Here is a 72089-nt window from a genome sequence, read left to right on the forward strand (position 1 = left end):
GTTGGGTGTCGCCCAGCCTGCAGCTCTGCAGATGTCTGTTAGCGAGGCGCCATGCGCTAGAGCCCAAGAGGAGGCCACACTCCGGGTGGAGTGTGCCCTCACACCAAGGGGACATGGTCGACCTTGCTGCTGGTAAGCCAAAACAATGGTGTCCACTATCCAGTGAGACAACCTCTGCTTTGAGAGAGCACTTCCCTTCCGCTCTCCACCATAACAGACAAAGAGCTGGTCTGAGGTCCTGAAACACTGCGTCATGTCTACGTAAGCGCGGAGAGCGCGTACTGGACAGAGCAATGCCAAGGCTGGGTCTGCCTCCTCCAAAGGCAGCGCTTGCAGGTTCACTACCTGATCTCTGAAGGGAGTGGTAGGAACCTTGGGCACATATCCAGGCCGGGGTCTCAAGGTCACGTGAGAGTTAGCCGGTCCGAATTCGAGGCACGCTTCGTCAACTGAAAAAGCCTGCAGGTCCCCGACCCTCTTAAGAGAGGCCAATGCAGTCAGCAGAGCCGTCTTCATCGACAGGAACTTAATGTCAACCGACCGCAAAGGCTCAAAGGGAGGCCTCTGCAGAGCACTTAGAACTACTGAGAGGTCCCAAGAGGGAACGAGAGGAGAGCGAGGAGGATTCAGTCTCCTCGCCCCCCTCAGGAACCTGATGATCAGGTCGTGCTGACTTACCTTTTTGTCTCCCAAGAGGTCGTGATGGGCAGATATTGCAGCCACATACACTTTCAGGGTGGAGGGAGACAGCCTTCGCTCCAGCCCCTCTTGGAGAAACTCAAGCACGGACCCAATCGGGCAATTCCAGGGGTCTTCTTGGCGGGAAGAGCACCAGGTGACGAAGAGGTTCCACTTCAACGCATAGAGGTGTCGTGTAGACTCTGCACTAGCGGAAGTGATGATGGCGGCCACCGTAGGTGGCAGGCCACTCAAACCTGCCGCGTCCCGTCCAGAAGCCACACGTGGAGCTTCCAGAGCGCTGGACGCGGGTGCCATAGGGTGCCCCGTCTCTGAGAGAGGAGGTCCGGTCTCAGAGGGATAGGCCAGGGAGGGGCTGTCGCAAGGAGTAGCAGTTCTGAGAACCAGGTCTGGCCGTGCCAATACGGGGCGACCAACATGACCTGCTCCTTGTCCTCCCTGATCTTGCACAGTACCCGTGCGAGAAGGCTCACTGGGGGAAACGCATATAAGCGTAGGCCCTGGGGCCAGCTGTGCGCCAGTGCATCCGTGCCGAGCGTGCCCTCGGCCAGGGAATAGTACAGGCTGCAGTGGGAAGAGTCTTGGGAGGCAAACAGATCTACCTGTGCGTCGCCGAACTGTTCCCAAATCAGCTGGACCGTCTGGGGATGGAGTCTCCATTCTCCAGGAAGTGGCTGAATCCGTGAGAGCTCGTCGGCTGCACGGTTCAGGTCTCCCGGGATGTGGATAGCACGAAGGGACCTCAGGTGCTTCTGACTCCATAAAACGAGATGGCGGGCGAGTTGAGACATACGGCGGGAGCGTAGACCGCCCTGGTGGTTGATGTACGCTACTGTGGCCGTGTTGTCTGTCCGGACAAGTACGTGTTGACCCCTCAGCAACACTCGGAAGCGGTGCAGGGCGAACCGTACTGCCAGCAACTCGAGGCAATTGACATGCAGAAGGCGCTGGGGTCCTGTCCAGGAGCCCGCGGCTGCTTGTCCATTGCACATGGCACCCCAGCCCGTGGAGGAGGCATCTGTTGATACAACAACATGCCTGGAAACTCGTTCTAAGGACACGCCGGCCCGTAGAAAACTGAGGTTCGACCACGGAGTGAGTGTCTGTAAGCAGGCCCGGGTTATGTGGACCCGGAGCGTGCCAGACCGCCATGCCCATCTCGGGACTCGATCGCGAAGCCAGTGCTGAAGCGGTCTCATATGTAGCAATCCGAGCGGCGTTACCGCGGCTGCAGATGCCATATGCCCCAGGAGCCTCTGAAAATGTTTCAGTGGAACCGCACTCTTGCTCTCGATTTGACGGAGGCAAGTCAGCAGAGACTGCGCGCGCTCGCTCGTAAGCTGCGCGCACATGGCGACGAGTCGATCTCCATACCGAGAAAAGAGATCCTCTGCACGAGGCAAAGTTTGCTCTTCTCCCAGTTGACCCGAAGGCCCAGACAGGCTAAGTGGTGGAGAACCAGATCTCTGTGTTCGCAAACCTGCTCTCGAGAGTGACTCAGTATGAGCCAGTCGTCGAGGTAGTTCAGGATGCGAACCCCGTGCTGCCGTGGGGGCGCAAGGGCTGCCTCGGCAATCTTCGTAAAGACCAAGGGGACAGAGATAGCCCGAATGGGAGGACCGCGCACTGGTATGCCCGCCCCTCGAAAGCAAACCGTAGGAACGGTCTGTGTCGAGGTAGGATGGAGACATGAAAGTAGGCATCCTTCAGGTCGATCGCTGCAAACCAATCGCCGGGACGAACGCATTCGAAAAGGCGTTTCGCTGTCAACATCTTGAACGGAAACTTGTGAAGGTAACGGTTCAAGATGCGCAGGTCCAGGATTGGTCTCAACCCACCGGTCTTTTTGGGTACAATGAAGTAAGGGCTGTAAAACCCGGACTTCATCTCGGCTGGAGGGACAGGTTCGATCGCACCCTTCGCCAGTAGGGTGGCAACCTCCGCTCGCATGACAGGGGCATTGGCCCCGACCATAGTAAAGCGGACTCCCCGGAAACAGGGAGGAACCTGCGCGAACTGAATCGCGTAGCCGCGCCTGACTGTCTTCGCGACCCAGCGGGACAGCCCTGGAATCTGAAGCCAGGCTCCCAGGAACTGCACCAGCGGGGTCATTCGGACTACAGGCGTACCCGGTGTGGGGCAGCGATGCAGCGTTACCGACCCGGACATGGGAGGCTGTTGGGCGTCCCGGTGTGGGGGTGCGGTTAACTGCTGCGTCCTGACAGAGGAGACCAGGGAAGGACGCACGTTCCACTGGGGTCTGCTCTGCCAGGAGGCTGGCGACAGAGTGGGATGCGAGTGGCGGGACCCGTGGGTGGCGCGCACTGACATCACCGATCTCTGGGGGCTCAGGGATGGGAGTGTTAATTCTTTCTTTGACCAGATTAGGGTGCTGCTGACCCGGGGGCCAGCAGCTAAACAAAGGATTCTCCCCCGGCCCTCCACCGGGGGAAGGAGTGGTCCTGCTACCATCTCCTCGAAAGAATTTCCCATCCCTGAGCCGTCCGTCTCAGGAGCGCCGCTTGGCCTGGCGTTTAGCGGGGCGCGGGGCGGCCTGAGGGGACTTGGACGCCTTCCTACGGCTTCCTCCGCGACCCGGCCCGGGTGAAGGCTGCTGCTTGGACCGGGTGGGAGGGGCGGGAGCCTTAGGAGGGCGTCCTCGGCGGCGAGCAGGCTGAGGCGACTGTGCCGGCGGCTGGGTGGAAGCAGCTGGCCGCCAGGGCAGTACATGTTTTAGAGCCTCAGTCTGCTTCTGGGCGGTTGAAAACTGTTGGGCGAAGTTTTCAACCGCTCCGCCGAAGAGGCCAGCCTGGGATATGGGGGCATCGAGGAAGCGTGTTCGCTCGGTGTCCCGCATATCGGCCAGGTTTAGCCACAGGTGTCGCTCCTGGACCACATTTGTGGATATCACTTGACCCAGGGAGCGTGTGGTCACCTTCGTCGCCCGGAGAGCGAGGTCGGTGGCGGCACGCAACTCATTTTAGAGCCCCGGATCAACTCCACCCTTGTGCATGTCCCTGAGGATCCTGGCCTGGTAGACCTGTAGGATCGCCATGGCATGCAGAGGCGGCAGCCTGCCCCGCAGCTCTGTGCGATTTCGCCACCAAGGTTGATGTGAATCGACAGGCTTTGGAGGGGTGCTTAGGGTCGCCTCGCCAGTTCGAAGCGCTCTGAGGACACAGTTGCATCGCAACAGAACGTTCAACCTGGGGGACCCCAGTGTACCCTTTGGCCGCGGCCCCATCAAGGATGGAGAAGGCGGAGGAGACTGCAGACCGATGACGGGAAGACAACGGGGACTTCCAGGACCGAGCAATCTCCTCATGCAGCTCGGGAAAGAAAGGTATTGAGGGCGGGGACTGACGTGAGTCAGCGCGGGCCCCCAAAAACCAATCATCGAGCCGCGAGCGTTCGGGACAGGGCGGAGGGTTCCACTCTATCCCTAGACTCGCGGCTGCCCGAGACAGCATGGCTGTCAGCTCTGGGTCCGACTCGGTCAATGCTGGCACGTCCGAAGGCGGCAGCACAGCCGAGTCATCATCCTCAGAGGACTCGAGCCCACCTTGTGATGTGGTGACCGACATCGCATCATCCTCCGGAGCGCCAAACGAAATGCACGAGGGAGCCGGAGCTGGCCCCGCGATTTCAGCCTGGACACTCACGGGTTGCGGAACGCTAGAGGGGGGTGTGGCCCGAGGCATGAGCGTCGGGGCTTTGTTCCACACCGTAACCCTCAGGTCACCCTGACCACCAGCCGAAGTACCGGCCACGGGGGGCACGGTAGATCGGGGTGTGGTTGAGGGGACTCTCACTTCATTACGAAGATCCTTGAGTCTCGACCGCAGAACCGCAATGGTCATGTTCCCGCAGTGGGAACATAACTCATCCACGAACGCTGCTTGAGCATGCTGAACGCCCAAGCATACCAAGCAGAGATCGTGCCCATCAGAGGAAGTCAACGACCGGCCACACCCAGAAGTACACGGGCGAGACATCCTGAAAAGGACGTGCCACGTGTAAGCTCTTTTAGGAGAGGAAGCTTCGCAGAGACGCCGAAGCGCCCAGGGACCACACACCAGCTGTCAGACGGACCACTGCGCAGATCAGCAGGCAGGCAGTATGCAATCACTGGAACGCGCCGTAGATCCATCGTCTCTGGAAAGCTGCTCGTCTCGAAGGCTTGACAAAGACTCAGTTGTAGGCTTGAAGGAGTGAAGAGGTACTCTTGGCTCCAAAGCAGAAACATAATGCGATGTTGCCAGCGTACTTCCTTATATACCCACGCGGTGGGGCGGAGTTACGCATGCAAATTCCGCATGCCCATGGCATTGGCACGCCATTGGGCGCTGTTAAACACCTCGAAGGTAATTGGCTTCTAGGCGAAACCCCCATTCGTTAGTCACTAACGTACGTCGTAGTGACTGAACGAAAGGGAACCACTTTTAGTGCCTTAGAAACTTTTTTTTTTATAGAGTACTTCTACTTTTACTACTACTACTTCTACTACTTCTACTACTACTTTTACTTCTACTACTACTACTACTACTACTACTACTACTACTATTTCTACTTCTATATATATGGTATACTTACTTTTAAATGACGAACAGTTACCAACACTGTTAAAATGTTGTAAAATAAAACAAAAACAAAAAGTGTTTTTTTTTTTTAATTAAAGATAAATAACTTTTACACCTTTAAACTACTACTACTACTACTAGTAGTAGTAGTAGTAGTAGTAGTAGCATAGCAGTAATCTTGTGGATTTTGTAGGAAGGTTAAGACTGGATTTAGATTTTTAAAATGTACTATAAAGGAATGATTTTTAATAAAAAAACAATAATAATAAATTATTATTATTATTATAATTGCATTAATATTTAAATATGTTGCATTTCACAGGCAGTTTAAGACTTGATTTAGATTTTTTTTAATGTACTGTAAGAGAATACTAATATTATAATACTATATATCTTAAAAGCTATTACAATAATTAAAAATTACATGTTTTTGTTGAGTTTATAATGTAATACATTTCTCATAGTATAAAAATTATTACATTATGAGCTCAAGATTTTATTACGTTTTGAGAAAATACTACATTATGAACATTTTATTACAATAATAACATAATACTTATTACATTATGTGCAGTTATTACATTGAGTTGCTACAACATAAGGCAGTGTTGGGGAAAGTTACTTTGAAAAGTAATGCATTACACCATTACTCCCTTAAAAAGTAACTAATTGAGATACTTAATTACTTTTTAAGAAAAGTAATGAGTTACGTTACTTTTGCGTTACCTTTGCAATTCTTTTTCTCACCTGGTCTGGACAAAAAAGTTCTATTTTTGTGCAAATGTAAAGACCTCTTCATACCAAAATTGAAATAATAAGCCTGAGGCTGAGGTAAAAATACAACAGTAGAGGGCGCAGCTCTGCTGTGCTGTGCTGCCATAATGGACGAATAGGATGCAGGAGAAAAACAAAACAAAAATAAAATAAAAATAAAAAAATATAGTAATTTTTGCTCATGGCTTAACTGAATCATCAAAGTTCAGCAGCACGACATTGGTCAATAAAGCTAGATTAATGCATACAAATATTTTTTTATTTAACATTTCATTATTGGAGGTTTGTACTCTGATTTTTGCATTTGACTGATTGTATTAATTTTGAGGACTACTGAATCTTTATTGTGCAAGTGAGATGAATAAATGCTCACATTTAGTCTAGAACTACAATAACCATCATGTTTACACACAGCGCCTCTGCACTTACTCTCAACATGGGGACAGGAGAGCTGTCAGTCAAATAAATGTACAAAAGTAACTTGCATTACTTTTTTAAAAAAAGTAACTCAGATATTTTGTTGTAAATTTGAAAAGTAATGCATTACTTTACTAGTTACTTGAAAAGGTAATTTGATTACGTAACTCAAGTTACTTGTAATGCGTTACCCCCACTGATCTAAAAACTACAGTGAACAACAGTACTATCTACTAATCTATATAGCCTAGTATTTTGTCTCTCCCTCGTTTGCAAAGACAGTAGGCCCATCACTCAATCTGATTTGAACTTCGCCACCAGTATATGCATAATCTAATGATCCATGTAATCAAGCATGATTTTTATAGCTGTTACTAAAAGCATGCATGGAAGCAAGGAAATCTGACATTTGAAGTTCACACGATAACGTTTTGATTTGTAGCCATAAGGGAAAATGTAAGGATGAAAGCATTCATCCCAGGAATAACGTTTCCTAGTTAAAAATTGCACGAACGCCCTCTGTGGCCTGTTGCACAAAGCCGGTTTAGGTTTTAACCCAGGTAAGTTTGCGGTTAGATTGAGCAAACTCTGTTTTTTCAGGCTTATGAAGGTGGATTGATTTTCCCAATAAATAGGCTACAACCTGATGCACCCCCAATATTCCTGTTCATTCAGACAACAAAGCACTTGAATGCAACTAGCTCTTAATCACGATTATTAAATGTATGATAGCATGTGAAGGCAGGATTAATTACAATTTAAATCCTAGATTTTCAATGTGGTCTCAGAGACGCCTCTCTATTTTTGTCAGCCACCTTCATCCGCTAGGGGGCAGACGCACAAATCCTGTGCTTACACACGCACTCAACCTCTTCCTCTCTGTTTATCATCATCCTTCACTTCCTCTACGAAATCATGGCGGTCCACGGCCCGGTCGTGAAAATCCACCCGGTGGTTTTGGCATCGATTGCGGACTCATACGAGCGTAGGAATGAGGGAGCAAGTCGTGTGATCGGCACGTTACTAGGTGGGTCGTGTAATTTCTCTGAGTAAAATCCGAGACAGTTGCGTTTAATAAAGACTACGAAAGCGTCGTTTTGTCTCGTGAAGCATGTGTTGTAGTGGAGCTGGGTGGCTGGAGTGCGTGAGAGAGCGCATCCGCCGCACTAAGTTAAAAGATCAGCATCACTTAACTGGTTTAATTTGTGTGTCACACAGGAACGGCAGACAAGCATTCAGTTGAAGTCACCAACTGCTTCTCTGTTCCTCACAATGAGTCTGAAGATGAGGTGAGATAAACAGCATCATCCTACTCACCCCTCAGAGCAATAGGCTACAGTGATGTATCTGTGGTAAACCATGTTACTTTGATATATGCCCCTTACCCGAGAGATTACTTAGAAAACTTGGTAACACTTAATTTTACAGTGTCATTGTTACATGTACTTACCATAGTAATAACAGTAAATTATGCACAATTACATGCAAACTAGTCCTACCCTAACCTTATAGTAAGTATATCTAGTTAATTAATATTACTGAGTACTTAAATTTAATTTCACTGTAACAAAATGACACCTTAAAATATAGTGTAACCCCCATGTGAATATTATTGTACATTGTGAATTTCAAAAACATCATCCTTCAAACGCAAAGCTAACAACACCCAAAACTAACATCATCTTTATTTACAATGTCTGTGTCACAGGTGGCTGTTGACATGGAGTTCGCCAAGAACATGTATGAGCTTCATAAGAAGGTTTCACCGAGTGAAGTCATTATTGGATGGTATGTGGCCGCTCATGCTAATGAATGTAATATTCTTAGGTTTTCTAAGGATTCATTTCAAAGCAGTGTTTTTAGTAAACTAAAAAAAGTTACTTGAAATAAAATAAATGTTAACTTAAATAAAATATGAAACACACGCATACATGTATACATATATTTCCATGTAACCAAAATAACACTTTTACAGTAGAAAGGCTTGAAGACTGCAGCCAGTCATTATGGTGACACAGTTGTCTTAAAATGCAAACAAAAAGAAATTGTCCCAATTTACATACTATCCATCCTAAATAGTCTTTGAAATTTGGATTAGTGTGTCCCAAATCGCAGTGTTTTGAATTGGTCTACTATTTACGGTTTTAAAATTTGAAGTGCAGATCCATACACACTCTTAACGGCTAATATTGCCTACAACTAATTGCATGAGGATTTGATTAGAACTACAAAGACGAATAAAAGACTTGTGATTTAATAATCAGTATCTAACCTGATGAAAATATATTTATTCAATGTTATCCACATATGTCATCTGCAACAACATTGTGAACTTTTATAAAGATACATTTGGTCATTAACATTTAAATGCATCATTCATTATGCAAACACATGAGGAGAGTTCTCAGCATGAAAGACACATGACTGGCAGATCAATGTGCTACTACATTTCTGTCCGATATGGTAGGAAATGAAATGAAGGGTGCTTTCACATCTCTAGTTTGGTTCATTTGGTCCGAACCAAGGGCAAACCATTATACATTGTAGCATTTTTCAGCGTTTTTGGTTCCTTTTCGCACCACACTGATTGCTTTGGTCCGAAGCAGTTGAAACAAACCAAAATGCAGTCATATGACAAAATTCACATCACTCATTGGCCATGGCGTATTTCCTAAACTGCGACTGCACAGGCTGGTTTTGTCCCTGGCCATAATCTATTACATTGTTTGTATACACCACAATATGCAAACAAAACATTTCTATAATGAAGCGCGGATGCGGCTTGAAAACACGTTCTAATGCACTGCAAACAGCGAGCGCACATCGCTCGTCACTTCAAGCGAAGATCGCGCTGTTCTTGTGAGTTTTCGAAAGTTGGGACCTAATATGGTCATTAGACCAAATTTCTATGAGGCTCCGCACCTCCTCACTACTCCAAGTATGTCCGCGAGCTGCCATGCTAAAGAGCAAACTGTCAACAAAACTTCCTCATCACATAATGCATAGCGCAGCTGACTACGGCAGCTTGTTTAGTCCAAAACCGTCTCGGTACGCTTGTTTAGTCCACTTTTGGTGCGCACCCGAGTGCGATTGCTGCTTTCACACCTGACTAAATGGAACCGCACCAAAGTGGAAGACAAACTCTAGTACGATTCAACCGAACTAAATGAGGCAGGTGTGAAAGCACCCTAAATTGATAGGACAGTTTATACAGTGACAGGACGCACTTAACTAAGCAAAGTAGTATGTCCCAAATCTAGATGGCAAACTGGGACGTAGCAATAAGTGTATTCTTCTGTTTTGAAGGTATGCCACAGGATATGACATCACAGAGCACTCCGTTCTGATCCATGAGTATTACAGCAGAGAGGCTCCAAACCCCATTCACCTCACAGTGGATACAGCACTGCAGAGCAACAAAATGAACATCCGTGCCTACGTCAGGTATTATCATCTGGACAAAGGCAGATTATTTTTTGCTGCTGATCTGATGTCCTCTGCTGCATTAACCGCTTTTATTTGTTTGTGCTGTTAGTTCACAGATGGGCGTCCCGAGCAAGACAGTCGGTGTCATGTTCACCCCACTGACAGTCAAGTACATTTACTACGACACAGAGCGCATTGGAGGTCCGGTTTCCCCCCCACTTATAAACATTTGAATTGAATGTCTTTACTGGTTTACAAAATATTTGGGATTGGAACGTGGCATTTGCATATTTTAAGACAAGCTTGTTTTCTTTTGAGCACATTCTTATAATGGATTAAACACATCTCTCTATAGTTGACCTTCTACAGAGGACTCGTGCATCTCCCAGTCGCACCAACGGACTGACCACAGACCTGGCCCAGGTTGGCTGTGCAGCAGGACGCATACAAGAAATGCTGACCACAGTGCTCGCATACATAGAAGATGTGCTGGTGAGTGTCTGTTTGGGACAAAATGTGTTTTCTATAATGTGGTTTCATGTGGCCTTTTTTTTTTTTAATAAATATTACATTTATACTTTCGGTTTATGCATAAATGAGAAAAAGTGTGGGATATGCTTGATGTCAAACAGAGTTATTAAGAGCAATAAGCCAGGGGAAAGATCTCAATGCGTTAATGCGTAAGTCAAATTTAAAGCTCTTTCTTGAACACCCGAAGCACACACACAGAGACAGTATGTGATCCCAGAATTATTAAAAAATATCCTCTTGACCAGTATTCATGTAAACATGGTCAGTTATGTCTTAAGTGATTGAATAGTTGGGGTAAAAAATCTGATGTGTAACATTATATCCGTGCATTAGGTCTCAATATAATAAACCTGCTGCTATTAATGTTAATCAAGCAACAAAAGAAAAGAGGTAATTACTCACTGCCTATGAATGAATAATTTTATAGCTTTAATATAGTTTGGGTGATAGTTCACCCAAAAATTTAAATTAGCCCATAATTTACTCACCCTCAAGTCATCCTAGGTGTATATGACATTCTTCTTTCAGACAAATAAAATCTGAGTTATATTACAAAAGTCCAGGCTAATCCAAGCATTAGAATTTGATCAATAGTTGCTCTGTTTTTGAAGTCCATAAAAAGTGCATCTGTCCGTCGAATAACTGCTCCACGTCGCTCTGGGGCGTTAATAAAGGCCTTCTGAAGCGAATTGATGCGTTTGTGTAAGAAAAATATCCATATTTAAAACTTTTATCAAGTAAACTTTCGACCGACCGCCTTCCCTGTTCAATTTATGGATAAATTGTTGAAAGTTCCCCTGCCGATCGAAAAACTAACGTGACCAGGTCCGCTCACCATGACGTCACGTACGCATCTTGAGTTTCACTTTCAACATTCAACACTTTTCCATGGAAGGCGGTCGGTCGAGAGTTTACGTGATAAGGTTTTAAATATGGATATTTTTCTTACACAAACACGTCGATTCGCTTCAGAAGGCCTTTATTAACACGCCGGAGCCATGTGGAGCAGTTATTTGACGGACAGATGCACTTTTTATGGACTTCAAAAACAGAGCAACTATGAATCAAATTCTAATGCTTGGATTAGCCTGGACTTTTGTAATATAACTCAGATTTTATTAGTCTGAAAGAAGAATGTCATATAAACCTAGGATGACTTGGGGGTGAGTAAATTATGGGCTAATTTTCATTTTTGTGTGAACTATCCCTTTAATACAGCAGTCATTTTTTTTTATACATTTGATTATTCAATTTATGTATTTCTTACTTGAAAGCTTCTGTAAAATAGATATTAAATACAAATCACCAGTGCTTTAAAAAAAATTATTATATTTTATTTGTTCTGTTTGTTATTTGCGTCTTTGTTCTTATTTTTAATAGCAAAGATAAAATGACAAATAACTATATTGTGATTTTATTAATATAATAATTATTACTAATAAAGGATTTGGAGGAAAAGATGCGTTGTGATAATCTAATAAATACATATTATTTTAAAAAACGTGTGTCTGTGTATATATATATATTTATTTTTTACCAGTATTGTTTAATGTCTGCAACTTTCTTTTTTTTTCTAGTCTGGTAAAGTGATGGCAGATAACAGTGTTGGTCGGTTCCTGATGGATCTTGTGAACAAAGTTCCCAAGATCACTGCAGAAGACTTTGAGAGCATGCTGAACTCCAACATTAATGTGAGTGACATTTAGTACGATATAATATCATATATATTTGACGTGCTTTAATATCAGGGTTCATGAAAATTTTTTAAAAAATGAATTAATTTTGTTTTCCATGTCTGGAAACATCATAGAAATTATTATAATGAACATGAATGTACAGGGTTTTTTTTCAATTTCATCTGCTAGTTATAGTCACAAAATGGTCTTTAAAGGGCAGTTCATATGGCACGAGTCACCGACAGACACTGACCAACACAAACAGTGACTAGATTACAGTACATCAATTCTCAGACATTTCATGACCTGACAAACGCAGATTCAACATGTTCAGTCAGCGAAAATGAGTGCCGACTAGCGGCAACAGACAGCGACGGGGTGCTCCGACAAAGACACACTGTTGGTCTGTGTCTGGGAGTGCAGTGTGTTGGCCATGTTGTGCAGTGTGTGTTGTGCAGTGTGTCCTAAAAAAGATTAAATTAAAGTTGTGTTTCTGTGCTTCTGTTTCTTTGCAGGATCTGTTGATGGTGACCTACCTGGCGAATCTCACTCAAGCTCAGATCGCGCTTAACGAGAAACTAGTTGTTCTGTGATCTGAAATGAAAATGAATTAAAATGTTTGTCATTCCAACAATCTGTGTGATGAGTTGTTTAAAACAGTGCTTGAATATCTGAGAGCTTGAGATAAAAAATGTATATAAATAAATACAAGAAAAACAAAGTAACTTCAAAGCTATTATTATAATTGTATCATATTTATGTGAGCAGAAACCTGACATAAATGCACAAACGTTCACAGGTGGTCAGAACTAACCGGTCGACGGACAACGTTGGCTACGTAACGCTCGTCCTTTTATGACGTCATCGGGAAGACCGCAGATGGAAAGATGGCTGCGTTTCGCTGTCGGCGAGACCCGTGCGGCTTTATTTGTCTCATTTTAACTTATTTCAGCGTCTTTTACGCCGACTATGTTGTCATTCAGTATGTCCTGATCCCCGCGTATTCTGGAAGGTGAGTACCGTATAAACAAAGCCCTGAAGAGCCAGCGTTTTGTTCACGTAACGGCACCCGCCGATCACGGGATCATCGCTTTTTGATTGAATCATTTTAGAATCACCCGTAGCAACAGCCGTTTAAAAGAATTGTTCGTGCTGTTAGTTATCAGCGTTCTGATGTTTTTTCCCGCGAAAAGTGTTTACCGTGCGTTTGAACTACTAGCACTAGTATGTGATTGTCAGACACCGCTGTAGTGGGCATCATTCAACGAGTGTTTACTACACTTTCAGTCTGTTACACTATAGTCTAAGGTTTCAGCAGGTTATCTCACCTGAAATGACCAAGCCATGTAAGGCTCTAATGTATATATGATATACCACTCTCCCATGTCTTTTTTTTTGTACGTGTACCGTGGTTGTCTTTGAATAGTTTTGGAGTAACGTGAATAATTTAGGGTGACCACCTGTCCCACATTTTGCTACACATATAAGGTAATAATGTCGAAGATGACAGATTACAAAAAAGTTTAAAGGGATAGTTCACCCAAAATTCTGAAAATTGTAATTTACTCACCCTCAAGTTGTTCCAAACCTATATGAATGTCTTATTTCTACTGAACACAAAAGAAGATATTTTGAAGAATGTTGGTAACCAAACAGTTAATGAGCCCCATTGACTTCCCATAGTATATTTCCCCCATGGTGCCTTCAACGGTGTGGTTACACATATTCTTCTAAACATCGTCAGTAAATTATGAAAGAATTGTACATTTTTTTTTAAATGAACTATCCTTTTAATGTATGTATTGTCTAGCAAAGGAGCAATAACCTTGTCGCTAGACTTTCTACTTGAAGATATTTTAGTATACAATGTGATGTACTTGCTAGTCTTTAATATTCAGTTAATTGTGTTTAGTTGACTGAAATTACATTGTATCTCTCAAACATGGGGAAACTGAGTGCCAATAGCTCCAATTAACGAGGCTTATTAGAGATGTTAAAGCATTTTATCATTGTGTTCCTGCAAATAGGCTTTCCTTATTTTTGTATTATTTTAAATGAGCTTTACTACCATGTCCTGACAAGAAAGAGCAACAAATTAAATATATATATATATATATATCCCCATTGCAGTTTTCTTTTCTTTTTTGCACGTATCTGTCACAACCATCATGTCAACGAAATCGCACAATGTAAAGAAATTGTTTGTTTATTGATATTTTTTTCTTAATTTTAAGTAACAACACCAGGAAACAAATTACTACTGGAAACATATGTGATATCCAAAATATTTTGTGGCTATGGTTTTAATGATTATGGTATTTCAGCATGTAAAATGTCTATTTTCATTCTTTGTGTTTAGTGTATGGTGCACTCTCCATGGATCTGTGTTCAATGTTATTCTGTTACTACTTCTGGCGTGCCATTCAAAAGCAGTGTTCTCCGACCCTGGTGAGTGTCCTGAAACTTGACATTGCTTTGTCTTATTTAATGGATCAAACACGTTTTCTCCTGGTTTCATTCATACACTGTAGACTGATTGTGTTTTAACCCTATAAGTCTGCTGTATCATATTTGTTACATGAATTTCCAAGCCTCCTAAAACAACTTTGCTGTGAAACCTGTTGTGCACAATCTTCTACATGCCTTCTGCCATCTGATTGATAATTCATGCTTTTTTGAGCATGTCAAATTAGTAGCCTACTGTTCTAAAAATGTCCATCTTCAGGTTGTGGTACACGTTTTGCTACGAAATCCTTAATGATTCTTATAAAGTAAACATAAGAATAACACAGTTACAACTACATAACTTTGATCATAAAATTAAGCATTTAATTAATATAATCTAACTATGATGTATTGGAAATATATAGTCACAACTGATATGCTGTCTGTATTTAATTTGCTAACCTGTTAAGAAGTTTAATTGAAATACTTTGCAAGCTATATAAATAACATCTGCACCAAAGTGAACATTTTTGCTCAGTTTTGGCCTCTAAATATTTTTTTTTCTCCTTGAATGTGAGCCCCATTTTGTTTCTATATCATACTTACATGGTCCATGAAAGCCTGATGCATCAAACATAATACAGAACTTAAAACACAAACTTTTATATATTTTTTTAATATTTTGTTTAAAGGTTAAAAAAACTGTTCCAATTAAAATAATAGATTTTTCTGACTACTATTTCAAATGTCAGGCATTACAGGGTTAATCATTGTAAACCTTTACCATTTTCCTTTACAGGAATGGTTCCTCTACCTGAGACGGCCATTGATTTCTCTGACTTGAGGTCCCAGTCCAACCGTCTAAATGACAGAGTGAGTGTCGCTGATTTGTCTACCACTGTAACCATATTTAAGTTGTATATGTGTTATGTAAATATATATATTTTTTTTTGAAAAAATGTAATTTTTCTGTTTATGTTGTAGTTATTGATTTCGTAGTGGCCCTCTCAGCTTGTTGTGTATGCAAGCAAGCAAACCCTGCATCTTATTTCACAGTGCAATTTCTCTGTGACATGTTTTTCATTCATCATTGCGTTGGTTCTCATTAGGGCTGTGAGGGCTGGACAGTGTGCAGTCGCTGTGAGACGTATCGGCCTCCTCGAGCCCATCACTGCAGAGTTTGTCAGCGCTGCATCAGGAGAATGGACCATCACTGCCCGTGGTCAGTCTCTCCTCGTTCTATCGTGCTATCAACTTTTTCTGTCGTTTCTGGCTGTATATAAAATAGCATAAGTGTATGTAATATACTTGTGCTATAAAATATGCCATGTGTAATGGGTTCCACTTTATATTAAGTGTCTTTAAAGAGGATCTATTATGCCCTTTTACAAAGTCTAGATTTTGTTTTTGTTTAAAGGTGCTATAAGCGGTGTCACACGTTTTTTTAGGCCAAACATTTTTTTTGTCACATACAGCAAACATCCCCTCACTATCCGCTAGCTGCCTGTCTCCTGAACACACTGTAAAAAAACGCAGTCTCTGTAGTCAGCACAAGCTCCACAAACGGCAACAAAAACAAACTTGGGCAGTCTGGACAACAAAACATAATAAACAGTGCTTTAGCCAATAACAGACAAGAATTATTTGGGGGTGGAGGTTCGGGTTAGTGCGGGGACATGAAGGGGGGTGTGTAGAAGGGAATCATGATTATAGCAGGAAGGAAACGCAGGTCTACAATCGAGGCGTTTAGGTCCTCTTTAACTGCTATATAATAACAGTTCAATTACTAATTTGATACAATGCACTTATGTACACTTTACACAGTACATTTAAAAAAAAATTTTTATTCCTGCATGTAATTAGTGTAAATCAGTTCTATAATTTCACTGTTGACCGTTTCCCCTTACCCAAGGTTGGCAACTTTTGAGTAAAAAAACAAACAAACACAAATTTCACGATTTCAGTTTCAGCTTTCGATACGATTCTGAAAAATCTTTTAACTAATGCTGTAAACATACAGGGAGCCCTGTCAGCTGGTATTATTATTAAAGGTTAAAATGACCAACTCAAAAGAATAATAGTTATCGTAGACGTGTAAATCTGCTTTGTGTGCACAAATACTAAGTTTCACAATGCCATCTAAACATCTTAATTGAGCTTGCTTGATGTGGGGAAAATGTGATTGGCACAGACCGGTCCAATCAAGAGGTTGCATGTCTTCATTGGTTTAATCAAAACCCATACTGTGTCAATACGTGTGTGCAGCACGTTGGCTTTTTTAAATTTGGCATGTGATTTAATTGGGTTGTGTGAGAGTGTGAGACAGAGCCTGGAAGTGAGTTGTCAACCCTGCCTTAGCTCTTAACCCACCCTTAAACCTAGTTACCATACCACCAACATGAGCACAATAAGTAATTTTTTTTAAACTACATAGTAGTTAGACACCTAATATAAAGTGTGACCGTTACATTTTTGTCATGATCAGTGCATTTTCATATGCGTTTACTCTTTTATAGGATCAATAACTGTGTTGGAGAGCTCAATCAGAAATACTTCATACAGTTCCTCTTCTACACAGGTGAGTTTTAAGAACATGGGTGTTCAAACCTGCTCCTGGAGGGCCTCTGTCCTGCAGAGTTCAGCTCCAACCCTAATCAAACACACCTGAACCAGCTACAAGGTCTTAAAGACCAGGAGTGTTTAAAGTTGATCCTGGAGAGCCACTGGGCAAATTCCAATCGGAAGTGAGCATCCTTATGCCCTGCTCACTCTGAAGGGCAGAACATGGCCATCAATTATTAAATTACCTCCTGGAAGTGACCATTGCATGTTCCCTTCACTAACGGACCTGTGGATGGGCCCTTCGTGAAGGTGTTCTATTGTTCACTTTCGTTTGGAATGCTCCTACAAATGACGTCCCCTTATCGAAGTGCCCTTCAATTTGAAGGAACAGCCATTTGTAGTGGTGTCCGAAACCATAGTGGACGTTATCGAGTGCACTCATTCAATCACATAATGCACACCACCGCGATGATGAGAGTGCAATCGATGTACACTCATCGGCGAGAGAATACCCATAATGCACTGTGAGGTTCGTGCCAAATTAATTCTGGTAGAAGATTGCAGCTGAATCAGCCATCCATCCGTTTTCCAAACCGATGGTCCAAAGTTGGTACAGCGTAGTAATATACAGGTATAAATTCCCTTTTAATTGATTATTAAATAGTTTAATTAAGGTTCATACATGCTAGTTCCCATGACATAGTTCAAGGTAAATCTTTTCATTACTACTGGAGCTGCCAGTTTGCTAAGTTTTGAATGATTATCAAACAGCAGGCACAAACTATGCAAAAATGGTAGCACTGCATATTCTTCACTGTATAAATTAAATACATATATTATTGTTACATTGAGACGTAGCTAAATTCTACTGTACAACATTAATATATTTTTGTCACAATTACTTAGTTAAACTGAACTTTAATTTTGACCGGTTGCCATGAAGACCTTTGAGTTTCTGTGTGTGTGTTTTTATGATATGATGATAGATTTTGTCAAATGAAACGGTAAAATGCTCATGAAGTGACTGGAGATGAGGTTCATGCATTCATGTCCTCATCAAGCCTGCAGCTCTCCTGTTAAAAACTGAAGCCGACGTGCCTCGATCGCCCCCAGGTGGTTGGTGCCAGTATTGCTCTTAACCCTCGCCCCTCCTTGTATTCTAATGGACGCGAGACAAACTAAACAATCTAATTAAACGTCATATATTTTTTTCCCAAAGTTGGTTTCTGTCATTTTAGGCAGTTTTTTCATCACGATGATTCAATTTCAAGTGTTCGCCTTTTAGATAAGTTTAGTTTCAGTTAGTTATTTAATGCTATAAAAACGGGGGTGATGATGTCATGATTGACACCTGAGATTGACGGCTTCTTTGAGTGAAGTCGTCACTGAGGCACAAACAAACTTTTTTGGGGGATTTTCGAGAGGAGACTGGAACTTTAGCTTTAATTTCTACATTTCCGTAACTGTTTATTTCACACCGACATAATGAATTGTTCTGTATCTGCGAGAGTATAGACAGGCTTTTGATATCGCTGCGCTACTTCCTGCTCTCTACTGCACAGACTCTGGTACCGAGGTCACTACTGCGCAGACTCTGTCCCAAATGCACAAGATGTCAGCGCCATATTCGGACCTCTGGAGGCTTCACTTTTCTTCAGCGGAAGAGAATGAAATTGCGTCATCCATATTTTTTTTGCACGGTCTATGGTCCTCATATATTGAGGTGGCAGAGGCTGAAGTTTCAGTGTGTGAGGTAAATGAAACAGCGCGTCTACTCTGCGCCATTCATTCACACAGAAACATGCAGGATTTATATTTTATCAGTCTTTTGCGGCTTAATAATCACAGACACTAGTATATATCGCAATTTGATTTAAATGTACTGACCTACGTTTTATTTATTCATCAAAACTTTGACAAATTCTGACATTCCGCGTTATGCAGTAAATTCCGTTTTAATGACTGGATTCCGTCTGCGTTTTCCGCATCGCTGAAATGAATCCTTATGAAAGTTATTTAGTCAAGAGTAGTGAGCCATTTTTTTTTTGTTTGTTGTTGGTCTTTTTTTGTTTGTTTGGTTAATTTTAAAACGCAGGCAGCAGCGCAGCAGGAATATTACATTATAATCTTCGGTTATGCAACAGACATTATACAGCTCAGTGCCTTCACACAGTTAATTAATAAACCAGCGGTTTGTTATATCGGCCTTTTTAATGCAGATAGTTGTAAATTGATCAAAAATCGGCTGATAAATATCGGCGGTCGATACATCGGTGCATCTCTAATTGGAGCTAAACTCTGCAGGGCAGTGGTCCTCCAGGAGCAGGATTGAACAAACAACAACATGGACAAAAAGGATGCCCTGCTCTGAATGCATATTTGATTGTCCATTTTTTTTTTCATTTTGACTTTCCATTTCTCTCCTCTAATGCACATCTCTGTAGGCATGGCCAGCTTGTATTCAATGGCGCTGGTGGTGTCAGCATGGGTGTGGAGAATAAGGAATGAAAGAGAGGGAGATGGAGATGAAGAGGAAGATGCTCCCAGCAAACATCTTATTGTGTAAGTTACAATGCACTACTGATGTACTGTATAATGCTTATCAATATTGATTAAGATTTATGTTCTTTTGTTAGCTTTTTGCTTCTCTCACACTGTTCATTTGTTCTGAAGGGCGCATTATATCATTCTGCTGGTGGAGTCAATACTTTTTGGAGTTTTTGTCTTGGTGATATTTTATGACCAGGTATGCTTCAACATTATATAGCTTCAGTGGGAGCATATATTTTGGACCATATGTTGACATTATTGGCTAACATTTTTAATGTATTCACACACAGCCACAGTGTTGTACTTGCGTTCTTTGTTACAGTTTTTTCATGGGGAGGCTGGAATAATATACCTTATAGGGATAGTTCACCCCAAAATGAAAATCATCAAATCCAAAAGACGATATTTTGATAATGTGCAATTGGTAACCAAACAGTTTGGTTAACCTTAACTTCCATTGTATGGAGGAAATTAACACTGAGACATTTCTCAGATTATTGTTCATATATTTATTCTTCTCCACAAATGTTTGTAAATTGTAGTCCTTTCAAATTAAATAATTTTAACTCAATGCATTTTATGGAATGTTCAGCAATTAAACAGCAGTGACATAATTGTAATATTTTGTATTGTATTGCCACTGGTCTACACTTCTACACCAGACGCGACATCTTAAAGCTATCTTGAGTAGCGTGAGCGCTCGGAGTACATCAGAAATAGAACGGGGTAGAGCTGCATGATTAATCGTTAAAAGATCACAATCTTGATTCATTTGCGCTGCCACTAATCAGGAGATGGCAGCTGCCATGTAAATGTACAGTATGAAACAGCTTTACAAACAGTCTTTTCAAACACACATTATCATTATTTATGTGTTAACACATGTAGCATGTTGAAATACATTTACAGCTATCAAGAATTAAAGGTGCACTATGTAACATTTTTGCTGTAAAATATACAAAAAACTACAAGGCCAGTGTTATATATTTTGCTCAGTTGAGTACAATATCCCAAATGTTTCGAACTATTTGTAAATCGTGAGAAAATTGCTATTTTAACCGAGGAACCGGGACGTGTGAGGGAGTCACCTGTCAATTGCATCATATCTGCGTTACCCTCGGTTTCCGGTTTTATTTTGCAGAAATGCTTTACTCTCACTGCAGTGTGAACAAGTGTCATAGCAGCCGCCGAGCAAACGCACAGAGTAACGTCATATCATAATTTTCAACACACTCAGATGTATCTGATATGATAAACAGAGCTGCGTTACCTCATACTCATGACCGGAAAAGCGGAAATGGCGCCGGTGACTGTGGCATAATAAAAGTCCTGCTGCTCGCGAGGCGTGTGTTGCGTTCATCTTTTTAGCAATTGCTCCAGTGGCTTTGCTCAGCTCCCACAACACTCGGTCCTGCTCTGCTTCATACTACAGGGAGTGCAGAATTATTAGGCACGTTGATTTTCTGATCATATTTTTTTTCCAGGCACATTTGACCAATTCCAAACCACAGTAATCCTAATAACTACTATTAATTTAGTATTTAATAATGTATACGTGATATATAATTGTTCATGAAGGCTGGAAATGAAAAACACCTTATATTCAGGTGTGCAGAATTATTAGGCATGTTTTCTTTTACAGATAAATTGAGCCAAAAAAGAGATTTAACTCAGACTGAAAAGTCAAAAAGTATTAAATGCCCATGAGAAGGATGCAATACTAATGCAATACTAGACATTGCAGTTAAGGCGTGACCATTGGACAGTGAAATGCTTGTTGGGTCAGCAGGGTCAGACAAAAACATGTGGCGGAGAAAAGACACCTGTTAACTGCAAAAGAATTAAGAATTAAGGTGAAGAATTAAGGGTGAAACCATCAGGAACCCTTTAGTCTCCAGCGCCACCATTTTCCAGAGCTGCAACCTACCTGGAGTCTCCAGAAGTGCAAGGTGTCAGGATCTCAGAGACTTCAGTTAGGTAAAGAATCCTAAAAATGTGAGATGGTGGTCCAGTGGGTTAAACCATGGAACTGATACGCAGAAGGTTGCTGGTTCGATCCCAGCGGTCACCACCAGTGTGTCCTTGAGCAAGACACTTTACTCCATGTTGCTCCAGGGGGATTGTCCCTGTAATACGGGTACTGTAAGTCGCTTTGGATAAAAGCGTCTGCCAAATGCATAAATGTAAATGTAAATGTAAAAAATGACCCCCACTAAATAAGAATCATAAGCTGAAGTGTTGTAAAATACATGAAGCCTGCTTTTTTATAGGCTTTATAGGTTTTATAGGTTGAGAGTGACTCTTGAAGGACCAGCACCACATCCTCTAGTACCACTGTTTGAAGAATTCATCTTCCAGAATCTGGCAGTACGTTTTGGGAGTTCATTTTTACTCCATCTCTGCAAAACGGACTTCAGGATGGACTAAAATGAACTCCCGAAACGTACTGCCAGATTCTGGAAGATGAATTCTTCAAACAGTGGTACTAGAGGATGTGGTGCTGGTCCTTCAAGAGTCATTCTCAACCTATCTGTCCATAAAGCCTATAAAAAAACCTTCTTCATGTATTTTACAACACTTCAGCTTATGATTCTTATTTAGTGGGGGTCATTTTTTAGGATTCTTTACCTAACTGAAGTCTCTGAGATCCTGACACCTTGCACTTCTGGAGACTCCAGGTAGGTTGCAGCTCTGGAAAATGGTGGTGCTGGAGACTAAAGGGTTCCTGATGGTTTCACCCTTAATTCTTCACCTTAATTCTTAATTCTTTTGCAGTTAACAGGTGTCTTTTCTTCACCACCTGTTTTTGTCTGACCCAACGAGCATTTTACTGTCCAATGGTCACGCCTTAACTGCAATGTCTAGTATTGCATTAGTATTGCATCTTTCTCATGGGCATTTAATACTTTTTGACTTTTCAGTCTGAGTTAAATCTCTTTTTTGGCTCAATTTATCTGTAAAAGAAAACATGCCTAATAATTCTGCACACCTGAATATAAGGTGATTTTCATTTCCAGCCTTCATGAACAATTATATATCACTTATACATTATTAAATACTAAATCAATAGTAGTTATTAGGATTACTGTGGTTTGGAATTGGTCAAATGTGCCTGGAAAAAAAATATGATCAGAAAATCAACGTGCCTAATAATTCTGCACTCCCTGTACAGTAACATTAATAATCTCATCCATGAACATGATTTCTGCCCGCGTCCTATCCCGATTCTTTACCACCAGCTGTGAGGTGAAAACCACATGTCCCAAGATTCTGCATTCAAACTTGCGCCTCTGTTTTGAACAGGCGACCTCTAGTGGACGGAAAAGTTACATAGTGCTCCAAATAACAGGGGATTAGAGTTTATAGTTTGTGTATAAACACTGATGTCTATGGTAGTGATCAAAATAAGAGTAAAGTATTAAAGTATTTTGACACTTGTATGTATTGTATTGCTTATCCTTATGCCAGGAAATGAATGTTTGAAAAGTGTTTTTCATTGAATCAGTCATTTTAAATATTTATTCTCAAACGCTGATTCATCCAATAATAGAAACAAGTCTTTATGAATGAGACATTGACTCCATTCAAAATGTTTGTATTATTTCGTTAAAATTAATATACATTTTAAATAGACTAAAGCTATTAACATTTTGTCAGAACCTCTAGTTTGCATGTTATTTTGTTTAGTTATCTAATATTTTGTCTTCTTCAGAATCGTAGGAATCATGATTCTCAATTTATCCAGAATCGTGCAGATCTCGAACGGGCTATGAGTTTACTGTTGGGAATTTGTTGCGCCGCACCACATCACTGATTATTATGGGTTCTATCTGCTTTTGTCGCGCCGCTCACGTCTGGTGTAGACACGGTGTAAAACTCTAAGACTATTCTCTTTTGGCTTTCTACACAATTTTCTTCAAATGCAAATCTTATGTAATTGTTGAAATGTAAATGAGTCTGCTTGTGATGATCTGTCATCTGTCTCTCTTTTGTTTTTTGTCCCAAGCTGGTGTCCATTATTACAGATGAGACGCCCATTGAGCAGATGAGGAACAGACTAATGAAAGACAAACCCAACACCACCCACCTGACACACATTACACACACAAGAAAGCCAAAAATTGCATTGCTGAGGGAGGTTTTTGGACGTGGTGAGTAACTATTTTTAGCATCTAGGGGGTATTCCAGAAAGCAAGGTTAACTTACTGTCACATATACCCTGAACTCTCGGTTGAACCCAAACCTTGCTTATGTTGGTTCCAAAATTCCTGTGAAAAGTTAAATCAATCAACCTCCTATTGGTAACCCAGAGTTAACATGCATAGTGAGTACATAAAGACAGCATTGTCAATAGATAACTGATTTCTGGAATCACCATGGAAGAAGTACACTCACCTTTTTTCTTCTTCTTTTGTTTAAAGGAGTAGTTCACATGGCTCCAGGGGGTTAATAAAGGCCTTCTGAAGCAAATCGATGGGGTTTGTAAGAAAAATATCCATATTTAAAACTTTATAAAGTAAAATATCGAGCTTTCGCCAGACCGCCTTCCTTTTAAAGTGAACAACTCCTTTACTGACTAGTTATAGTCTATAGTTTCTGTAATCATTTTAATATTACTTTTTTTTTTTTCTCTCTTTCTACACACCATAATTTGATGACACAAAAACATGTTTTTGACAACTGTGAACAATGATTATATTATTTGTTGGATGCTGAATAAATAAATATTGATTAAAAAAAAATACTTGTAAAGATAATATGGCTGTATAAAGTTGCAGCTCCACAGCAGATTACCCTGAAAGTTACTTCCTTTTCTGGAACCAAAAATTGAGGTTAACTCTTCTTAAACTTTCCTAGGTATGTGGCATAACCTGCTTTCCAGAACACCCCCGTTTTGATCCTTCAAACTTGTTGTTAGAATTTCATCACTGCTACTGTCACTGTCAGAAATCCAAAGCGTTGAAAAATAATATGTCATACTACCATTCAAAAGTTTGGGGTCTGAACAGTTTTTAAGTTCTTTTTGTGTTTTATGTCTTTTAAGTGTCTCTTATGCTCACCAAGGCTACATTTATTTGGTATAAAAATACAGTAAAACTACCATTTAAAATGAACTTTTTTCTATTTTAATATATTTTATTTTATTTTTTATTCATGTGATGGAAAAGCTGAATTTTCAGTATCATTACTCCAGTCTTCAGTGGCACATTATCCTTCAGAAATCAATCTAATATGCTGATTTGATGATTATAAATGTCTTTATACTGTCAGTTTTGATCAATTTTACGTATAATGATGAATGTTTTTTCTGTTTGGATGTATCTCTTATTTACAGGTTCTATACTATGTTGGCTGTTTCCGCTCCATTCCTCCCCTCCTTCTGTTGGCGGCATCAGTTATTCAGCACTTCCTGATTACAATGTGTAACGTTAACCAGTTTTTCATCGGTTCCTTTGAACTTCTACATCAGTATCTCATCGTGTGTAGGACACTGTGAATATTATGTTACTGAGGTGCAAATTTCAGCTATGAAGGAAGAGTGCTTCTCTGTGAGTGTTTTTGTACTGACTTCTGCTTATTGCTTTTCTATCTCACTCTCTCTCTCTCTCACACACACACACACACACACACACACACGCACACAGGCACGTACACACACACTCAAATACTGTTATAAAAGGGACTTCCTTTACAAACCTGGATCTTTTTCCTTTCCGTGTTCAAAATGTTTTCTTTTCATATAACCCAGGATTATTAATGGATTTAATTTTATTTTAATCATACATTGTGTTTTCATCGTGTGCTTTTGAGTACATGGACTGTACTCCATTTTACATACGGATTGTATATAAAGATGTATTTTATAACTTTAATTTCTGACAAAAGTGTTGCTGCATTTTCAGGGTACTGGACTACTTGTTGAAGTGCTTGTTTTTATTCGTTTGAAATTATGTTTTTGCTGTTTTATGGACAGCTTGAGGTATGTGTGTACATAACAGATGAACATGTATATTGATAATGTTTACATTGATATTTATTGTAATTTATCTGTGGATTTTTGTTTGTGTCTTAATGCTGCTCTGACTTATGTGAAGTAAAAGACATCTTTTCATATTCTGGCTTTGTTGTTGTTGTTGTTTTAGAATCATAAGTTTCAGTGGAAAAAAACTGTAGTGTTAAATATAGATAATTGTGTTTTATACAGAAAATCTACAATAACAATAGATGCATTCAATCAAGTTAGAGATCTAGAGATCTTCACAATTAATTGTCCAAAATGTCTTGGTATGCAGAAGCATTAACAGTTCCTTTCACTGGAACTAATGTGCCAAGCCCAACCACTGAAAAACAACCCCACACCATAATTCCCCTTCCACCAAACTTTACACTTAGCACAATGCAGTCAGGAAAGTACCGTTCTGGATGCAGCTGCTCGGCCATTCCAACCCCATCCATGAAGCTCTCTACGCACTGTTCTTCAGCTAATCTGAAGGCCACACTAAATTTGGAGGTAGCTATTGACTTTGCAGAAAGTTTTCAACTTCTGGGCACTGTACGCCTCAGCATGTGCTGACCCTGCTCTGTGATTTTACGTGGCCTACCACTTCATGGCTGAGTTGCTGTTGTTCCCAACTGCTTCCACTTATTTATAAAAACCACTAACAGTTGACCGTGGAATATTTAGTAGTGAGGAAATTTCACAAATTGACTTTTAGCGTCACAAGCGTCTGCATGCCTAGGTGTACGATTTTATATCTTTATCTTTGGTCATGGAAGTGATTGGAAAACTACTGGCGCACATACATACTTTTGGCAATAGTGTATGTGTGTGTGTGTGTGGTAAAGCTAGTAGTTTTTGTTTTCTGTGTATATTTTTTTTACCATCTATTTAAATAGATTAAAGACACTTCTGACACAACACACTTTGTTTTTATAAATAATAAAATAAACCCCTAATTAAAAGGATTTAGTTGATAAACTCATAATGTATGACAATCTCTAATACAGGAAGCTTTTAAAAGCTGTACGTGTATAGGGAGCGGTGAACATTAATATTTCACTCTAAGCACAGCACAGCTAATTGAGAGCTAATTAAAATGGGATTATATTAATTTTTCAATCCTTGTGAGCTCGTCGCTCATTGGCCCAACCCGCGATCACGCGCTTGTGTTGTTATTTTTGTTGTCGACTTCCTGGTAGCAGAAATCATGTGATCATGTGACGCTTCCTGGAGCTTTACTTTCACGTATCACTTTTACTCCCCGTGTCACTTATTGCTCTCGGCAGCAAACACCAACATCCACAGCGGGCTTTTGTAGCGGACTTGTGCTCGTTTACGACATGGCTGACGGTGAGCGATCACCTTTGCTGTCGGACAGTCGCGATGGAATGAACGGGCTGTCACCGATAGATGAGACCTACCGACCGCCGACTAAACCACAGAGTGAGTCAAACCTGATCCGCATTGACAGTGGCTGTGTCTAAAAGCCTATCGAGCTGTCTACCTACACTGCATGTCTGGCCATCGTAAACGTAATGGAACGTATGATTCTATTAAGTTCGATTGCAGCGTTCAAACGCGCCTGTGATGATGCCCACGCTCGCATGCTGTCTAGGTAGGCAGCGAACTGTTTGGAATCCCTTTTATTTATACATTTTATTTGACTTCTAGAGCGTACAGTGTTTCACTGTACCCAGATCAACATATATGTCGACCATGTGATTAAATTTGCAGTAATCTGTAATCTGCAGATCCTGAGCACACTACAAATAGATTAGTGCCTGATTAGACGGTACACCTGAATATCTTGACTAAAGGAACCATGATTTTTGCCCTCAGGCTTATCAGTTTATAAGTCTAAGCAGGCCTACTATTCAATATCAGCATGAGCATTAATACATGTTCAAACTGTGTGACTGTTTAATGTTAATGTAATCATGAAACTACACATTGTTGCTCGTTTTGGTAACAAATCCATTTTCTTAACTTTGCACAAACAATGGAGCCTATATAAAATTATAATAAAATGGTTAGTAATGAAGGGATTATGTTGAATAAACCTGTTGTCTGTCTATCTATCTATCTATCTATCTATCTATCTATCTATCTATCTATCTATCTATCTATCTATCTATCTATCTATCTATCTATCTATCTATCTATCTATCTATCTATCTATTCAGATATTTTTGTATTATCAATTATTACAATATCTTACTTTCTTAGCATTGTACTTAACATTTAGGCTAAGTATATTAAAAATGTATATGAACTTAATTAATAATTGAAGTAAAAATGAAGTTTGAATGTCATTTCTATTGTGTAAAGTCTATTATGATATGATACGATGCAATAACACTTTATTGTCAGACTAAGTCTGAAATTTATATTTTCTTTATAACATTAATGTTGTGTAAAGAAAATGTTCAATAATATTGTTCTTATCTCTTTGCATTCTGATATTAGTAAAAAATCAATCAATGCAAATATTTAAATGCATATCAAATGTATTAATTTCTTTCCATTGTCACAGATTACACACAGAGATGTATTTAAAAATGATTACATAATATTATTAGTAATGAGGTCCCTTCATTATTAATAATTTCCATTTTTTTGCTTCGATAATGCATGCAAAAAAGGAAACAATCTCGCTTCTCTCCAGCTCTGTATATTTCAGTGTCATTTTTAGTGTCAGTACTTCCAATCCTTTTCTTTTTTTTTCCTCACTTTCTGTCTGCCGCGACCTTACAGTACATCCCCTCTCATGCTCTCTGTCCATCCCAGATTTCCCAGCGTTCCCGTCAGCTCCTCCCTCGTCGATGCTGGGAGAGGCTCCTCCACCGTACTCCCCGCTGGGTTCTCCGGAGAGCGGCAGTGCTCCTGTCATCAGCTGCAGAGTGTGTCAGTCGCTCATTAGTGTGGAGGGCAAAATCCACCAGCATGTGGTCAAATGTGGTGTCTGCAATGAGGCTACAGTGAGTTAACAAGCACATCCATTTACGATTCCGTTCATCAAACATGCATAATGTTTGGTTGTGTTTTAGTGAGGTGAGGAAAACTGAACTCGATTTAAGTGAAAGACTGACATCACTTCCTGATTTATCTAGCCCATAAAGAATGCTCCAGCAGGAAAGAAGTATGTGAGGTGTCCGTGTAACTGTCTTCTCATCTGCAAAGTTACCTCGCAGAGGATCGCCTGCCCTCGACCTTACTGGTGAGACCATTTGAAAGGACGTTATCATGCTTCATGACTTTTACAATAAAGTATTTGGTAGGCCTGTCACGATAACTACTTTTTGTTTCGCGATATATCGTCCCAGAAATAATTGCGATAAACGATATTATTGTCATTTTAAGACTATTTTATGCCACTGAATATACACTCACCTAAAGGATTATTAGGAACACCTGTTCAATTTCTCATTAATGCAATTATCTAATCAACCAATCACATGGCAGTTGCTTCAATGCATTTAGGGGTGTGGTCCTGGTCAAGACAATCTCCTGAACTCCAAACTGAATGTCAGAATGGGAAAGAAAGGTGATTTAAGCAATTTTGAGCGTGACATGGTTGTTGGTGCCAGTCGGGCCGGTCTGATTATTTCACAATCTGCTCAGTTACTGGGATTTTCACGCACAACCATTTCTAGGGTTTACAAAGAATGGTGTGAAAAGGGAAAAACATCCAGTATGCGACAGTCCTGTGGGCGAAAATGCCTTGTTGATGCTAGAGGTCAGAGGAGAATGGGCCGACTGATTCAAGCTGATAGAAGAGCAACTTTGACTGAAATAACCACTCGTTACAACCGAGGTATGCAGCAAAGCATTTGTGAAGCCACAAAACGCACAACCTTGAGGCGGATGGGCTACAACATGGGCTACCCACCGGGTACCACTCATCTCCACTATAAATAGGAAAAAGAGGCTACAATTTGCACAAGCTCACCAAAATTGGACAGTTGAAGACTGGAAAAATGTTGCCTGGTCTGATGAGTCTCGATTTCTGTTGAGACATTCAGATGGTAGAGTCAGAATTTGGCGTAAACAGAATGAGAACATGGATCCATCATGCCTTGTTACCACTGTGCAGGCTGGTGGTGGTGGTGTAATGGTGTGGGGGATGTTTTCTTGGCATACTTTAGGCCCCTTAGTACCAATTGGGCATCGTTTAAATGCCACGGCCTACCTGAGCATTGTTTCTGACCATGTCCATCCCTTTATGACCACCATGTACCCATCCTCTGATGGCTACTTCCAGCAGGATAATGCACCATGTCACAAAGCTCCAATCATTTCAAATTGGTTTCTTGAACATGATAGTTCAACATTTAGTTCACTGTACTAAAATGGCCCCCACAGTCACCAGATCTCAACCCAATAGAGCATCTTTGGGATGTGGTGGAACGGGAGCTTCGTGCCCTGGATGTGCATCCCACAAATCTCCATCAACTGGGCCAACATTTCTAAAGAATGCTTTCAGCACCTTGTTGAATCAATGCCACGTAGAATTAAGGCAGTTCTGAAGGCGAAAGGGGGTCAAAGACAGTATTAGTATGGTGTTCCTAATAATCCTTTAGGTGAGTGTATAATCCTAATATAACAGCATAATAATGCAAGTAGACCTAAACACTTTCAAATTACAACCTTTTAATTATTTAGATCATGGAAATTAAGGGTAAAAAATATATTATCCTAAATAAAAAAATTGAATAAATAGTAAATAAACATTTTCCCTTGTGAAACGGCTTTAACACTCGTCATTCTGCGTTGACATTTATATGTGCACCGGAACAGGGGATTGCGGCTTTGAAAGCGAGTCCATTTGGGCTTATTCTTCCAAACTGTCAGTAGTTGTCAGGAGCCTTTTTTTCACCTGTCGATAACCGCTCTGTGTATGAAGAAACTGCCCGAGAACCACTTTCGCCTCCGTCACGGAAAACATATAAGATGACAGCACAATCGAGTAAAATGTTGGTGACATTCATTATCATGGAAACATAATGGACAATATATTGCATCACAAAAAATGATTGAGGTCATGTACATATATTGTGCGATTTATATTGATTATTGTGACAGGCCTAGTATTTGGAACATGCCATGGTACATTGATGAAATCTGATATATGCTGTACCATGAAGCTGAATTATTTACTACACTACCCTTCAAATTTATAAATAATAATTAAAAATTAATACCTTTTATTTAGTGAACTTTCTATTCATGAAAGAATCCTGAAAAAAGTATCATGGTTTCCACAAAAATATGAACCGTTTTCAACATTGATAATAATAAGAAATGTTCCTTGAGCATCAAATCATCATATTAGAATGATTTCTGAAGGATCATGTGACACTGAAGACTGGAGTAATGATGCTGAAAATTCAGCTTTGCCATACTGTTAACATTTTACTGTTTTAAAATGTAATTTATTCCTGTGATGCAAAGCTGAATTGTCAGCATCATCACTCCAGTCTTCAGTGTCACATGATCCTTCAGAAATCATTCTAATATGAGGATTTGCTGCTCAAGAAACATTTATTATTATCAATGTTGAATGATTTCTGAAGGATCATGTGACTTGAGGAATGATGGTGTTTTTTTGTTTTGTTTTGTTTTTTAATAATTGTAATATTAATATTAATATATATATATATTATAATATAATATAATATATATATATATATATATATATATAATATAATATAATATAATATAATTAATATAAATATATATAATATAAAAAAAAAAAAAATTATAGACTGGGTAAACCTAGCCCGATTTGCCGGCGATTTGATTTCGCCCTGCAGCTCAGGCTGGAAACCTGTACGTTTTTATATCCTGCTTCCGTTACAAATCTGCGGGGACCAATCACAAACTGGCTAATCCACCTGGCGCGCTATTGGCGGGTTTAACACGATGACTATAGAGAAGCGACGGCAAGCAGCTTTAGGCCCTGTCCCAAATGGCATACTTCATGTGCATTTTCAGTCTTGTGGACTTACAATGGCTGCTTCGTGCGCGTGTCCGTTAAGTAGCACAAGACCGCAGGGTGTCCCATTTGTCATTTTAGGTCTCAGAAGGGTGCTCACGAGTGCCCCCTTTGAGGTCGATATGCGCCCTCGATGCGCACTTCTGCCGAGCCCGCACTGGTGCGGGTTACGCAGCTGACTTCTTCCCGGCAGTCAAAGCGGCATTACGTTGTGAGAGTGCGGACTCAGCGGAAGACCGTGAGGGTTTAGGGTGCCATTTGGGACAGGGCCTTAGTTTTAGTTTAGCAAACAAATCATTCGAGTGGGTGTAAATACCACTCACTTTCATTTTTTTTTTTGCACAACCTGCAAAAATCGCTCGATGCCATTGTTGCTTCTGCAAACCACTGATCAATGCTACAAACCAACACGTTTGTTGACACGTTTCCTGCCTGCAAAGTCCTTCACCCGGATCGTTGGTCTGATTAGTTGAAGGACTATCCAATTGCGCACAGAGTCATTTGAACTATGCCCTTTGATTACGTCTCTTGTGTAGTAGAAAATATAGAGCAGACTCCCTAGACTAATGTTCAATCTTAAAAGATTGATCTTGGTCTGGTGATAGCCAGACTAGTTTTTCTATGTATTTTTGATCAAATAAATGCAGGCTTGATGAGCATAAGAGATAATCTTATCACTTCTAAACTTTTGAATGGTAGTGTGATGTTCATACACCATGGTTATCAAAAATTTTTTTTCACTTTTGTTAGTGGATGAAGTCAAAAAGTATAAGTTTTAATATGAGTAATTTTAATGCTTTTGTGTGTATGTGTCTTTTTTTGGGGGGGATCAGTAAGCGAGTTATCAATTTAGGTCCAGTTCATCTTGGTGCTGGAAGTCCGAATCCTCAGCCTAGCGGTGCCAGAGTTTCCTGTGGCCACTGTGCAAACACTTTTTTGGTAAGAACTTATCTTATTCATACAAGTTTATTTTCATAGCTCTTTATTGATTAATCTTGCCTTAATACTGTATCTGTAACATAATGCCTCTCTGTTGTTGATTTAGTGGACAGAATTTACAGATCGGACATTGGCTCGGTGTCCACACTGCAGAAAAGTGTATGTTAAATATTATCCATAGACCGTCCTCTAGTACCACACAGTTACATTGATTACAAGTAAATTCCGTTCTTTTCACCCATACAGCTCGTCGATTGGCCAGAGGTACCCTAGAAAGCACAGTTTGAAATGTTTCATGTTGTGTTTGATCTTCATCATATCGACTGCGGGATTGATTGTAAGAATAAAAGCATTTTAGAGTTCATTATTTCAGAGCATCACCATTTCAGAATGCCAGGAAACGTCTTTACTCGGTTCCCTTTCTTTCTCCGTAGGCTGGTACGTGGTTGAAGGTACGGCAATATAAGGGGATTTATGTATCCTGGGTATTCTTCATTCTCCTGGTGCTGATCACTTTGGTCAGAGCCATACATTGGGCCTGCATGAAAATCAGTGAACCTCTGCACAACTACTCATAGAAGAAAGCAACGAGGAGCAGGAGGTCGAGATGAAGTGTAAGAGACAAGAATAAGTCCAAGTGAAGAAGAAAACAGAGCCAAAAGGGATATTAATAGAGAGATGCTGTCTAAATGGGTGGATAACTGTCAGTAAGTCATATTTCACCCTAAAATAGATGCAAAATAAAGTTCAATAGGCCAAAAAAACACAAACAAACTATTATTATTCTAGAGAATTATGATCAAATTATTATTTTTATTCCTTTTGATTTCGGGGTAAAGTATGACCCACTTTTCACCCAAATAATTACAATTTCAGACCCAGTCTGTCCACATTCCTAATGGGAACCCACTTCCTAAACACTGACTGCACACTTTATAAAGCGCATAGAGAAACAAATATTTCCACATTGTCAGTAGGATAAGAACTTCTAGTTTAGTTGCAGAGTCAGTAACTGCTGAAACAGGCTTGTTTTGCCCTACGAATTGCGTCTGACATCATGGTGGCATCACACAAATATACAGAAGCATTATAGTTAGAATGAGATTGCTGACAGAACTTTTAAGTGCCTCACATGACAATGTGCTTTGTTGTAAGATAATTTATAGAGAAAATATTGCCATTATATAGAGGAATTGCAACTTTTAGCTTTATCGAAACTTGAAGGGTATGAATAAGAAAAAGGAAATGAAAACGCCACAATGAAGCATTTGGTAGGTTTGGAAGAAAAGGGGAAAAGGCAAAAGCTGTTTTTAAAGTGCATTTCAGTTATTGGGATGTGCTATAGATTGAATCATAGGCAACAATGAAGTTGATTTATTCTTTCAATGTATTTTATTGCTTTTCCATGGATATTATTCAGTGGATCTGAATTTTTGTGACCCTTTACCTTCCTCTTTATGTATCTGCACCCTCAAAAACAGATTAGGCACCAAATGATGCTTCCCTTACTAACTAATTTTTAAAAAAATATCCGACACCATGCAATGTTACAGACATTCTAGAGACTTCTAATGATCTTTGTTACTTTTGTTGATGCTGTTTTTAAATAGAGCATCGCTGCTTATTATTTGTACCTGTCTGTGGTTATATAGTTATAGCTGCATTAAAACCTTCTACCTTTTATGCTATTAATAACGGTAGCATTACCCAGTACAGGCAGAGATTATTATTAATTTTGACTGTTTCTAAACAAAAAGGTAATGTTTTCTTTCCCTGACACAATATGCACATAACTTTCAAATGCTGATGAATGCAAATATTCATCAAAGAGAATTGCTGTGATTAACTTTATATCTTCATTGTCAGAAACGATATATAAAAATGTGTACCTTTAGGCGTACAACATCTTGTCATTGGGGCACTATTATGCCCCCTAAAAGGTACATATTATTACCTTACAGTAGTAATATGTACCCTTAAAGGTGCATTGTGAGTTTTAGCGACATCTAGTGGTGAGGTTGTGAATTGCATTGACCTACCGCTCACCCCTCCCTTTCAAAGCACATAAAGAAGCTACAGGGTCCGACACAGGACAGAAATGCTGTCGGAGAAAGCAGAGAGTGACTAGCGCTCTGTAGAGAAGTTTGTCCGTTTAGGGCTTCGGTAGAAACATGACGGCGCAAAATGGCGATTTCACTGTAAGGGAACCCGCTGTGTATGTAGATAGAAATGGCTCATTCTAAGGTAATGAGAACATAACTGTACATTATGTAAGGTCTTTATACTCCACTGAAAACATAGTTATGTATATTATGTTGCATTTCTATCAGTAGATCTTAATAAATACTACACAATGCACCTTTAATGTACTATAAACTTTTAGGCATAAATAAGGTACAAAGCTATCCCTTTAAAGGGATAGTTGACCCAAAAATGAAAATTCTGTCATTTGCTCTCCCTCAAGTTCTTCCAAACCTGTATACATTTCTTTGTTCTGCTGAACACAATAATTTTTGGAAGAATGTTTGTAACCAAGCAGAACTCGCCCCCCATAGTATTTTTTCCTACTATGGTATTCAATGGGGGCAAGATCTGCTTGGTTACAAACATTCTTCCAAAAATTATTGTGTTCAGCAGAACAAAGAAATTTATACAGGTTTGGAACAACTTGAAGGTGAGAAAATGACATTTTCATTTTGGGGTCAACTATCGATTTAAGGGTTTTGCCCCGCATTGACAAGGTTTTGTACTCCTAAAGGTACAAATTTTGCACATTTTTGTAATGAGATGTAAGTGTACCGGCTGACCAATAGCATAGACTCATTTCCAGCTGAAATGAACTCTTTGCACTGCACTCTTCATGGAGAATACAGATACTAACAGATATAATACTTATACCTATTCTGTGAAGTGCAGAAGTGACCAGTAAGTTTGATTTGTTTACATGATTGTGCAGTTGTACTGTGCATTTACTTGTTTAATTTTTGTTGAAAATGTTATATATATTGTTGTTGCACTACATTTTAGCGTGCTAACAGATCCTACTCTTGTCATTGTTGATTTTGTTGTTGATCCTTTTTGTATGTTCCTTTGTGACTAAAATGTTTTAACAATCTCTGAGTATTTGTATGTGTTGGGGGTTCTGAACGTTTACAAAATTATGACGAGACGAAACCTAATGAAATACGGAAGTGAAACTCATCTGTAGCCTGTAGGGTAAGTTTCCAAGCTATAGCAGTGATTCAGTGAGCGCAATGTTAAGGTTAATCAAATACTGATGCTCTTTTGGCTAAATTCATTAATTTCCAAGTGACTTGCAGTGCATTCAAGCCAATGTTTACTGTACATTTGTTTAACTGAATGATAATGCCCTTCAAAAAATGATGTCATAGTGGAATCTTTTTTTATCTGATGGTTGTCACATAATGTTCGATTAACATGGTATGGACTTTTATTCTGTACCTATGTTTTAGATCTTGCTGTATTGGGTGTACTTTCTTTTCAGAGGACTGTTTAGAACATTTTCAAAAGGTTATAGGTTGTAAATGCCAAACCATTAAAATATATTTTTATTAGCATGCACTTTAAGCAAAAGGAAGTGATTCACTTTTGTAGGCAGATAGAATGGGAACTAAAGTATCTAAGGTTAAAAAGAAAACATTAAACTAAACCTTGTAGTGCTAAATGAGCTTGACTTTGCAATTAATTACATACCTCATTTATTGACACAATTTTTATATCCTTACAAAAATTATTTAAATACATATCACTATGGTAGCACAAATGTCAAAGAAAGAATTGCTAGTGTTTTCCCATTACACAAACATCTGAAAATCGGTTTTCATTTTCAGCTGACAAAATCAGTTTTTATTAGTTACATAAACATGGACTTGGCTTTAAGTTTCCTGAAGATTAAGATTTACTCAGAATCACCACAGAATGATTAGTCACTCAGTACATGGTTAGTATTTTTTTTATGAAGTAATGGCTAATTAAATGTTTAGTTTACCCAAGACACTTTAGTCATCATGTACATAACCTCACGCTATTTGAAATTTTGTGCAACACAGTTTTGAAGGAAATCCTAGCAAGTCTTTTCATGTCTGACTGATGTGTTGATCCACTTCAACCATTCTGAATGATTCATTCCAAACCGATCTCACGGCAATTCCTACATATTTTACGAGGTGGCTAATTCGTACGAATGTGTATGATTTTTGCTAATTCGTACGTATTTGACGAGTTGACAAATTCGTATGAATTCTTACGAATTACCTACCTCAAACCCCGCCCCTAAACCAACCCGTCACTGGGGTTTAGACAAAACGTACAAATTCGTACGAGTGAGGTCGTACAAATTTGTACGAATTAGCCACCTCGTAAAATATGTATGAATTGGTCGTGAGATAGACACCTGAATGAACAACACTGATTGATCCAGTTCATCCTTTTCTTCTTCTACTCCACAGAAGAAGGCCAAACAGGTTTGAAATGACATGAGGGTGAGTAAATGGTGACAGAATTGTCATATCAGGATGAACTATACATAAATTCAAAGCAGCTTACAATAAAATATAAATTTAGGCACTGTTTACACCTGGTATTAAGATGCGTTTTGGTCGATCGGATCACAAGTAAACGAGGCAGACACATACCCGTATACACCTGTCTCTTTTGTCCACTTTCAATCACTTCTGTCCTGATTTCTTTAAGTCTATGGGCGGTAAATGTATGTTTTTCTTTTTTGTAGATCCTTCGATCTAATGGACACCGAGACCATGATGCATCAGCCGCAGTACCACGCCGACCACTTTGAGTGCGTGTTAGGAACATTTTGTTTTTCGTCTTCAAACGAAACTTGGGTCTTCAGTCAACAAAGCTTAAATCCCATCTGGCTAGTGTGCATTAAGTCAGTAACCAGAGAGTCGGCGATCTTTTGTGGCTGTTCAAACACATTTGACCACATGAGCATTTACACTAGGAAAGCAATCTGGTCGAATGTGTTTTCCACTACCTCTGGAAGTGGTCGAAAGTGAACAAGCTCAAAACATTTTAGACCCCTTTTACACCTGTATTTAGCGTCCTCCACTTGTGATCGGATCAACCAAAATGCATCTTAATACCAGGTATAAACAGGGTCGTAGATCAGAGATGCAAATAGACTTGAAATAGTTCTCCTTTTTTCTTATTTACAGAAATATCACCTCATGTCACCTGATTAATAAAGTGCCCCTCTGTGTTTGTTACTACCGCACACTCTCAGAATTTTTTTATTTTTTATTTTTACAAAAACTGTCACTGTGCAGTTCCCTTTTAGGCATTAGGACCAAATGGTGTAGCCTACCTTTGGTAAGGGTCCCGCCCCAGTGACAGATTTGTACCATTTCTTCTGAGAGCGCAATATCTGCAGGACTTAAAGGGTTAGTTCACCCAAAAAATGAAAATTACCCCATGATTTAAGTCATCCTAGGTGTATATGGCATTCTTCTTTCAGACGAATACAATCGGAGTTATATAAAAAATATCCTTGCTAATCCAAGCTTTATAATGGCAGTGAATGGAAGTTTTATAAACTTTATGAAGTAAAATATCTAGCTTCCGCCAGACCGCCATCCGTATTCAACTTTCAAAGAAAGTGTAATGCCTCTCGCAGTTCAAAACGCTTATGCTACATCCAACAGCATACGCTTTTTTTTAGAAGTTGAATATGGAAGGTGGTCTGGCGGAAGCTAGATATTTAACTTTATAAAGTTCTAAATATGGATATTTTTCTTACAAAACTGCATCGCTTTGCTTCAGGAGGCCTTTATTACCCCTCCCGGAGCCGTGTGGATTACTTTTATAATGAATGGTGCACTTTTTTGGGCTTAAAGTTTTGTTCTCTCATTCACTGCCATTATAAAGCTTGGATTATAATGCCAGGACATTTTTTCCGTGGACTCTGATTGTATTCGTCTGAAAGAAGAATGTCATATACACCTAGGGTAAGCCTAGGGGCAGCAGTGGCTCAGTGGTTCATGTAGGTTGTCTACAAACCGGAAGGTTGGTGGTTCAATCCCCGGTTCCACCTGACCAAGTGTCCAGGTGTCCATGAGCAAGACACCTAACCCCAGCTGCTCCCGACGTGCTGGATGGCGTCTTGCATGGCTGACACTGCCGTTGGTGCATGAATACGTGAATGTGAGGCAATATGTAAAGCGCTTTGGGTGGTCATAGGTCTATTGAAAGCGCTATATAAATGCAGTCCATTTAGTCAATTTAAGGGTGAGTAAATCATGGGGTAATTTTCATTTTTGGGTGAACTATCCCTTTAAAAGTTTATATTATTTGTTGAACCCCATCAAATTCTGAGCATGGCTACTACAACTTCATCACCTTAACAGTGGCAAGAGTTGTGTTTTCCTGATCATTCGGGCAGTCAGAGTCTTCATCCTCTCCATCCTCTTCATCAAGTTGGAGGCTTCCAGAAGAGAAGCGCATGCGTGCCAGGGGTCCAGAACGTACCACTTTACCCAATGCAGGAAAGTATGGGTAGAACGTGTCTGAATCCGAATCACTATAACTACCTGTGCCGAGGACACATAAAGAAGTTGGTCTTTCCGGGAGAGGGACAGGACTTAAAGGAAGGTAGGTGGGCCTAGCAGGACCATGGTGTCGAGAAAGGTGTGGATAATATCCCAGCGGACGATACTCGGATGCGTATGCAGCGGCGTTTGAGGCAAGTGTAGGTCGCTGGAATTTGAAGTCTGGTTGGCTTGTGGCTCGACGCGGCAAGCCAGTCTGAAAGGTGGAGTCGTCGCTGTAATGGCCTGCTTCCACTCTACTCAAGTCCAGTTTCCTATTCAACCCAGCCCTCAGCCCTAGTCCTCCTCTGGGGTACAGTCTCGATTCGGCTAATCCCAGGCCAGCAGGACGGTGCCTTTCCTGCTGCTTCTGAAGTTGTGGCGACAAGCAAGAGGACGGCAAGGACGAGTGGGCAATTTGTCTAGGCATGTATTGCAGAGGCACATTGTGATGGGTTTGAGGGAGGCGGTCTAGAGATGAAGACGTGTGGTCTTGCAGTAGGTACGGGTGAGTGGCGAGTGGGAAAGTGGGCAGCACAGGGTGGAACTGGAGGTGGGGCGTGTTAGGATAGAGGAGCACGAGATGCTGGGCGTTAGGAGACAATCGTCTCTTTGCCTTCAGTCTCTGGGCTCCTCTACCACGATGTTCTACTCCTGATGTAGACAGGGAACGAAGCTTGGGCGAGGCAGAATTGCTTGAGAAGGCAGGATTTCTTGACAAGGGCCTGGAACGCTCGAGCTCATTAGGGAACATGACTTCCACCGCAGATAGGCTGCGCTTTGCTACGCCTGTCTGTTCGCGGTGTTGCCCAGCAACAGTTGGGTCGTGAGGTAGATGCTCGTACAGCTATGTGAGAAACAATCATGTGAGAAACAGGATCCAAAAACACATCTGAAATGTAAATAACAAGTACAATACCTGCTTAGAGACGTCAGTCAGTATGTCAGGAGAGGATCTGTATTGTCGAGGGTCATATTCAGACTTGCGGTAAGTTCTGGAAAAAAAAAAAACAGGTTGTAGATGTGGTGAAAAACAAACCCCTACAGCACTGTTCAATTTCCTAAAGAATCTTTTCTTGTAACTCATGCTTGCTACAGACTGTGCGATTTCAGCAATCCTATAAGATTGTTACAAATCGCACTGTACGACATGGATCTAATAAACATGGGAACGACATGTATGTAGACTGTACGATGATGACAGCTATTGAATCGTAGGCTACAACGCAAGTTAGTAGGAGAATAAAACATCATCAGCATTTGCTAGTGGTAAACAAATAGAGCAAGATGAATCACACTTTGGCAATTAGTTTTTTTTATGTGCACTGACAAAAGAGGAACTGAAAGACAGGGTTCACACTCTTTCATTAACACCAGATTCAAGGACTTTTTAAAGCACCTTTTATTTTAAATCAAGCACAATAAATATGATAAAGGTGGGTGTGTTAGTGCCAATATATCAAATACCTACTGTACCTGTGTCTATCATTAATGCAGTAACGCTAAAGCATATACTGACAACTAAAATACAATTTCCAATGAGGAAAAATTTCCAATTTTACAAAATCCAATGAGGATAGAGGCTGGTGTACAAGAGAGGGAGCGAGTTTTAACGAGAGAGGCAGTTTGCAGCGCTCTTATTCCTGCTTTTAACATTTATTTCACACTAGTTTTAGTTTTCTTTTTTTATAAATCATTACTTAATTAAAACATCAAAATATAGAGATAATATTGTATACATGAATTTTCCAATTAAATGAAAAGATATGGACAAGTTAATTGTTAGGCATTAAAAATATGCAAAATTATTTATTAAATCACCTGTACATGTACCTTTTTAAAAATCAATTTGAAGGCTTTTAAGACCTGCACATATATTATATTTAACATATATAATTGCTGCCGTAATAACGGCCCATTTGAAATATTTATGTGCTTTTCTTCTTTTTATTTTTTGAGCGGTGATGAAATATTGCTTTTGTACTTGCCAGCATTTCAGTAATGAAAGTCTAGATCTTTAAAATGCATCCAAATTACAGCAAAGCGCAACCGTACGGTGCTCTGCAGTGGTCAAAAAGGATATAAACAGTGAATTTTGAAGTGATCTCATCTTGAAAACTCAGAGATGTGGATTCGGACGTCAATTAAATTACCACACGTCCTTGGTGTTTGTCTAAAAACAGTAGGTAATTTGGCCGGGGATTTTTACACGGGTGGTGGGAGAAAACACTGACTACCCCCTGACAATGATGAAAATACCTTACGACCCCACAAGAAACAATTACTTTCCGAATAGGGCTTTTGACAGTAGATGGCGCTTATGGAACAGCAGAAATATAGTGAAATAGCTTCCTCCCATAATGCTGTTTTGTTCTGGCTTTGGCAGCGCATGAAGGCCAATTTTTCCCAGTTTAATGTTCAGAGACAACTTCAAACCATTTGTTGGATGACTTTTGTGGCCACATTTTTCTGTTAGTTCCTGTACCAAATGGTGCCCCTGAAGTGTACTTGTGGTCTTGCGGATTTGGAATGGTCATCATTTGTCTGTCCATGACATTGTAGGTTTCAGAAGTGTGCTTTGTTTGAGTGGCTCAATATAGTAACATTGACCCAACCAGTGGTGTTAGGTAAGGCTACCTAATTGTCTAATCCAATAGAAGACAGCAAGAGTGTTTTGGGAAACCATTCTATAAAATTTTTGCTATTCCCTTCAGTCCCACTATAGACGCACAGAAATTACACACAGAATTTATGCACAAATGTTTTCTCTTTAAATCACAACACCCAACATAAAATCTTACCTTTCGAAAGGCAAATGTTTCTTGTCTCCAGAGCCCACACACTGAAGAAGTTGCTTCTGTGTCCTGCCACTACAATACCACAATCATAAGCATAAAAAGATTTATTACAAGACAATTGTTGCTGATGTGTATGATGCAAAAAGAATATCATCGTGATTTTCTTGAATATTTGGATTTTCTTGCCACTGGATGGGTTACATTATTTGTGGGTTGCATAACTGGCTAGAGATTTGAAAATCTGATCACTAATGGGCTGGAATACACTACCATTGGGGTTGGTAATATTTTGGAAATAAGCCTCCTAATGCTCACCAAGGCTGCTTTTATTTGATCAAAAACCTAGTGAAAAGTAATATTGTTCTTCTTCTTTTCCTTTCGGTTGTTCCCTTCAGAGGTCGCCACAGCGAATCATCTGCCTCCATCTAGCCCTATCCCCTGCATCCTCTTCTCTCAGACCGACAACCTTCATGTCCTCCTTCACTACATCCATAAACCTGGCAGCTCTAACCTCAGCATCCTTTTACCGATATATTCACTCTCCCTCCTCTGAACATGTCCAAACCATCTCAACCTGGCCTCTCTAACTTTGTCTCCAAAACATCTCACACCTGCTGTACTCATTCCTGATCCTATCCATCCTTGCCACTCCCAAAGAGAACCTCAACATCTTCAGCTCTGCTACCTCTAGCTCTTCCTCCTGTCTTTTCCTCAGTGCCACTGTCTCCAAACCATACAATATCGCTGGTCTCACTACTGTCCTGTGCACCTTTCCTTTCATTCTTGCTGGTACTCTTTTCCACACTCCCCATTGCTCTGGACTGTTGACCCTAAGTACTTAAAAAAAGTAATATTGTGAAATGTTATTACAATTTAAATGCTGATTTTGTGCTCAAGAAACATTTCTTATTATTATTAATACTGAAAACAGTTGTGTTGCTTAATATTTTTATGGAGACTGAAAATTGTTTTCAGGAATAGAAATAGATTTCTTTTTCGATAACATTGTAAAAGTCTTTACAGTCATTTTTGATATGTTTAATGCGTCCTTGCTGAATAAAGTATTATAAAAATTATAAAAACAAAACACCATTCTATTTTTACAAGCAGTTTTCATACTGCTAAAAATGTATGTTCTTGTGCATGTGTATATAGAATCCAGCAGTCCATGACGCATCATATCCTCAACAAGACGAATGTTTGTCAATACATGAATCACTCTCACTCTCCCTCAGAATGCTGACAGTTTCTGACACGGTTTTCTACACATCATTTTTCATGTATGTGGGCAGAGACATGTGTTGACACATTGCTGCTCATTTGCATCAAGTTAAAGTATTCTCAACTTTGTCATATCGCTATACACATAATGTAATGTCCCCAATGGTTACTGTCGATTATCGTCAACTCGCACTAAATCACTTGCATACATATAAACCAAAGTCTCTAGTTGTGTGTTCATAAAAGAAGATTTGAACTGCTCTATTTAATATCTTCATTCCAGACTCTCAGAGGGTTTAAGGAAGATGATTAGTAAGGATCATAGCATAAAATCTTATTGCATTGCACAAATTTAAAGTCATTCTCTCTCACACACATACCTGTATCTGAAACTGGATCCTTTGCTGGACAGAATTGACTTTTGATGTGACTTGGGCTCCTCAGCAAGTCTGAAGAAAGCGTGATACTCCACACACATTTTCCAAAACGCCTTACACACATCTCTGCTGGCCATGGAAAACTCAACAGTGTCCCTCCTCGAAGGCTAGCACATTAAGAATTGAGTGAATGACAGATTAAGATTGTTAAAGCATTTTCAGACTTAAATACTTTCAGACTAATGCTAGCTTATTAGAAATACATTCCAATATCAATGAGATTTTAATATTAAATATTTCACATTTTCCCTTCGTGTAGCTCAAAAGTGGAGGCCTCCGCTAGCAACATCAAAGTCATGGGTTTGATTCCCATGGAGAGAATAAATTAACTGATCAAATGTGTATCTTGGATGCAATTTAAAGAAGCCTCAGCATACATGTAAAAGTAAATTTTTACTATTTAATTTGTGCTGATTATTTAAGAGGATAAACTAAAGTTGTGCATCTGCCTTCTTTTTTGTGTGTGGTTTATCTTTCTTTTCTATTACATTGTTGTCTCTCATGATAAATTGCTTGTGCTGTTCCTCATTTGTAAGTCTGCCAGCTTTGGATAAAAACGTCTGCTAAATGACTAAATGTAAATCTAGTCAGCACTAATGTTGCAGATATAATATATGAAGATAAATATAGTTTCAAGTGTTGCAGAGGAACTATTGAATCCCATTTTCCAAACAGTGGTCATAATTGAGGGATTGTTTGTGTCTCACCCCAGATTCAGTGTGGAGTTTAATAAGGAAATGTTTCCTCTTGAAGCTCAGCTTACGGATCTTGGCCCAGCTGAAGGTATTGATCTTTGTGTTTCCCTGATAACGGTATAAGATGTTAAATATTTAAACATGTAAGAGAGAGTTTAGATTTATTTGCTGCACGTAAGGTTGTGTATATTTGTTTTGATGCATTTCTCAAATTATACGTTCAATTATTGTGCAGTACCTGAAAAACGAGAACCCCCATATGTGTGACAGCGAGGTTGATTCTCATGCCTTCTCCATCATGGGCAGGATGAGGGCGGATCCCGTACATGTCCATTTTGCGGGCAACCTCCAGCAAATGCACATCTGATTCAGCAGGAGTGTGACCTCTGTCACCAAAATTAAAGTTAATGGACAAAATTAAAGATGTTCAAATTCTAATGTCATAAGGTATATTATAAAAGCTGTTAATGGGAATATTATAATGTTGGTATACTCTAAAAAAAAAGGTTCTATATGGCACCAAAAATGGTTCTTCGTCGTAATCATAGAGGAACCACTTCTGGTGCTATATAGCACCATATCTTAACATGTTCTGTATATGGTAGCGGTGCTATATAGCACCATATCTTAACATGTTCTGTATATGCTAGCGGTGCTATATAGCACCATAGTTAGCGGCGATATATAGCACCTTAGTCAAAGAACCAGTGAAGAACCACTGAAGCACCAAAATTGGTGCTATATAGCACTTAAAAAGGTTCCCCTATGATTACGAGCCAAGAACCATTTTTGGTGCCATTTTTTTTAGAGTGTATGCTCATACAGCGTGTAGCTGAATGTTACCTGTGCTTTTTGTGAAAGCGAATGATTTTGTGGTCCAAGTACTCCTGGTTTGGCACATATTGCTTATTTTCAAGATGATGAGCATCTAACTCATCGTCATAATCCCCAATTTCTGCTACAAAGGGGGATAGAGAGGGAAAACAGTAAAGTGTATATGATAATCAAACAGATACAATTTGGAAGTGTTGTATTTTGATGCATATAAACGTTCAATGAGGTACAAGGAGATACCTTGCAGTATATGAGAGACCAGCAGGGCGGCGCTGTTATCGTTACAGGTGAGGCTGCCATTTGACAGATCCTGTTTGATCTGAAGGGCAAACAGATACCTGTATAAAAGAGGCAGCAGTCAGACTGAACGCATATCACCTATCACCATCTATTTATCAGACTATTTATCAGACAATCATGTGATTGTGGTTTACCTGGTTAAGCCTCTCTGCAGTTGTCCTGGGTCAGGAGGGAAAAACTTCACAATAAAATGGAACGCCACATCACTGGTATCTATGGGAAGTACACAATCTTATTTGACCCAACAATAGCTTTACACCTACTTTATTAATAATCTTAATATTAATTAATGGCAAAGGATCAAGTGGGTAGTGATGTTTAAACATTTGACATGGTAAATAAAAGGTTCAATCTCGAGAAGAACTGAATCAGTAATTGGTGAATTCTAACTTCTGAGCCCACATACACATATTCATATAAGGGGATACAGAAAGCATCTAGAAAGTGGGGTAAGATGTGCCAGGGGGGTACATTCTCAAGATACAGTAATTTAATGTATTTTCAAAAGTATGTTCATTTGCAAAAAATGCTGCTGACTTGCAAAAAAGCATCAGCAGCATTTTTAGCTGTTTATGGAGTTTTCTACATTGCCAGTATAATGAGTGTTATGTCAAAGTGTTTTGGGGGCAAGTTGGATTTCTAAATCACTGAATCATTTTTTTGAGATGCCAAAAACATGCAGTATAGGTGAATTGGAGATGCTAAAATTTGTCCGTAGGTGTGTGTGTGTGTGAGAGAGAAAGAGAGATTGTGAGAAATTACCTCTATTCTAATTTATATACATAGCAGATATGCTAAAAAAAAGTGTATCAAGTGATATGTGATAAGCTATTTTCTTGATAATAAAACTTGGCACACCATTCACCAGTATTATAGGTTGGCATAAGTTAACAAGCATTTGCTGAACAAATAATCCATTGAAAAAGAATCAAGTGGACTTTGTCACAAGAAAACTCACTTTTGATTTGCTTAGCCACTGGTTTCAGGAGTTCAAGCCAGACCTGTAGAATAAACATTAGGACCTGATTTAATTTTTTAAAAGCAAAAAACTATCCATTTGGCAAGTGTGGATAAAGCAACTATTTCAAGGGACAGTTCACCCAAAAAGGAAAATGTTGTCATTGTTCAACCTCGTGTAGTTCTGTATTTTCCACAGACTTAATTTAAAGTCATTATTCACTGAAAATGAGATCATTGACTCAGATGAGATGATTAGATCATTGACTCTGAGTTGATCTGTTTTGATTTGTGACCAACTCATTCAGATCAGTTTTGTGAACTGGATAAACTGATTAAAAAACTTGCACTCAAAAGGTCATCGTTACTTCTCTGCAAAGAATTTGGCGGATTTCAAAATTTTCACTGAGCAATTGCTATAATTTCTGTCAGTTCATCATGGAAAGCTAGCTACTCAAAATATAGCGCACATCATATGGGCCACTTTATGACACATTTATGGTGCTTTTACATCCTTTTTGAAGCTTGAAAGTTCTAGAACCCATTCATTATAATTGACTGTTCGCAAAGACCCGCCCCCTTTAGTTACTGTTGCTATGTCCGACACGCCATGGGCCTCTCACGCCACATATACATGTTCTCACGTAGAAAAAATACATCGCGGAGCAAAGAGGATACTGACAACACGCCGACAGACAGGACAGAGCGAGTTACTTTTGATATGAAACAAAGTCTCAACTTTAAAATATTGTCTTTTTTAAAGAAATGTAAACCACAAATAGCGTTTTGTGGCTCTTTAATGTGTCGTGATCGCTGTAGCGCCTCAGTTAAAGCTGCCCGTGAACCGATCATCTCTTCCTTCTAGTTCACGGTTCCTCAAATCTTACCCTGGAGGTCCAATGCGCTGCAGAGTTTAGCTCCAACCCTAATCAAACTCACCTACCTGTAGTTTTCTAATGAACCTGAAGACATTGATTAGCATGTTCAGGTGGGTTTGATTAGGGTTGGAGCTAAACTCTGCAGCGCATTGGACCTCCAGGCTAAGATTTGAGGAACCCTGTTCTAGTTCATTGATAAGCATCAAATTAACATGAATGAACACTAAAATAAATATTGTTTCAACCGCGGAAAGACGTCAGTAAAGACCGTTTCTCAAGTTCAGGTCCACCGACATTAATCTACTAACTCTCCTGACTGCTTTGTCGGACAAACCGGCAGATTGGTCAGATCGCCTGTCAATCAAACTCGCGGCGAAGGGTGAATTGCATGAAAAAGAATGACCAACTACATTATTGAAAATTATACTACGGGGCTGTTGAATGCTTGAATCTGATTGGCTGGCGAACGTTCTAAGGTGTGCAATTATTTTCAGGGAAACGCACAGCTAAAGTAGTTCCAGGTAGGTCTCGCATTACAGTTCCATATCACTTCACCAAATGTTTTCAGTTATTTCAATGGTCCTTACAGCTCATAACAGCAAAAGAACCCAAACCCACAAGTACACTGACCAAGCAAATAAATACAGTAAACAATAGGATAAAAATGACAAATTACTTCCATGTTTTTTGCCACAAAAATACATTTTATTAAGTACGTGTAACCCTTCCTATTCGAACTGCCCACTCCAAGCGAGGCTCGAACCCGGGTCCGCCAGCATGAGAGTCGGACGCTCTAACAAGGAGGTTACAGGCTGCAACTTCTAGCATCAGTCGCTAGAGCATCTCTTGAGATCAGAGGAGTGAGGTTTACTCGCACAGCAACTACTAGCTGGCCCCCGTTACACTCACCCCCCCCAAAACCTCACTCCCATCCCGGTCACGGCACCAATGTAACCCCTCCTGTTCGAACTGCCCGCTCCAAGCGGGACTCGAACCCGGGTCCGCCGGCAAGAAAGTTGGATGCTCTAACAAGGAGGCTAAAGACTGCAACCTCTAGTGTCAGTCGCTAGAGCGTCTCTTGAGATCAGAGGAGTGAGGTTTACTCGCACAGCGACTACTAGCTGGCCTCCGTTATATACGGAAAGCTCCTACTCTCTTTTTCACCCTCTCTCACTTACGCACACACATACAGTGTGGACACACAATCGAACAGAAACGTGTTGTCAGCGTTGATCTGACGATTTTATCAGTAAAAACATGACATTTCTCACTAGCGAGGTAATAACGGTGCTGTTCTTACAGTTTCGTATAAGTAGACGCTGCTGCCGAACACTGTTGAGAGACGCACAAACTGATGTACACTCACCTAAAGGATTATTAGGAACACCATACTAATACTGTGTTTGACCCCCTTTCGCCTTCAGAACTGCCTTAATTCTACATGGCATTGATTCAACAAGGTGCTGAAAGCATTCTTTAGAAATGTTGGCCCATATTGATAGGATAGCATCTTGCAGTTAATGGAGATTTGTAGGATGCACATCCAGGGCATGAAGCTCCCGTTCCACCACATCCCAAAGATGCTCTATTGGGTTGAGATCTGGTGACTGTGGGGGTCATTTTAGTACAGTGAACTCATTGTCATGTTCAAGAAACCAATTTGAAATGATTTGAGCTTTGTGACATGGTGCATTATCCTGCTGGAAGTAGCCATCAGAGGATGGGTACATGGTGTTCCATGGCATGAGGGTGAGCAAATGATGACAACATACTTACTTTTTAGGGTGAACTATTCCTTTAAGGGCTAGACTCTGTTATTGACATCACTGACAGGTCAAAGCACTCACATAGCTGCCAGTATGGTGACGGAACTCTAGGCCAAAGTACTCCTTCTCCAGCAGCTTTAGGTGACCACACACCTTATTGAAGAAATCAGAACCCAGAATCTTTCTCTGCAGGAAGATGAAGAAGAATAACCACAGAATGCTTTATACATACATGGCATTTTACACTGGTCTCAGTGCTGCCTGCATCAATGACATTTGAGTGATGTGGCCGCAGTGTCACTGTGAAATTACTCCTCGGATTTGCTTCTTTCTTTCATCTGTATTACTTGATGTGGCTGTTAATGAGATAGTGATGCGATTTGAGCAGAATGTGGCTGTTAGAGCAACTTTCTCTGGTAATTGAATCTGCAGCTACTGAACTGCTCAAACAGAATTATGGGGATGTCAGACGCTCACTGAGTCAGCCTCAAAATACAGGGTTGCTGTCTGATGAGTGTGTTTGTGGGCACATATGTGTGTGAGGATGTGTCACTAAACACTGTATTTACTGTGACAGCGGGGTATAGAACCTCCCCATTATCCTGTCAAAGACAAGGAACAAAAGAAGATAGAGGGATAAAGTCTGGAACAAGTGTGAGATAGAGAGGTTGAAACAGACCACAGTACAAAAATAAAGAAGGATCTGTGAATCTCATGGCAGGGTGAAGTTACGTCAGAATTAGACTTTGTACATACGTGTGAACACAAATCAGATGCTTTTTTGTCAAGGATAAATGTGATTTTCAACAGTGAATCATTATTGAACATGCACTTTAATCCAGTTGTGTCGGGAATTCAATCAAATAATACAGACAATGTGCTTGTCCATGCAAAAGTTGCCATGATGCCAGAATGATGTGGGTAGCAGCGTATTTTAAAATTATTTATATACTATTATACACAAAAAATTAAGCCTTTTTTTAAGATTTACGCAATTTATTTAATAGTAAAATTCTATAAAATTGAATTGAATAACCCTTACATATTTTAATTGAATAATTGATTAAGGATTGTTCAATTATTGTATTAAAATACGTAAGGATTATTCAATTCAATTTGATGGAATTTTACTATTAATTAAATTGCATAATTCATACAAAAAGGCGTGGTATGAGTGTGGTATTTATTAATATTTTGAATTAGCCTTTGTTTTTAATTTCAATTTTAGATTAGTTTTTAGTAATTTAATGTGCTTTTGTCATTTTCAAATTTCTGTTTAGGTTTTTCTTTTTTTCAGTTTTAGTAATTTTAGTACACAAAGCTTGACATATTTTATTTGATTTATTTGCCAAGGCAATATTTCTAATGTTCGTTTAAGTTTTTCAAGTTGTATCTTATGTTTTATTGTATTTTCAGATGAATTTCAGTTAACGAAAATTTTAATTTAAGTTAATGATAGTTTTAATTTAAGTTAATGATAACAAATGGTAGCCACCTTACTAAAGCATTATGCAATTGTTAGTTGGTTACTAAAACACTCTGGTCACCAGATATTTCCCTCTTTTAATATAATGTGTTTTTAAGTCTTTTGCTTAGACAAGTATGGTACAGCTCTCATCAACAATCCACACAATCTAAGGACTTATGATTATTTAATACTAAGGAATAGGGATTTAAAAACATAGCCCTTAGTAATAAAAAATAATAATAGCAAGCACCACTAAATATGCTGAAATTACATTCTGTTGACCAAGTTTCGATTAAAACATCAGATCATCTCTCTACAACCTGACATCTTTCTCTCCGATTTCTTGTATTTTTTCACTCCCTCTATACTAATTGCCTGTTTTGCCTGAGGGTGTAGGGGAATGCTGGCGTGCTCTCTGGAATCAGGCCAGGACAAGCTTCTGTTCAGTGTAGGCCATGATATTTACCCCTATTCAGACACACATGCCTCACGGGCACTAACTCTCTCACTCACTCACTCACACTCACTCATTCACTCACTATCCATCCTTTTTCCCTGCCCATCTCCCCACCACCCGGATTTTATATATCACCTGCTGTTTCTGACTGGTAGGACAAGATTGTGCTGTGCAAAAGCAGTGAAAACCCCCAGGCACGTACACACACATACACATACACACAGAGCATCCCCCATGAAGCAGAAGCAGCAAGCAGATAATGGGACATGAAATGATGCTCCTTTACAAGCAAAACACAGCTGGAGCAAAAGTGAGATAACCCCTCATACACACACACAAACTAGACCACAAGGATAATGTGTTGGCGAATAATATAGCCTATTTTTAATGAATTGCTTTTTAAATTAGGAAACTTTAATGCAAACATATTAAACGTCAAAATTATGTATTGTCTTATGTTATGTATTACCAGCTACACATACTTCAGTGATTATTTAATATAGACAGGGAAAGAAACACTACAAAATGTAATTATAGGGTAGACCAGGCTTGTCGTCACACTTTTTACTCCACTGAATATTTCACAGGCTAGGGTTATTTTGGAAAGCAATTGCCAAATAGCTTGAAGTCTCAGCCACAAAAAAAGCTACACTTTTACTTCCCAGAAAAAAAAGAAGAAAAATATACAGTTCACTGAACACATTATGCCTTTATGTGACAACATGCCTCAATAGAGTTGTCACACCATATGGGCTCAAATTTAAACTGTAAAACAATTTTGAACAATTGATCAAACCTAAGTGAAATGGTAACAGGTAAATAAAACAATTATTTGGGCAATATGTAATGCATGTGCCAACTTGACCCAACCTGACACGGTTTACTTTTCAGTTCAAATCTACCTTCATTATACAGAATGCATGTCAGAGAGTGTTTTTATTTACACAGTATAGCAAAAAAAAAAAAAAAAAAAAAAAAAAGATGCTATTTGAATGTTTGGAGACAAAAATTCACAAAAAATATTCTTGCATGTTTGAAAAATGTGTTCGAAATCTGCATACAAAACCACTACTGCTATAGAAAACAAGCATTTGTGGACCTTATAGTTAGAGACATAGCCCCACTGTGACAACTTGCCCCGGTCTATATAAATATAAATATAATTTCTCACCTCCACCTCGAAAACTCTCTCGCTGTCGTCTAAGAAGACGACGCGTAATCGCAGTTTCTCATTCTTGTTCTTCTTCCGCGCAGCTGTCCTATTGACAGGTGTCTTCAGCAACTCGAACTTATCCCCCATCTTCTGCGCCTTTAAGGTTTAAACACCACAATATGCATTTAAATAAAGGACAGAGTATCCATAATGTGTATCGGTTTGATACTGTAGTGAGGGAGTTGCGCGCGGCGGTCTCGTGACGACTGTTCACGCATCCTGCTCTTAAACTGAACAGCATCAGCAGCACTTCTGTATCTGATCTCAGTGCAGAGCATCAACACCACACGCGTTACACTGAACACAAGTCTATAAAACGAGCATAGTCGTCAGTTTTTTCTTGTAAACAAAATTATTGGCCGTAGATATTTTTGTCACTTTATTCATCGTTGTGGACGCTAAATAAAGTAACCTAATAGAAAAGTCAACGAGGCATATACATTGTTTTTTAAGCATTGTTTTACTCAAAGTTCAGCAACTGACCTAATAGCGGGGCATGTTGTCACAAAAGGTCAACATGTGTTCAGTGAACTGCATCTTTGTTCTCTGGAATATTATCGATCAGGCATATCATTATGACCACCTTCCTAATATTGTTACCTGACCAGGTAGCGACGCAAACGCACCCGTGACAAAAGAAAACGTGATTCAGCAGACCAGGCCACCTTTTTCCATTGCTCCGTGGTCCAGTTCTGATGCTCACGTGCCCACTTTTGCCACTTTCGGCAGTGGACAGGGGTCAGCATGGGCACCCTGACTGGTCTGCGGCTATGCAGCCCCATACACAACAAACTGCAATGCACTGTGTATTCTGACACCTTTCTATCAGAACCAGCATTAACTTCTTGTGCAATCTGAGCTACAGTAGCTCGTCTGTACCACACCAGCCTTCGCTCCCCACATGCATCAATGAACCTTGGCCGCCCCTGGACCACTTTTGATAGATACTGACCACTACAGACTGGGAACACCCCACAAGAGCTGCAGTTTTGGAGATGCTCTGACCCAGTCATCTAGCCACCATTTGTCCCTTGTCAAACTCGCTCAAATTCTCACGCTTGCCCATTTTTCCTGCTTCTAACACATCAACTTTGAGGACAAAGGGTCTCAATCAGCTCCCTAGTTCAGTAGCCAGGTTACTGATCAAGGATGCCTGAACTAGAGAGGTGACTGAGACGCACACAATGGCTGCATCCGAAACCTGGAAAATGCTGCCTTCGGAGGACACATTTCAAGGTAGGAAGGCACCAAGGCACGTCCGAATCTAATGTTAGCTTCACTTCTTGTCTCCTGAGAGACCTTCATTTGATGGAGTTTTAAAGGCAGCATATATGTATCCTTCGCTGCCTTTGATGTCCCACAATCCTGTGCTTTCCATTCTGTGACAGTTGAGATGGAAAAAGAAAGATGGCATGTTTAGTTCTCACCAAGCTCTCTCTATTTTGCTGTAGATCATTTAACGTTTACACTGCCTAAGAAGTCTGTCCAAAATTAGTTTCGTTAGGTGCCTTCAAGCACAAACGCTGCCTTACAAGCCATTGTCTGATAAGGCAGCGAGGCAACGAGTCAGCTGCTTAGGTTTTCGGACGCGGAAAATGCTGCCTTCGGAGGACACATTTCAAGGCAGGAAGGCATCAAGGCACGTCCGAATCTAATGTTAGCTTCACTTCCTGTCTCCTGTACCTTCATCTGATCGATTTTCGAGGCAGCATTTATGTATCCTTCGCTGCCTTTGATATCCCACAATCCTGTGCTTTCCATTCTGTGACAGTTGAGCTAGGGAGAAAAAATGCCGTCCAAAAGTTGCGTTTGCTGGTCAGTTTGTGTGTAAATATACGTTTTTTACCAACAATTTCCACTTCTGATGTCATTTCTAACGAGAAATTACTAATGTAGTAATTAAATATTTGTTTGGTTCTCACCAAAGCTCTCTCTTTGCTGTGGATCATTAAATGGTTACACTGCCCATGAAGTTTCATGAGGTAGGCCTACCTTCATGCAAAAACGCTGCCTTACAAGCCATTGTCTGATAAGGCAGCGAGGCAATGAGTCAGCTGCCAAGTTTTTCGGACATAGCCAATATGTTCACTTGCTGCCTAATATATCCCACCCACTAACAGGTGCCATGTTATTCACTTCACCTGTCACTCAGTGGTCATGTTGTGCCTATATATATATATATATATATATATATATATATATATATATATATATATATATATATATATATATATATATATATATATTCAAAAATAAACCCTGAGAAATATTCAATGGAGTAAAAAAAAAAGTGATAAGTGATAATTAGTACATTATATTAGGACTATGCTATTATTTTGGTAGCATATAATGTTCTCCGTTTACGACAGGCTGAGGCTACCATACAACACAAACTGAAGTCTGGTTCAGAGAAATGACGTCATCTGTAACTCATCGTATTTGCCATGAGGTGGCAGTATTTCCTAATGAATTCCTAAGCACCGACCCAGGTAAAAACAAATAGTGTACAACTGTGTGCTTTCATCTGCAAATAGCGTATACAACTGTGCGAGTACAAAGAGATTAAACAGCTAATTAAAACATGTCAACCCCTCACAAAACATCACATAACTGATCTGTTTCTCTCGTCCTCACCTTTTGTGCTCTGTATTCCTCGGCAGGTGAATGTAATCTCTTGTTTTGATACGGCGGAGCGGAACCTGTAAGAGGAGCTGAAGCCGGAGCTCTGCTGACCAGCTGCTACTGTTCCATCACACATCATCATCATCACCGGCCCTGTTTGATTTTCCGAGCACCTGTCGGCCTGTGTGTTTTCCACCGTGTATTCTGAGGCCCGTGTACTGCGGCTGAGGTAATCTGTCTCTACAACCACCTTAACCTGCAAACTTCAAATAATCTGGAGAAATGCTCATATCTGCTCTCGTTTTTGCACACCTGGCTTTCCCCCCTCACCCAGTCACAGTTTACTACAGAACTGCAGCCGCCTAAAAACAATTGGGCCTATTTTTCAAAGTCAGAAAGTTATAATTTTCTTAGCGATGCTACTTTCACCAAGTGAAAATGGTGACAGATTTTATTTACACTATGTAAAAATAGCAGTATTTTCTTTGTAATAAGTAGTAGTTTTTACTATTTCCACCTCAGTGTTGTTGTACATTAAATGGTAGGCTATGCTATGCATGCAATAACGTAGAGAGTAAATTGTTATATTTATTAAAATTATTAAATGGAGTCCGCCTTATTGGAACAATAAAGATAAAGGATGGATGGATATCATATATTAGTACAAATTATAATATAATAATGCTGCAAAAATACTACATAGAACATAAGACAAGACATAAAATTGTCTTAATTAAAAACAAATATATATATCATCCTAATATTTTTATTTTATAAAAATAAATATGTCAGTTTCTTGCTATGGTAAGCTATTCGGTGTTGACATTATTAGCTGCTGAAATTTGATTGTCTGCTGGCGGCCATGTTTTTAACATACCAATGAAAATAGAGGATAAGTTAGGACGTCCACCAAATAAGATTCCAGTTTTCAACTTTATCAACCATATGATTATGGCATTATTAAAGGGTAACTAAACCCTAAACCAACTTTTTTTTAGTTAATGATCTGCAAGACTGGGGCTTTATTAATGCTGTTCATTGATTCGAGTAAATGTTTTGACATTTGGGTATAAAGTTAGCCTGACGTCGTCATACTCAATTCTAGTCAGAATATGAGTCTGATACTGCTCCGTTGGGCTGTGATTATGGGGCGTGTTTCAACCGAACCAGGAAAGACCTCAATTGGATAGACCTACAACCAATCAGAGCAACGGAGCGACGCATAACGTTAGTTGTCAAATGTCAACAGAACTCAACTGCACTGTGTTGCCATGTCCACGGGTTGAAGCGACCCCAATTATGTGATGTACAAACCCAGGAATGCGATTTTTTAGCTGCCTGCCCTGCCAAAATAACACATATTTTACCCCCCAAATGCCTTTTTTTCCCCGGAGAACCCCCCAGGAAAGCTTTTGGGCTTGTTTTTGGCTAGTTTTGAGGAACGTTAGCAATTGGCGGTTTTGTTGCAAAAACTTGGCAACCCTGTCTGCACGCACGCTGGAATAAGCTACGTTAGAAGAAAAAGATGAGTGTAAACGATCTTTGCCGGTGTTGTAAAAAAAGAATTTAAGGATACACAGAGTACTTACCAACACGATCATCATTTCTGATAGAAATAGTAAAGGTGAACGCATATACGAACAAGTTCTCCATTTAGGATTAGAACAAATTGAACCCAAGTGCTCTTTGGTGACGTGGATGATTACGTTACTGTTTATCATCTGTCCATCATCGTCTAAAGCCCGCCCTGACAATTTCATTGGTCCGAACAGTTTCTGTTCGGGCATAATTACTTCTCTACGGAGAAAGTCCAGACCGAACTGCCCGAGTAAAAATGTTGTGGGCGGGGCTAAGTTCGGCTGGCATCCAGGCTAGTATAAAGTGTTTTAATTCTATAATAAATGGTGTAAAACCGTCTGAGTGCTGCCCTCTTAAGGTTGAACGGTGGCTACTGCAGTTGAATTTTCCTATTGGATATTGTGGGTCATCCTGAATTAGGATGGTTCTTCCGGCTCACTACCCACGCCACTGGCACGAGCTCACCACGCCCTGAGAAATGTTTTCCCCAATCACATGATGAGAACAGCTACTTGACACTTGCTTTAACATTGTAATAAATAAAATGCGGTTAAATAATTCAGTTGTCAGTACACGTCAGGATTTTCGTGCGATATTATTGCCGCCCGTCATGTGTACAGATAAGTTTCATACATGAGATGCACTTTCAAAACCTGACACGCAAGTGGTTGCTGCGGTAACGGACAACAATACCTTAACGTGCTGGCATATTATTGTCTTTTATTCGAGGAAATCTGTTTATAATAGTCTATTAGGTCTGAACTTATTGGTCCTGCGCTGCTTATTGATTCAGTTAATTTTAATGAAAATACATCGTATGTATATCAGATATCTGATCCAGAGTCCTGCACGGGTGCGGGTACCCGACGGGTGACCCGCGAATATTGCTGAAACGGGTGAAAAACATCCTAGTGTGTCGGATACGGGTGCGGGTCGGGTCGGACAAGGGAGAAACACGGGTCTAAACACGGGTTTTAAACAGTCACGTGCAAACGAATATAGGCCTATATATAAACAATATATGCATGTATATTGTAGATGTGTTCCTAAAAATATGCATATACAAAAATATGCCTTGCCTGTATTCCAAGTTGATAACAATTTCAAATCCATATCAGTTTATCTGTAGTCGCGCGGCGCGCACGTGCCCTCACAGAAGAATCACAGCGCGGGCGCGCGCTCTGCCTGCACTCGTCGAGATGGATCATGAGGAGTTTAAGAAAAGATAGACGCAAATGTGGAACTTTATCGCTGAGGAAGCACGCAGATAACTGTGGTAACAAACCATGCACAAGCAGTTCTATCGAACTTTGGTCTCTTAACGAGTTTGGTCTCTTAATAACACTGTCTTAGTACATTAAGCCACGTTAAGTGTTTTTTTATAATGGTTTTCTATGGTAGGAAAACGTTTAACGTGTAATTATATGCGTTGTGTTCATATTCTGGGCTCATCTGGTTTTTTGTACATAGTATACGTTATTAGTATTATGTTTAGTTTGGTCTCTTAATAACAGTACATTAAGCCACGTTAAGCTCCCGGCAGAAGTTGTCCTTGTGTTAATGGTCGTGTAATAACTTCTGTATGCTGGCAATAAACATTTTTGTAAGTGTGTCTATAATGTGATATGCTAAACTGATTTTATTGCGGGTGCGGGTCGGGTGTCGGTTCTATTTTAAGCGGGTCGGGTCGGGTGTGGATTTTATTTAGTGCTGCTGTCGGAAAACGGGTCGGATGCGGGTTTAAGCACTGCGGGTATGGGCGGGTGCGGGTTTTTAAAATCGGACCCGTGCAGGACTCTGATCTGATCTATTTTTAGTGGCATTCAGTATAAGGATTTGACTGTTCAAAGTTTAGGTCAGTTATCTTGCGATGCTGCTTCACTAACATCGTCGGCATTGGGAGTTAACACAGTTTCAGCCAGCGGCTCGTATTGATAAGGCTCTGGGTCTGTGTCTACAGACAATTCACCCTCCTCCAGTTCAGGTGAAGGTGGGGGAGAATGGCCGCTCTGTTGCAAAGCTACTGGCGTCAATCCAGTCATTCTCCATCTTTGCGACTTGCGAGCCAGACCGCTGTCAATCAGTCCGTCACTGCGGGTCTCAGACACTCACGCCCTCCGCTCAGTCCCGCCCTCGGTTCGTCTCCGCTGGGCTCTGCCACTTTTTCAGCATTTTTCAAAAATTGCCAGTGGGTGGAGTTAAGCTCTGAGCTGGGGTTTAGTTACCCTTTAAAGGAACACAGCGACTTTTTGGGACTTTAGCTTACTCACCGTATCCCCCAGAGTTAGATAAGTCCATACATACCATTCTCATCTTCGTGCGTGCTGTAACTCTGTTTGATGCACCCACCGCTAGCCTAGCTTAGCACAAAGACTGGAGGTAAATGGCTCCAGCTAGCCTACTGCTCAATAAGTGACAAAATGACGCCAACATTTTCCTATGTACATGTTGTGATCTGTATAGTTACCAGGGATGCAACAATACAGTTAGTCTACGGTTCAATACATACCTTGGTTTTTAACCACGGTTTTCGGTTCGGTTCGGTTCCGTTCGGTTCGGTTCTGATGGCTTGTCACATTAGTTTTTTGCTATTCTATTCTTAAGCGACAGGAACAGCAAGAGGTTAAGGAGAAAAAAGACTTAAACCTTAAACTTAAAACTTTACTTTAAAAAAAATGCTTGTATACATTCTAGTGTATTAGTGTATACATGTAAAAATAAAATACTACATAGACTTCACAATAAAATATACATTGGTTCTTATTAAAGCTACGGTATTAGTTTTTCAGTCAATAGCAGTGAGTGATTTTCTCTTTGTCTTTTGTTGTTGTATTAACTAGAGCTGCAACTAACGATTATTTTTTCTTTCGACTAATCTAACGATAATTTTTTCGATTAGTCGACTAATCTAAAAATTATTTTTCCGGATTGATTTTTTTATGATTCTTTTTTTACTGATTATTGTATTTCAAAGAGGGTAGTGAATTTGTATATTATTTTAACATGAAATCAATGAATGATGACAATATTAATTGTATTTCAGGAAGGGTAGTGTACATAGTATGCCATTTTATAATGAAATATATGGACACAAGAAGCATTTTAAATATCATGTATAATGATACTATTCATCATAAAATGTATACAGAGTAGGCCTAATTAGGAAAAGTTGTTTACTATAGTAGTTGAGTATGATTTACTTATTGATTGTCAATAGTAAACGAAAATGCACTTGTATTTATCTGCAAAAGGTTCACATACAGGAGCTTTCATCGTAGTTTTAATGTATAACTAGTCGTCTATTTTGAAGATATACATGTGCATAAACAACGACTAAAGCTGCCAGAAGTTTTTGCCCAAATTTCAAAGACATATTTAAATGATTAAAGCTAGAGGCATATCTTAACTTTAATGTTACTTTAATCATGTAAACGACCTACATACAGCATGTTATTATGCATATGTGTTTGGGACAGAGGGGAACCAGGTCGCATTTACTGCAGATATATGCAGCCCATAATAAATAATGGCACGAGACGTACTGGGGTCGGAGAAGAACACCGGAAAATGTGACCGTCTGTTGCAATACACGCGCCACGGTTCAGCTGCGCGAGAGAACACTGGCAGCAGGGTTGCCAGGTTTTGACAACAAAACCCACCCATTCGTTACTCAAAACTAGCCCAAAACAAGCCCAATCGCGTTTCGGGAGGTTCTCCGGTAAACATCGCGTTCGGGGGGTTAAATATGTGGGGGGTTTTTTGCAGGGCTGCCTGCTAAAATTCTCATTCCCGGGGATAAATATCACATAATTGGGATCGCTTCAACCCGCGGACATGAGACAACAGTGTAGCAACAGTGTAGAAGTAGCCCAATTCCGCGAAAAAAACGCGGTCTTGGCAACACTGACTGGCACTGTGAAAGCTCTCGCTCTCCACGCGCACAGCTTCTGCTCTGCCACCGCGCGCAGTGTGAAACCGGCGTTACAGAGCGAACAAAGCACAGTTTTACTCGGCTTCTGTTTAAAGTACTCCCACACTTTTGAATGTCGCGGTCTGGCTTTATATGATAAATGATCGTTTTCACTATGCCCGGGAGCAGAAGCCGCCATTATTCTAGATCTTCTGTTCTATTCTAGAACGTAAATAATGTGCCGTCGACGCATTTCACGCACGTCGACGTATTTTCGTAGTAGACGTCATCGATGACGTCGTCGCGTCGTTGCAGCCCTAGTATTAACATTAAAGGGATGGTTAACTCAAAAATGAAAATTCTGTCATCGAGAAATGAATACAGGTTTGGAACAACATTAGAGTGAGTAAATAATTACATAATTTTAGAGGTGAACTGTCCCTTTAAGGACCGCGTGTTCACTACTGCGCTGCTGTCAATTTAAGACCTGCGTGCATCTAATATACAGACACGCCGATTTTACTTTCACTTTAGACATAACCGACTGTGTTTATGTTAACCTTGTGTGTATTTGACAGTATTAGCGCAGTAAGACTACTTAGTCCAGTAATCACGTGTTTGGCAGGCTTTAGTGCGCGCGCTCGGAAAAGCGAATGGTGGCCTACGCGCAAGGCTTTAACACGCATGCAAATAATGAACTTTCGTGATTGTAAATAACTAGGCTATAGTGTTCCGTGAGTAGGCTATAACTCCACCACTAACGTGTGATGTGAATGTATGTCGCGTTGTTCAGTATATTGGGATGGAGGCAAATTATAGAATTTGTAGAAAAATAATTAATTAAATGCAAAACCGAAAAAAAAACGCAATTCACAAGCGCGTATTGAACCGTGAATGCCGTACCGAACGGTTCAATATTATATTGAGAATTGTGGCATCCCTAATAGTTACATCGTGTTCTAAGACCGATGGAAAAAGAAAAGTTGCAATTTTCTAGACCGATATGGCTAGGAACTATACTCTCATTCCTGTGTAATGATCAAGGAACTTTGCTGCTCTACCATGGGTGCAGCGGCGCAATGACATTACGGAACGCCTACGATGTAACTATACACATCACAACATGTAGGCTAAATAGGAAAATGTTGGTGTTATTTTGTCACTTATTGAGCAGTAGGCTAGCTGGAGCCGTTTACCTCCAGTCTTTGTGCTAAGCTAGGCTAGCGGTGGGTGCGTCAGACAGAGTTATGGCACACACAGAGATGAGAATGGTATGTATGGACTTATCTAAGTCTGGGGGATACGGTGAATAAGCTAAAGTCCCAAAAAGTCGGCGTGTTCCTTTAAAGATTTTATGTTGTAGGGCCCCCTATGGGAGAAATAGGATAACATTTGGCATTTGTGCCCACACTCCACCTATAGTTTTCTATGTGAATGTGTGTGCGTGTGTATCGATGTGTTTAAATGACAAATTGTCTCTTCATTTGTTTCTCCCACCTTAAACTTTTATTCCTTGTTATTACTCATTTTCCACTTGAAAGATATAAAAGCACAAATGCCCTGAAAGAGTTACTACAAAATGTCAAGGGTGTCATTTGGAAAATGTCATACACCGCCTTGCATGAGAAGGGTGATATATTTTAGAGCTCTTCTGTTAATTTAGTAAGCAGTCAGTGGTCCTCTGGTTCATCTCACCCTAGGGGTCTGAGAAAAAATAGACACTGGAAAAGGTCTAAACCATTCCAACCACTTTGCCCTTGATGATTCATTCACCTACACACTCAAATCCACATATTTAGCCAAACATCTGCCTTAAACTGTCTTCCCATTAGCTATTCCCCTATGGTTGTTTTTCCTCCCTGTTTGCACAGATGTCGTTTAAAGCTTAAGACGTGCTTTTTGCCTTGCTTTCTGGTGGTTCAGTTTGTGTGGTATATGGTTCTGCTTCTTAAACTTGCACTGTCTGGTTGTTTGACTTCTAAGAGTAGTGGACCAGGGCAAAATCAGAGGCTTTTAAGTCACTGTATACAATGTGTAAAAAAATTAATTAGTCTTAGTTTTTCGTTAAAGGGATAGTTCACCCAAAAATGAAAATTAGCCCATGATTTACTCACCCTCAAGTCATCCTAAGTGTATATGACCTTCTTCTTTCAGACGAATATGCTCATCTCTGTATACTCTATTCATTAAAGGGTTAGTTCACCCAAAAATGAAATAGTGATGACGATTTCAAAACACGGCCTCATGAAGCTTCGAAGCGTTATGAATCAGTGAGCCGAATGATGATTCGGATTGCGTGTCAAACCACCAAACTGCTGAAATTTGGCGATTCAAACCGCTGATTCGACTCGCTGATTCATAACGCTTCGAAGCTTCATGAGGCCGTGTTTTGAAATCGTCATCACTATGTATGTCGTTATTTAGGGTTTTTTTGCGCACAAAAACTATTGTCGCCGATTCAAGTTATTTTAGAACCACTGTAGTGAGATGGACTTTGTAACGACGTCTTTAGTACCTTTTAAGGGTCTTGAGAGTGTAACGTGCCATTGAGCCAATGGAGGCCTTTCAGAGCCATCAGATTTCAACTAAAATATCTTCATTTCTGTTCTGAAGATGAACGGAGGTCTGACGGGTGTCGAACGACATGAGGGTAAGTAATTAATGACAGAATTTTCATTTTTGGGTGAACTAACCCTTTAACAAAATGTATTCTTATTTCACTTATTTCTGTGCCATAGTTATTATATTGATTAATAATAGATTGTTAGCTAATCTGTGTGCTTTGTATATGTGCATTTCTGAAATGCATAACATCTACATTACAATTCAAATTGATTTGTACATGCATTTTCTGTGAAGCTGCTTTGAAACGATATGTACAGTGAAAAGCGCTATACAAATAAATTTGAATTGAAATTGAATTGAATTGAAAACAATCAGAGTTATATTAAAACATTTCTTGGCTCTTACAAGCATTATAATGGCAGTATATGGCAGCCCAAAATGTGTCATATGTCGTGCCAGTTTCGCTTTTTTCACAAGTTAAATACGGAAGGCGGTCCAATATTTTACTTTATAACGTGTTAAATATGAATAATTTTCTTACACACATGCATCACATCGCTTCAGAAGGCCTTTATTAACCCCCTAGAGACGTGTGGAGTACATTTATAAAGGATGGATGCACTTTTTTGGGCTTCAATTTTGGGCTGCCATTCACTGCCATCATAATGCTTGGATTAACCAGGACATTTTTAATATAACTCAGAATGTATTCGTCTGAAAGAAGAATGTCAAGTACACCTAGGATGACTTGAGGGTAAGTTAATCATGGGGTATTTTTCATTTTTGTGTGAATCATCCTATTTCTGAAGGATCATGTGACACTGAAGACTGGAGTAATGATGCTGAAAATTCACATTTGCATCACAGGAATAAATTACATTTTAAAACATATTAAAACAGAAAAAAGTTATTTTAAATTGTAATAAAATCTGCCAATTTGACAGTTTTACAGATTTTTACAGTATTTTTTGATGGACATTAACATTTTACAGTATTTTCATAAAATGGACTTGCTTTGCAAAGATGGCAGCAGTCAGGCCATTCAATTCTGAGTGGTCCTGTGTGCTAATGTCTAGCTTTATCTAGGTATTTTAGACCTTCTTATTCACAATCACAGCCCACTTTATAATGTGACGTGTTTCTGAGTGAAACATAGTTTTGAGAAAAAATGTGAGGTTAGACTGGACGAAAGATGATTAAGAATGTGTATTATAAAAGTAAATGAGTTGGTAAAAGTGATTTATGAGTAAGTTACTTGTACACTAGCTAATGTACAGTATATGCAGCCCTCAGGTATGGCGCGTCTACCAACAACAACAAAAAAGGATATGAAAGTGTCTTTGAGCTCTTAATAACTTGTTCACTTTTGTCAAGAGACAATCCCAATCCTTCTCCAACTCCCTCACCCCTCTGGGGTCCATGTCTCATGAGAAGTCTTTCTGTGTCTTCAGTCTCCAGCTGATGTCATGACCAAGGACAATGTCACAGCCCATTAAAATCGTCCACACTACTGGATCAAAACTCCGTCTTTGCTTCATAAAAGAAGTAGGTGGAGTGGGAAAGATAGGGAGAGCAATCCCTTTATTCACACTGAAATGAAATTTAAGCCCCTACTGTTTTATACTGTGGAACGGATGTTAATGTGGATTCATTTTCTTTCGATTTTTTTAAATCTCCTTCTTCTCTTGTGTTTTAAATGAGATTACATGTCACAGCTTAAAAGACTAGACAGAGAATTTTATATGGACAGAGAATCTGTTCAATGGACACTTTGTATGCTAATTGGGATGTTTAATGGTTTGTTTCCTCAAAGCTCAGCCATGTAATAGCAGAACTTGGTGAGTTTTTAGAAAACAGTTTGATCGGTAAGGCTTTCTTAAGCAGAAATTCCAGAAACAGTGGGCCCTATCATACACCTGCCGCAATGCGACGCAAGTGTTTTTTTGCTAGTTTGTTTCAGCCCGACGCAGTTGTCATTTTCACGTCCAGCGCCACGTTGTTTAAATAGCAAATGCACTTGCACCCATTTGTGTGCCAATGGGCGTGCTTGTCTGAAAACGCGGTGTATTCAGGCGCATTGTTGGCGTGTTGCTATTTTGAGGCAACTGAAAACGACTGCGCAGTAGTCAATAGCGCAGTATTTTTTGTGTTATTTAAAAAATGCACCTATAGGCGGGTGCACAACGGGTGCAAAATAAAAGGATTCCTCTCTGGAGAAGTGTTCAACTCTTTCCACTCGCAAGTTCCGCCATGTGAATAGCGAATACGCCATGGTGGAAGTGCAACTGGCTTTTAAAGGGATGGGAGATGAGACGCCTCAAAACACATCAACGACTCATTAAGATACTAGGTACAACCCTTTTGGACCATGCGGCTGGCGTGCCGACCGTTTTTTCCGTCGTTAAACTAGCCATGCACCTCAGATCATTAAAATAGGCCCCTATATTGTCATCAACATTATACAGATGTGCTTTTGTGGTATTAATACCAGTGTTGCCAAATCCACGGTTTTCCTGTGGAATTGGGCTACTTTTGTACTGATGTACAAATTCGGCTCTCCTACTGACCCCAAGATGGAGGCAGAGCCGGCCCAAGGCATAAGCGAACTAAGTGGCTGCTTAGGGACCCCTTTGCCACCAGGGGGCCCCCAAGAGCACAAGAAATGACTTTTTTGCAGTATGTTATTTCATGATGATTGAAATCGTGAAATGGCCTTAAACAATTACTAAATAAACTGCAAAATGTTACGTTTCCTAATATATGCACGGATTGATTCTGACAGCATTGCACGAGCTCGCGGCGCCATCGGCCAGACACTATTTGCTTGTTAGCCAGGGTTCAAAGTCCAAGTGCGAGAGAACCTGCGCTAAAACGTAATGTTACTCGTTTGTTGCCCGGTAACCTTTTTATGAATGGATGGATTTGAGAATGTGATCTGGTTTAGTGCGAATATCTTGTCTGACGTGCTGCATGTTTTGTACGGAGTACAGCATAGCTTCCAGTTTCTCAATAAATGTTTTTCTACAAACTGCTACATCGTCCCCTTGGAATTATAAGTTGTGTAGCCTATATTTTGGAAGTTTTTATTTAGAAAATAAAAAGGTTCTTTCTTCAAAGCTCTGTTTAATGTTTGAAAGAAATCAACGTTTCTTGTTTTTAAAAGAAGTTTCTTCTGCTCACCATGGATGCATTTATTTGATCAAAAATACAGTAAAAACGGTATTATTGTGAAATATTATTATAATGTAAAACATCAGTTTTATATGTGTGATTATAGTAAAGTGTGATTTATTCCTTTGATCAAAACTGAATTTATCATCATTACTCCAGTCTTCAGTGTCACATGATCCTTCAGAATTCATTCTTATATGAGGATTTGATACATACTGCTTTTTTTAAGTACATATCCCAGTCTGAACTGTAGTACAGTAAGACTTTGAATATTAACACCTGACCAAACCTATATGGGTTTGCTACGGTTACAATTAAAAACCGTATAAGGGTAAAACCATTACAGCCAGACATGATGTAAGCAACACAGCTACAACTACTAAAATTGATACTGGGTGTGCGAATTATCAAGAATTGACAATAGTCAATCGTATTGGTGGCACCGAGGTGGGCCCAAATAAAATTCTGCTTAGGGCCCCATAAGGGCTTGGGCCGGCCCTGGATGGAGGAAATCACATTGGGCTATTTTTGGGCTTTTTTTCATTGGCCACTGTTTTTTTTTTTTTTTGCGCAGACCTGGTAACCCTGATTGAGACTACAGAAAAATAAGGGTTTTGGTAAAAATTTTGTAACAATTTATTCATAAATATTGCAGACAACATACAATAATCTTCAGAAGTTTGGGCTCTGTTGATGCATAAACACTTCAAACAATCCTTAATTTATAATTGTTTCCACAATGTATTGCAAAGCAGCACAACAGTTTTTAATATTGATAATAAATTACATCCAGATATATTAAAATTGAAAAAAGTTATTTTAAATTGTAATAATATTTCACCATTTTAGAGTTTATACTGTATTTGTTTTATTAAATAATACACAAAAACAAAACATACATAAAAGCCATTTATTTAATTGAATCTGGTAGTATAAGTTTAGGGAGAGTCTGTTTACAATATATGCAAATAACCCATCTTGTTGGCAATATGTTTACACTAACTTCACACAAAATGACAAAAGAAAGCAGTTCAACAACCAGGAAAGTGGCATGGGTATTTAGCTTTCGGTGCAAAACACCCAAGTTCTAATCTGCCTATTCTCGACCCCATTCTTCTCTCTATTCCCTATTCGCATATGAGTTCGGAGAATTTTATTTTTGAATAAGAATAAGAAGAATAAAATCTGGAACATCAAATGCAGTGCGCATAGCTCCTTACCACGCTCAACCGTGGACCTTCGAGGACACATTTACTGATCAGCAGGTTCAATAGGGTGTAGTAGAATAAGGCTTTATGGATTTGAAACATTTAAGCTTCTAACGACACAGCATCCATTTATGATTTTAATAAATATGATCAAATACAATGAATATGTTGTTATTATGACATGCTATTTTATAATGTACTACAATACACTGAGATGTAAATTGGGGGGGAAAAAACAATAAGTAAAATGTACTTAATTTTTTTAATGCAGATTTTAAGTACATTTCACACATGGAATTTAGTAAACTCTACTTAACTAAGTTAAGTACAATTAACAAAGAAAATAAGTAATTTTAACTTGGCCAGTAAAAGTTTGAGTAATTTCTACTTGGTTGAAATGTACTTTTCAATACTTTTTACTCAAACAATATAACACTGAATTAAACCACACTTTTATGCTTTGCTTAGAAACATCTAACAATTGTGTAGACCCCATATCTACATAATAGAAGTAACTCGACACCTGAACACATATATAGAGACCTCAATACTTGGTACACAATACACAATGACGGTTACATTTGATGGATCATTCTTTTAGAATGTCATTTTGAGTAGAAAAGGAACTCCAGGTGTTACTAAACCTAACAACAGAAGCAACGATAAAACAGTGTAAATAAACCTTATTAATTATTCATGCCCCAGTGCATGATGAACATCAGTATCAGAAAAGTTGAGTTTTACAAAATTTTATAACGTTGATATTTATGCTTTGAATTGAGTACTAAGATCAAATTTACATAATTTTATAACGTTGATATTTATGCTTTGAATTGAGTACTAAGATAAAATTTACATCGTTTTTTTTATTGTTGCCTGAACTAACTTTTTCATGTAGAGATTACATTAGTTTTTCTGTATTTACTTACAACAGAATCATTTTTTATCAGTACACATATACAAATAGCAATTAACTACTGTATTATTTACACTTAGTGCAATGTAAATACTATTTGCTATTTGCATTTAGTGTAAATAATGTCTCTTTTGTAAATAACTTCTCTCTTTATTTGCACTTAGTCTAAATAGTATCTAATGTTTAGTGAAAATAGCTTGTTTTTCTTGAAATAAATCAAGGTTACATAATCAGACATATGCGGATACTTAAGACCAAACTCTGGTGTGCCTAGATAGATAGATAGATAGATAGATAGATAGATAGATAGATAGATAGATAGATAGATAGATAGATAGATAGATAGATAGATAGATAGATAGATAGATAGATAGATAGATAGATAGATAGATAGATAGATAGATAGATAGATAGAAAGAAATATTCTTACTCTATTGAAGCATTTTTAGAGTCAGACTGTTGAACAAGAAACAAAGAGTCGACTATACCTGCTGAAAGTTAAACTTGTGGCAGGATACTCCTGAGATGATTAATGGCTTTGCTTATGGTTTCATTAATCTATTAATATACCACTGATAAGTATCCTGCTGCAGAGAGAGAAGGTCAGTGTCAGAATAAATCTGGACACTCATTAACCCCTCAAGCCAAACCTCCGCTCATCAGAAAGGTCTGCGAAGAGAGGCGAGAGAAATGGCATCTTGTCTGGAATGCTTTTAAAGAAATAGATTCATTATTTATTTTCTAAATCGTTAATTAGCCATGTAGTCGGATTTTTAAGTAAGATTTTTAATGTTTTAAGTCTCTTATGCTCCCAGAGACCGTAATATTGTAAAATATTATTACAATTGAAAATAACTGAATATATTCAGTCTTCAGTGTCACACGATCCTTCAGACATCATTCTAATATGCTGATTTGAAGCTCAAGAAATATTTCTCATATCATTATTAATGTTGAAAACCGTTTTGCTGCTTGATATTTTTGCGTATACGTCCTCACATGAGTCTTTGATCAATTAAAATTTCAAAAGAACAGCATCTATTTGAAATAGAAATCTTTTGTAACATTATAAATGTCTTTACTGACAGATTTGGTCAATTTGCTGAATAAAAGTAATAATGTATATATAAAAAAAAGTCTTAAACTTTTGAATGGTAGTGCGTTTTAAAAGGTCAGTGACAGCACCATCAGAATTGATTGATTATGCTACTTTTGGATCAAGCAAAGTAACTGCCTTCATAAGGTAGCCATAAATCCAAGTGTAGACTCGATATGCACTCTAGATTAAAACAAGACAAGACAAGGTTTTTTAGATCTGTCCTATGATTGATCTTTTGAGGAATTTTAGGTTGAATACAGATGAAAGAAACTGTTGGTGTTTTCACCATTATCTCATGGATCAAGTTTTCCCTTCATGTTGTCTTTTTTCAGTTCTTCACCTTACCTGGGTTGATTTCAGTATTTTTGGCCTTGTCCCTGCACTGTGCTGAAAATAGATGCTTGTATGCGTCATACATTTATTAGAGCTCATATCCATGTGAAATCATATCCTGTTTTCTGGTCAATAAGATAATATCTTCACATAGTGCATTAGAGTTTCATTTGGATTTAGTTTGATGCCGCAGTAACTAATATTTATAGTCACAATTAAAACCTCTAGCACTTTTTGGCCCTTTTTAATTAAGGCGATAGCACTGATGGCATTGGTCTGTCGAAGATTGTAAGTAAAAAGGTTTTTAGTGTTTAATCAATGCTTAAATTTGTGAGATTTTATATCAGCAGGTTTTCTTCACACATACTAATGCTTGGACTGAATGACACTTGAAAGCAAATTCAATTAACCTTTTACACAGTTTTACTAACATGACAAAATAAGTAAACACTTAATGCAACGCTGAATGGTTGCAACACTTTTTGCTTTTATCATATAATTTATAGTTTAAAAAAAAAAGTTATTCCCATTTTAAGTAGTTTTTAATTTAAAAACCTAACACATTTTTAAAAAGCAATTAAACTGAAAACCCCGGTTTCACAGACAAGGCTTAAAGGGATATTTCACCCAAAAATTTAAATTACCCCATGATTTACTCACCCTTAAGTCATCCTAAGTGTATGTGACATTTAGTCTTTTAGACGGATAAAATCGGAATTATATTTAAATATTTCGTGTCTAATCCAAGCTTTATAATGGCAGTGAATGGCAGCCCAAAATTTGAAGCCTGAAAAAAGTGCATCCATCCATGATTAAAGTACTCCACATGGCTCCGGGGGGTAAATATGGAAAAATATCCATATTTAAAACTTTCTAGCCATATTTAAAATCTCTATTTTTTGGCAGACCAACTTCTTTATTCAACTTACGAAAAAAACTTAATTGGCGCGAAGATAACTTTGGATGTAGCGCAAGCATTTTGAACTGCGAGAGGCGTTACACTTTCTTCGTAAGTTGAATATGGAAGACGATCTGGCGGAAGTTAGATATTTAACTTTATAAAGTTTTAAATATGGATATTTTTCAACACAAACCCATCGATTCACTTCAGAAGGCCTTTATTAACCCCTCGGAGCCGTGTGGATTACTTTTATAATGGATATATGCACTTTTTTTGGGCTTCAAATTTTGGCTGCCATTCATTGCCATTATAAAGCTTGGATTAGCCAGGACATTTAAAAAATATATATAACTCTGATTGTATATATCATATACACCTAGGATGGCTCAAGGGTGAGTAAATTATGAGGTCATTTTCAAAAATGAAAATTCTGTTATTTATTCACCCTCTTCATAATGTCATCTTTTGTGTTCAACAGGAGAAAGAACTTCATACAGGTTTGGAACAACTTGAGGGTGAGTAAATGATGACACATTTGACATTTTTCACTATCCCCTTGAGCCTAGTCCCAGACTAAAATGCATGTTTGAACTGTTTGAACTGAAATCAACAATATCTTAAAAATATGTCAATGTCCTTGGTCTATCTCAAGATGCACACAGGTGCATCTAAAGTTTCTAAAGCATGCATGTTTATAAAAGCTACTTAAGCGTGCTTTCACACTAGCACTTTTTGTGTGTACCCGGGTTCGATTGACGTCAGAATTGAACTTGGGTTCGTCCAGGCAATCAAACCAAGTGTGAAAGCACCCTAAATGTCCTAATTTAACCAAGGCCCACTCTGGTTTAATGGGATAGTTCACCCAAAAATGAAAATTGTGTTCAAGAGAAGAAAAAAAACTTTTTTCATTTTTTTGAACAACACGACGGTGAGTAAGTATGACCACATTTAATTTAAGACCTGTCTGTGAAACCCGGCCAAAAAGTATTAAACAAATACATAAAACATGGGCTGACAATTAAATATATTTTTACTGATTGAAATGATAATGCTAAACATTATTTGCAGTGCACAATGACTTTTTGGCTGGCCTTAACAACATAAACCACCACATTTGATGGTGCTCATGGAGTATATGTAGTAAAAACATGCTACAACTTGGTCAAATAACTCAAGCTATACATAATCTGCATTCCGCAAAGGTTGACAACATGTTTGTCTGTGATGGGACTTTATGTGGTTGTATCACTTTCTCCAGCTCCCAGTGTTTTTCTCATCTTTTACCAAGGCAGTGATATCTACAACATTGTGGAAAAAAAAAACCTGGCCAGGCATTTTTTCCCTCTGCCTTTATTGAGAGTGAACGGAAAGTCGTAAAACCTGGTGCCAGCTTATACCTGGCCTTCCAAACCCTGAGATGAACTTGAAGCAGAAAGATGAGTCAAAAGCGATACAACACTGATTTAGAGCCTTGCGGTAGCCAATGTACAGGGAGCCCAGAGGAAACTCCTCTTCTCCGCCAGGAAAACTGATGGGACGAGAGGAGTCAGTGAAGGAATGATAAGTCTAACAATAACTGAGAGAATCTCTTCTGCACCAGGGAG

At 39.4% G+C, this 72089-nt stretch overlaps 4 protein-coding genes across 5 annotated transcripts; 3 read left to right on the forward strand and 1 right to left on the reverse strand.

The window, feature by feature from the left end:
- Window positions 1–7363: 7363 nt before the first annotated feature.
- eif3f (eukaryotic translation initiation factor 3, subunit F) lies at window positions 7364–12802 on the forward strand. The gene is made up of 8 exons (XM_079813520.1): window positions 7364–7497; window positions 7689–7759; window positions 8179–8258; window positions 9777–9914; window positions 10006–10097; window positions 10252–10388; window positions 12005–12118; window positions 12619–12802. The coding sequence occupies exons 1-8, from the start codon at window positions 7386–7388 to the stop codon at window positions 12694–12696; spliced, it is 822 nt and encodes a 273-aa protein (XP_079669646.1). The 5' UTR covers window positions 7364–7385; the 3' UTR covers window positions 12697–12802.
- A 170-nt stretch (window positions 12803–12972) lies between these two features.
- LOC307124368 (palmitoyltransferase ZDHHC3) lies at window positions 12973–25778 on the forward strand. Its single transcript, XM_079813517.1, has 9 exons — window positions 12973–13115; window positions 14463–14551; window positions 15348–15421; window positions 15658–15770; window positions 17065–17126; window positions 19555–19672; window positions 19784–19856; window positions 23667–23811; window positions 24996–25778. Exons 1-9 carry the CDS (start codon window positions 12991–12993, stop codon window positions 25085–25087), a joined length of 891 nt encoding a protein of 296 aa, XP_079669643.1. The 5' UTR covers window positions 12973–12990; the 3' UTR covers window positions 25088–25778.
- A 1063-nt stretch (window positions 25779–26841) lies between these two features.
- pip4p1b (phosphatidylinositol-4,5-bisphosphate 4-phosphatase 1b) lies at window positions 26842–36271 on the forward strand. Of its 2 annotated transcripts, none has more exons than XM_079813522.1 (7): window positions 26842–27104; window positions 28449–28639; window positions 28772–28878; window positions 32490–32595; window positions 32702–32754; window positions 32842–32932; window positions 33030–36271. In XM_079813522.1, exons 1-7 carry the CDS (start codon window positions 27002–27004, stop codon window positions 33171–33173), a joined length of 795 nt encoding a protein of 264 aa, XP_079669648.1. In that variant the 5' UTR covers window positions 26842–27001; the 3' UTR covers window positions 33174–36271. The 2 variants fall into 2 exon arrangements, with proteins under 2 accessions (XP_079669648.1, XP_079669649.1); XM_079813523.1 differs by lacking the exon at window positions 26842–27104 and adding an exon at window positions 27168–27276.
- Window positions 36272–38955: 2684 nt separating this feature from the next.
- On the reverse strand, window positions 38956–52269 carry LOC307124363 (FERM domain-containing protein 7; the record flags this gene model as incomplete). The annotated part of the gene is made up of 12 exons (XM_079813510.1): window positions 38956–40005; window positions 40078–40153; window positions 41960–42028; window positions 43558–43721; window positions 44322–44417; window positions 44548–44695; window positions 45153–45267; window positions 45384–45481; window positions 45578–45656; window positions 46402–46444; window positions 49126–49230; window positions 52141–52269. 12 exons carry the CDS (start codon window positions 52267–52269, stop codon window positions 38956–38958), a joined length of 2172 nt encoding a protein of 723 aa, XP_079669636.1.
- Between the last annotated feature and the right edge of the window lie 19820 nt (window positions 52270–72089).

This window comes from Gobio gobio, assembly GCF_949357685.1.
Source record: "Gobio gobio genome assembly, chromosome: 3".
Lineage (NCBI taxonomy): Eukaryota > Metazoa > Chordata > Actinopteri > Cypriniformes > Gobionidae > Gobio > Gobio gobio.

Bases quoted from the DNA above. Each gene is read 5' to 3' on its own strand.
- LOC307124368 (XM_079813517.1), top strand. From the start codon at position 12,991: ATGGCTGCGTTTCGCTGTCGGCGAGACCCGTGCGGCTTTATTTGTCTC. The intron at 13,116-14,462 runs GTGAGTACCGTA...CTTTGTGTTTAG, and splicing joins ATCCCCGCGTATTCTGGAAG to TGTATGGTGCACTCTCCATG. The intron at 14,552-15,347 runs GTGAGTGTCCTG...TTTCCTTTACAG, and splicing joins AGCAGTGTTCTCCGACCCTG to GAATGGTTCCTCTACCTGAG.
- eif3f (XM_079813520.1), top strand. From the start codon at position 7,386: ATGGCGGTCCACGGCCCGGTCGTGAAAATCCACCCGGTGGTTTTGGCA. The intron at 8,259-9,776 runs GTATGTGGCCGC...TCTGTTTTGAAG, and splicing joins AGTGAAGTCATTATTGGATG to GTATGCCACAGGATATGACA. The intron at 10,098-10,251 runs GTCCGGTTTCCC...ATCTCTCTATAG, and splicing joins CGACACAGAGCGCATTGGAG to TTGACCTTCTACAGAGGACT.
- pip4p1b (XM_079813522.1), top strand. From the start codon at position 27,002: ATGGCTGACGGTGAGCGATCACCTTTGCTGTCGGACAGTCGCGATGGA. The intron at 28,879-32,489 runs GTGAGACCATTT...GGGGGGGATCAG, and splicing joins GCCTGCCCTCGACCTTACTG to TAAGCGAGTTATCAATTTAG. The intron at 32,596-32,701 runs GTAAGAACTTAT...TTGTTGATTTAG, and splicing joins ACTGTGCAAACACTTTTTTG to TGGACAGAATTTACAGATCG.